The following is a 72,089-nucleotide window of genomic DNA, read 5'->3' as shown; positions in this document are numbered from 1 at the left end:
GATGCAGATAATGTGTTATCCCTCTGTACCATGGAACAAAAGTATGTGCTTGGAAGTTCTCAAGTTCGTGTTTATTTAGATGATCATCTAGCAAGTATCAACAATTATAATGATCAATAAAACAAAGAACAAGAAGAAATGTATAATTTAAAATATAGCTAACAACATATGTCAGGCACAAGTAAGAAATAAGCATCTCAAAGATCAACAAGATATTTATTTATTATTTATTTATATTTGTTAACCAGGTAGTGTCCGACTGGGCCAGCAGCCCCTTTTCAGCATAGATCCGGGGAGAAAAACTCCAGTGAATTAACAATTTAGTTTACAAAATGTATTTAAAAACAAGTAGTCAAGACATGAGTAATTATTAAAATCACAATTTACAACAGTACAATTAAGGATGCTAAAGAAAGAATCTAATAACTGTGGAGACATAATAACACATATTACTGAGAAACAAATAACTGGATCTATTGTATCATCAGGACTCTATTAGAAATATGGTCAAGTCAGTTGTAGGCATAAGGCACTGGTAGAGTGAGGTACAGGAGCATGCAGAGTTGAGAGGGCATATGGGAAGGAATTACCCAGGTAAAATACAGGGGAATAGCCAGTTGCTGTTGAGATAATCTTTTCGGTTTTGTTTGAAGGAGGAAATGTTAAAATTTTTTGGGATGTGCTGAGGGAAAGCATTCCAGAGCTTGGCTATTTTATTGGAATAGAGGGAGTCACCATAATAGTTGTGAGATTGGGTACTTTTTAGCAGAAGCCTGTTAGAAGACCGAAGGGGCCTGCTGTTTATGTAGGGTTGTACCAGGCTTGAAAGTGCAGGGCAGTTGCTGGGATTGTGTATGACTTTGTGGGCAAAGATAAGTTGGTTTAGAGTCAATAGGTTGGGAAGTTCCAAGCAGTTGAGGTACTGAAGAGAGGAGCAGTGATGGGGTTTATGGGGATGATTGACTGCAAACCTAGCTATTTTGTTGTAGCAGCATTCTAGATTGCACAGGTCAGCCTTACAAAGGTTGGTGAAAATATGTGAACAACAGAGGAGGGTAGATAGCAAGTGGGATCTTGCTGTGGCTAGTCTGGCTTGGTGAGTGAGGCAAGGTTTGGCCCTGTAGAGAGTGCAAAATTTGGCATGGACTTTTTTTATTTCTAGGGAGATATGTGTATCAAGTTTTAGTCTGTCATCTATTGTCACTCCTAGGAGTTTGGTCTGATTAGTGGGTTCAATTTTTGTTCCATTAGATGAGTAGATAGAGAGAGGTATAGAGCTGGGCTTGGATGATTTGATGGTTTAGAATGAGTTGATGGTTGGAGAGGTATTCTTCTATGTCCTGAAAGGATTTTTGCATTATGTGCTGGAGTTCTTGTGGGGGGGGGGAGTGGCTGAACAGATGAGAGAGGATTCATCTGCTTATTGAATGATATTGCAAGTTGGGTGGCAGAGTTTAGGTTATTGGTAAATATGGTAAAGAGGAGGGGCCTAAGTATTGATCCCAGGGGTACCCCAGTGGATACATGAAGTAGAGGAGAGAGAGTTTGTTTTCCCATTTAGTAACCTGTTGGTGGTTTGACAGACAGCTGTGAATCCAGGTAAGGGAAGATAAATTGAGGCTGTATGTTGCAAGTTTGTTGAGTAGCAGCTGGTGGGATACAGTGTCAAAGGATTTTGGCATGTCCAGAAAAACTGCTGAGACCAATTGTCCTATATTTTTTCTGAGGCATTGAATAATATTGGTGAAGGTTATTGGTGCAGTGTTAGTACTATGCTTGGGCCTGAAGCTGTGAGCTGGATAGCAGGTTGTTAGTGATGAGATGATTAAGGTTGTAGGTGGACACATTTCTCTAGGATTCTAGCTAAGGGAGAGAGGATGGCAATTGGCCAGTAATTTGATATATCTCTAGAGGGACCACCCTTGTGAAGGGGAATGATATGAGATATTTTCCAAATGTGGGGGACATACTGTTCCAAGATAGAGTGATTTATTAGGATGGAAATGGTGTAGGCGATAGATGGAGCAGCTTTTTAGGAATTCATTGGGAAGTTGTTCAGCAGCAAGACAGCAGGGTTTTAGTTTACTTAGGAGTTTTTTTAAATACAGAGTTTGAATGGGTTTGAGGGAGAAAGAGTTTGTGTTCTCAGTGGTGGTGGGGACATTAATTGGGAGGTACTGTTTGTTGTCGAGGAGGGTGGTGATAAGAGTTTATAAAGTGAGATTTGAACTAAAAAGCTAAGGGCTCAATGGTATTACAAGTGGAGGGGGCAGTGTGGAGGTTTTACCAGGGTTAAGTAGGTAGTTGATATTTTGCCAGAACTTTTGTGGGTTGTTCAGATATTTTTATTGGGTGGTTTGAAAGTAAGCTTTTTTATTGAAGATGATTTCTTTCTTAGCTTGGTTTCTTATTTGCTGAAATCAAGTGAAGTCAGCTGTGTTTTTGGTGGTATGATATAGTGACTGGGCTTTATCCATTTGTTTGATTAGAGCCTTAGTGTCACTAGATAGCTACAGTAATTGTCTGGGTTTGGGGTGAATTTTTCTGGTGGAGGTGAGATTATTTAGGATTTCAAGGATTTTTTTGTTAAAGTATTCTACTGCAAGGTCTAGCTGTAAGTTTCTTAATGGTGACCAGTCACAATGTTGAATAAGTAGATTAAATATATCAGGAGAGAAGTTTTTTTTTCTTCAGGTGTATTTGAAGGGTGAGGGTAGTGTGACAGCGGTAAGTTCTGTGGTGGGAGTGATGGATGCGTTTAAGGTGGAGGTGAGATTACATCAAGGATCATCTCTGAGCCCTTTCTTATTTGCAATGGTGATGGACAGGTTGACAGACGAGATCAGACAGGAGTCCCCGTGGACTATGATGTTTGCAGATGACATTGTGATCTGTAGTGAGAGTAGGGAACAGGAGGAGGAGACCCTGGAGAGATGGAGATATGCTCTAGAGAGAAGAGGAATGACGGTCAGCAGGACTAAGACAGAATATATGTGTGTGAATGAGAGGGAGGATAGAGGAATGGTGAGGATGCAACAAGTAAAGGTGGTGAAGGTGGATGAGTTTAAATACTTGGGATCAATAGTTCAGAGTAATGATGAGTGTGGAAGAGAGGTGAAGAAGAGAGTACAGACAGGATGGAGTGGGTGGAGAAGAGTGTCAGGAGTAATTTGTGACAGACAAGTACCAGTAAGAGTGAAAGGGAAGGTCTACAAGAGGGTAGTAAGACCAGCTATGTTATATCAAGCAAATCTGCAGTCTGCGGCTACCACTCCACCCATACAGTATAAGAAGGAATCAGTACTGCAAACTAAACAAGGATACACATTTTGAGCCTCAAGAGCAGGAAAACACTCAAGCAAATCTGCAGTATGTGGCTTCCACTTCACCCATACAGTATAAGAAGGAATCAGTACTGCAAACTAAACAAGGATATACATTTTGTGCCTCAAGAGCAGGAGCACACTCAAACAAATCTGCAGTCTGTGGCTACCACTCTACCCATACAGTATAAGAAGGAATCAGTACTGCAAACTAAACAAGGATATACATTTTGAGCCTCAAGAGCAGGGTCAGTCCACCCAGGCATTCTATTTGTATGTTTTATGACAGTGAAGCTATTACATTAGCAGTATTACTTAGTAGTTCTCAGCTTGCTAATAAAACTGACTGTTGTAGCCTTGTGTCCTCCCCACCCCCCACTAGTACAGAAATCCTAACTGTCCAATAGACAGTATACATTTAATTCACATCCCTGTGACTAAATTAACCATCAAGCAGCTCTCTCAGTGCTTTCTGCCTTAGTTTGTATCACTTGGAGGCCCACCTGTTTATTTGCATCTCTATACATTCCCCTTCATTGCTAATGCATCTCCCTACTCTAATCTGTGCACAGACTGGTTACTAATCAGCAAGTCAATGTGAAGACACACTCCCAACCTTAATAAACTTTGCTGTCACTTCTCTCCTTCACTTTACAGGTAGTTTGAATTATTACTTACCCCCTCTGAGGCCTTCACTGATTTCCACTGATTGCCTCTCTGGTTTCTTTGCATTCCACCTGGTTTACACCCCTTGTGCTATCTCCCTCCCCCAATACAAAGTCTATATTAGAATCCTGCTGAGCATGGAGCCATCTTTAAATTTCTAGTCTCCCACCAGGACACAAGTGCTCTTCAGCAATTACATTCTGCTTGCCGGTAAGCCATTAGACCTCAGGAATTTGTTTAAAGTGTTCAGATTTGTAAAGTAATACTTACTTTTTTTTCTTGTCTTGGTTGGCTCTGCCCCGCACCGTTCGCCCTCACTAATGCTCGGGCTCTCTCGACTCCCCTGCCCTGCCCCCTATTACCTCCCACCCCCACTACCTCTACATTTATAGTAATCACAGCCACACTCACAGCTCACCCTCACATCACCTCCACCAATCACAGCTCCTCAAGTCATATCACATTATACTACACCAACTTGCTCCACACAAAATACTCCCAATCACTCTCATTCCCACTAGGCATTTTTTACATCACCCACACTACTTCCCCATCCACATATAGTGCAACCCTATAATTCCTATTCAGACCCCCCACCTAGAAACAACTTAAACTTTATAGCCATGATTATCACACAACTAAGTCTAGTCTGTCTTCTCATAATTCTTTACAACATTACAAGTTATCACTCTAGCAATATCCCTAAATTTAGTAGCACAACACTACATTATGCACTCTCGTATACAGACACCACACATTATAATATCTGTCCACAGTTATTCAAGAACTACATAACGGACCAATTCAGAACTAAACACATATGCTCTCATTCCTACTCCAAAAAAACACAATACTTTCTCACACTCCTCACCAAACTCCAACATCTGTATAACCATTTTAACTCCAGGCTCACCATAAGTGGGGATATCCACCCCGACCCAGGCCGAAATCCATCCTGTCCAACACAAACTGCTCCAACACAAATGTCAGAACATAACACCCCCACTTTCTTCATCCCTGGGCAAATCAACAACAGCAACAAAAACAACCATCTTTTAATGCTAAATATTAATATTAGAAGTATCAAAAATAAAATACCTGAACTCCAGGCCACAATAGCACACTACTCCCCAGACATAGTTGCTTTAACAGAAACCTGGCTAAATAAAAACATAGCTAACTCAGAAGTTCTCCCTACCGGCTACAATATCATTAGACAAGACAGATCACTTTGTAAAGGGGGTGGAACTGCCTTACTGTACAAGTCCAACTTAACTGTCCAACAATTACCAAACTTCTACCCCTCCCCCAATAATTGGGACATACTTACCTCACAACTTCAACTTCACCATAAAGAGGTCATCACCACAACTGTGATCTACATTCCACCTGGTAATACACCTGCTAGCCTTGAAGACTTCCTATCCTGGTGTTCTTCCACATACTCACAAGAAACCCTTATTCTGGGGGACTTCAACCTAGATTGGTTCACCTGTATATCAGAACCACCAAGTAATCTAATAAATCTCCATGGCTACCAGCAGCTAGTCCAAATTCCAACTAGATGTGATAAAAAATCTTAAAGGGAATCCATCTTTGAGTGGGTGCTAACTAACAACCCCACACTGTAACCTCACACAGGCAGTCTCCCAGACACCTTAAGTGACCACAACATAATATACTTTATACATAGTAGAACAAGCATATGCAAAACCACTAACTATATATCCACTAGAAACACACACAAAAAAATTCTCTCCTGAGGTCCTCAACACTTTAATCTGTAACTGTGACTGGACCCCCCTAAAAACCCTCCCACTTGACCAGGCTGTAGCATATTTCAACAAAATATTTCTACAACACCTAGACACTGTCGCTCCATTGCGCAAAATCAAGGTTAGAACCTGTACAAACCCCTGGCCCAGTAAAAAAAAACAAATAAATCCTCAAGTCCAGAGACACTGCCTGGCTTTACTATCAAGAAAACAAAGAAACACAAAGCCTAACTAAGTACCAAAAACTGCGCAACCATGCAAAAAATACATTAGGCTGTACAAAAAATCCTACTACACAACATTATAAACTAAATACCAACACAACCCGCAAACATTTTGGAAAAATGTAAGCCAGCTACTAAAATCCACCCAAAAGGCTACCCCCAAACCAACCACCCCTGACACTAAAGTTCCCATCGAAACACAATTCAACTCCCACTTTGTGAACTCAATTCTATCCTCAGTATCACAGGACAGTTCCTTCCTCACTATCCCCCCCAACACAAATAACACTAATACAAGCTTTACCCTCAAAACAGTTTCCACCACTTCAATCAAAAGCATGCTCTCCAAACTAAAAACCTCATCAACAGCAACCGACCTACTCCCAAGCTATTTCTTGAAACTCACAGCAGATGCTATTGCTATCCCAGTCTCCACTCTCATGAACAGATCAATTGTTGAAAACTATGTGCCCAAACTCTGGAATATATCCTATGTTACACCCATACATAAAGGCGGGAGCTCCACTTAACTTACTAACTACAGACCCATTGCTTTACTTTCCCCCCTGGTCAAAATCCTAGAAAAATGCATCCATACCCAGATACTAAACTATCTCCTAGACAGCAACATCCTGTCACCTACTCAGCATGGTTTCAGACCTGCTCATAGTACCACTACAGCCCTCCTCTGCTTCACAGACACAGTAAACCGTCTCAAAAATGAAGGCCTACAAGTGTCAACTCTTTTTTTGGATATGTCCAAAGCATTTGACACAGTCTCACACCAAATCCTGCTAAACAAACTAAACCAATATCATCTATCAAATTCCACTCTTACCTGGTTCCAAAGCTACTTAACTGACAGGTATCAAGCTGTGAAATGGAAAATTCTCTCTCCTCAGCTGCCCATAACTATAGGAGTCCCACAGGGTTCTATCTTAGGACCACTACTATTCAGTCTTCACAAATGACCTCCATACCTCCACACAGCATGCATCTATAATTCAGTGTGCAGATGACCCTACCTTAATCTGTGGTGCACAAAACATTCCCACCCTCCTGCAAACAACTCAACTAGCATTCTCTGATGTTCATAGGTTCATAGGTTCATACTAGGCTATCTGCCCTAGGGCATTTATAAGCCTAGCCAGAGTGTGTATGGCTTTCGCCACCCATATTAAATTAATTTTGCTATGCCCTTTTTCAAGGTTAGTATACTGTGCCTCTGTCTAACAGTGACACAGAAGTGATACCCGGGGTAAACCTACGATCTCCCATCCACTCATCAAGATTCCTCTCTTGAAGAGAGTCAATGAGGGACTCTGCCTAACCTGGACTGGGATTTTATTCCAGAGTGAAGGGAGCCTCTGGGTTATGAATCTGTCCCTCCAGCATGTCCTATTTATTTCAGTGCTGAGGTTCAAGTCCCTCGAGCGCGTAGCTCGATGGGATTTGGATTTTCTGAGGTGCAGCATGTCCATTAATTCCGGGTTGGACATGGCTTTATATGGTCAGGCACAGATCACCTCTGAGCAGGCGGTATGCCACTGAGTAGAGCTGGAGTTTCTTTAACCGGGCAGCATACGGCATCTGTTTGAGCCCCTTGATCCTCTTGGTGAGGTACTTTTGGGATCTTTCCAGTTGCTGCAGGTGTCTGGTAAGGTACATCCCAAAAGGGGCATTGTACTCAATTATGGGCCTGATGAGGGATGAGTAAAGAGGCACGATGACCTCCCCTGATCTAGATGTGAATCCCTTCATGATTAGGTGGGCTATATAAAAAGTTTTATTAACCACTTTGGCCACGTGGTTGTCAAATGAGAGATTGCTATCAACTTGGGTCCCCAGGTCCCTAATTACTTCTTCTGTACTTAATGGATTACCACCTATGTGGTAATTTTTGGGCACTTTGTTTTTGCCAAAGGGGATGACTATACACTTTGTGGCGTTTAGCTTGAGGCCATGGCTCTGGCACCAGTTGTCTGTTTCTATGAGGCCCTTTTGGAGGATGCTTGTGTCGGCTGGAGAGTCTATTATGGCGCCCAGTTTGCAGTCATCTGCGAACTTGGTCAGCCACAGTCCTTCCATGTTGGCCTGTACCTCCAAGAAATATATACCGAACAAGAGAGGTCCCAGGACTGAGCCTTGTGGGATGCCACTTGTAACTGGTTTGGAGTCTGACATGGCTCCAGCTATTCTAACCAGGTGGGTTCTGTCCTTGAGCCAGTTTGCAACCCATCTAGTGACATAGGGGTTTATATTTAAGCTGGTGAGCTTATCTATAATGCCCGAGTGGGGTATTGTATCAAAGGCTTTTGCGAGGTCCAGGTAGGCTGTGTGGACCACCTTCCCCTTGTCAGTGGCCTTGGTGACTGTTTCAAAGAAATCGACCAGGTTCAAGAGGCAGGATCTGCACTTAACAATCTATAAACTACCTTACCAAAAGGCCAACTTATCCTCAATCCAAAGAAAACTCAGCTTATGATTATAACCAGTTCTAGCAAAAACACTAACAGTCAATTCACTATCTACTCCACAAATGCTACTACAATTGCTCCAGTGGCACAGGCTAAGCTATTGGGAATAACCATGGACTCCCACCTAAAATTTGATAGTCATCTCAACTTAACTATTAAAAAAGTACATACCAAACTGGGGTCTCTCTACCGTATCAAACCATTTCTTACCAACAACACAAGATCTGCCATTGCTCGCTCCCAACTTCTTTCCACCCTACTCTATGCATCTCCCATTCTGACTAATCTCAACAAAACTAAACTAAGCAAAATGGAAGCCTGCTATAACAGAATTGCCCGCATTGCTGCAAATTGCTCATATAGAACGCATTACTGTACTGCTTTGAGACAGCTCCACTGTCTTGAACTGCCCAACCTCCTAACCTACAATCAGCTCTGCCTCTGTCATTCTATCTATTACCTCCCCAATAAGTGTCCTGCCCTCAAAAACCTAGTGCAACATCACTCAGCCAAAAGGCCTCTTAGATTATCAAGCAAACTACTACTAGAAGTCACCAACAGCTACAATAGCTTTGGAGATGCACTATATAGTAGTTCAGTGGCTAAAACATGGAACTCTGTACCTACTAGCATTCAAAACACATCATCCAAAGCCTCCTTTAAAGACCTCATCAGGCAACATCTCAAGCAAAGTTGGCAGTGCCATGATTGCTCCCCAGGCTAGTGAAAGCGGATAACATATACATACTAAATCTAGAGCACTTGATAATAGTTTTCAGTCTTACTCACAAACACTGGCTAATCAACAATGTATGTACTGTACCTGTGTACTATGTATGTATTCTACCTATGTTCCAAATTTCAGCTGTACACCACAAATCTATTAATTACCTTTATTTTTAAAATTAATATTTTTTGTTTGTTCTCTCCACTGTAACTGTTTATGTGCCGCATACCACTGTAAAAACATGTCTCTTGTAATTTGTGTGTATACTGATCATGTCTAAATAACTAAATGTGTCTGTAATTTTTATTTCTGGAGCTTTTCTCCCCAGGCCTCTGCTGAAAAAGGGCCTTTTCGGCTCAGTCAGACACCCCCAGTTAACAAATGTAAAATAAAAATAAATAAATATGGGTTGGAGACAGTGGCACTGACAACAAGGCAGGAGTTAGAGCTGGATGTGGCAGAGTTAAAGATGTTATGATTTGCGCTGGGTGTGATGAGGGTGGACAGGATTAGGAATAAGTATATTAGGGGGTCAGCCCAGGTTGGAAGGTTTGGAGACAAAGCCAGAGAGGCAAGATTACGTTGGTCTGGACATGTGCTGAAGAGGGATGCTGAGTATATTGTGAATAAGATGCTAAGGATGAATCTACCAGGTAACAGGAAAAGAGGAAGGCCTAAGATAAGGTTTATGGATGTGGTGAGAGAGGACATGCAGGTGGTTGGTGTGACAGAGCAAGATGCAAAGGACAGGAAGAAATGGAAAAAGATGATCTGCTGTGGTGACCCCTAACAGGAACAGCCGAAAGAAGATGATGATGTAGGTTTGGGTATGAATTTTTTTTCTTAGTAGGAATGTGGGGGTGTGGGCACTTAGAGTGACAGGTAAGCAGCCAGCTTGGTACCCTAGGTTGGGCTTGTTGGTTAATATCCAGTCAACTAATGACTGTTTATTAGAATGTTTGCCAGTGTGAGTGGGGCAATTAATAATTAGTGTGAAGTTGTATAGATTAATGAAGTTTCTGGGACAGTTAGAGGAGCAGGAGAGCCAGTCAAAGTTAAATTTGCCTAGGATGATAGTTTCTTGACTGAAAAAGGAGGCAGACCAAGAGAGGAGGAATTCAATGCTGGGAAGGTTGTTACATGGGGGCAAGTAGGTGGCTATAATATCGATGGCTTTGTGAGGGTTGAGTTGCAGGTGTGTGACTAGTATTTCTGCACTGGGGATGACTGGGGAAGTACAGTTTAGTTTTTCCACTTTAAGAGTGTCTTTGAACATAATTGCTACACCGCCACTCATTTGTTTAATCTATCTTGTCTTATAATGTTATAACCATTACTTGTTATTTCAGAGTCTATGATATGGGGCTTTAACCAGGTTTCAGTTATGATGGCAATGTCTGGAGAGTAGGTAGCCAAGGTAGCATGAAATTCAGTTATTTTATTTACAAAGCTTCTAAGATTGAAATTGGTTATTAATAGATATGAGGAGTGAGGTACATAGAGATGAACTGGTGGGGGTTTGGGTAGTTGTATTAGAGGTGAGGTTTGTCAGATTCTGGTGATTGTGTGGGATGTTACTGTTAGGGCCAGGGTTGGGATGAATATCTACCTGTAGTTTAATTTGTGTTACGGAGTGTAATACTAGATATTTAAGTTTGGACATAAGTTGGTAATACTTGTAAGTGGAGGAATGAGGGGTGGAAGAGTGTAAATGTTGGAGGTGGAAGAGAAGAGTGTAGCTGTGGTAGTTTAGATGAGGGCTGATATGGCTATAAGGTTTGAGTGGAAGTTGAGTGGATGTGACTGTATGTGTTGGGGAGTGATAGTGTTGGATATGAAAGTGCTGGAGGTCAGTGGAATTATATGCAAGGTAGAGAAGGGATAAAAGTAATGTGAGATAGTATAATGGGTGATGGAGCACCATTATGGGAGGAACAAATAGGAAAGGAGGGGAAGTGGAGTAGAGTAATTGAGGAGGGTCAGTGTACAGCTGATGGTAATTAGGGCAGTGAGAAGTGTGTAGCTTGGCAGGGATAGAAAGAAAGATTAGATAATGTGGGAGGGTGTTGGGTGAGAAGAGAGTGAGTATAGGTCAGTGTGGTAAGGGGTGTGGTTTATGTAGCTATATATGTGATGAAAGAGGGGGTGTGTGGGAATGAGAGTAGGGTAGGGGAATGGAGTGAGCCCAAGCAGAGCAAGGGCAAATGGAGCGGGTTGGCTCTAAGCAGCAAACAGCGCAGAAAAAAAAACAATCAAAGTATGTTATCAGCTGCAGCTATGAGAGTGCTACAGCAAGTTGGGAGCTTATAAGAATGTATCTAGACCCTGATTTTATCACTTTAGAGGTAGCACTTTAGAGGTAGATTGCAAACGCTGAATTGTCTATCTTGATAAATTGCATTGTTCCGTCTGGGTTATTAATAAAAAACAATATGAATGATAAAAATAAAGTAAATAACTGGAAAACACTCATCATCTAACTCAATACTGTATTAATGAATGACTTTAATTACCCCACTACTTTTTTAAAACACCTTTATTAAATTATCACTTAAGACATAGGGAAACATACATTAACAGAAAAGATAACAAACCATTTTAATATTTTCCATTTAAATACAATATGCATCACATTTATTTACTACTGTCATCAGTCCAACATTACAGAAGTTGCTGAATTCCTGCCTTATCTTAAGTCTCACCTTTCCTCCTCCTGAACATTATTATGAATGTATTGCTCCCACAATTTCCATTTACTCCTATGTAAATTTGAGCTTTCTCTTTTCTAAAGATTCCTTCTCCAATTATTTTTCTCTTTTATAATATTTAATACTTCAAACACAGTTGGTGTAGACTTTGAATTCCATTTTCTAATAATTGTTTTTTTTTTTTTTTGTTGGCAGCCAACAGAATTATAGGTTCATAGGTTCATAGGTTCATACTAGGCTATCTGCCCTAGGGCATTTATAAGCCTAGCCAGAGTATGTTTGGCTTTCACCACCCATTTTAAATTAATTTTGCTATGCCCTTTTTCGAGGTTAGTATACAGTGCCTCTGTCTAACAGTGACAAAGAAGTGATACCCGGGGTAAACCTACGATCTCCCATCCACTCATCAAGATTCCTCTTGAAGAGAGTCAGTGAGGGACTCTGCCTAACCTGGACTGGGATTTTATTCCAGAGTGAAGGGAGCCTCTGGGTTATGAATCTGTCCATCCAGCATGTCCTATTTATTTCAGTGCTGAGGTTCAAGTCTCTCGAGCGTGTAGCTTGATGGGATTTGGATTTTTTGAGGTGCAGCATGTCCCTTAATTCTGGGTTGGACAAGGCTTTATACGTCAGGCGCAGGTTGCCTCTGAGCAGGCGGTATGCCACTGAGTAGAGCTGGAGTTTCTTTAATCGGGCAGCATATGGCATCTGTTTGAGCCCTTTGATCCTCTTGGTGAGGTACTTTTGGGGTCTTTCCAGTTGCTGCAGGTGTTTGGTAAGGTACATCCCAAAAGGGGTATTGTACTCGATTATGGACCTGATGAGGGATGAGTAAAGAGGCACGATGACCTCCCCTAATCTAGATGTGAATCCCTTCATGATTAGGTGGGCTATATAAAATGTTTTTCTAACCACTTTGGCCACGTGGTTGTCAAATGAAAGATTGCTATCAACTTGGGTCCCCAGGTCCCTAATTACTTCTTCTGTACTTAATGGATTACCACCTATGTGGTAATTTGTGGGCACTTTGTTTTTGCCAAAGGGGATGACTATACAATTTTGGCGTTTAGCTTGAGGCCATGGCTTTGGCACCAGTTGTCTGTTTCTATGAGGCCCTTTTGGAGGATGCTTGTGTCGGCTGGAGAGTCAATTATGGTGCCCAGTTTGCAGTCATCTACGAACTTGGTCAGCCACAGTCCTTCTGTGTTGGCCTGTACCTCCAAGAAATATATACCGAACAAGAGAGGTCCCAGGACTGAGCCTTGTGGGACGCCACCTGTATCTGGTTTGGAGTCTGACATGGCTCCAGCAATTCTAACCATGTGGGTTCTGTCCTTGAGCCAGTTTGCAACCCATCTAGTGACATAGGGGTTTATATTTAAGCTGGTGAGCTTATCTATAATGCCCAAGTGGGGTATTGTATTGAAGGCTTTTGTGAGGTCCAGGTAGGCTGTGTGGACCACCTTCCCTTCGTCAATGGCCTTGGTAACTGTTTCAAAGAAGTCGACCAGATTTAAGAGGCAGGATCTTCCCTTAACAAAGCCGAACTGGGAAGGATCCAGTGTCTGTAGGTCCCCAATATCTTTATTTATGAGGTCCATGATGATCCTTTCCATAGCTTTGCAGACCAAGCTAGTCAGGCTTATGGGGCAATAGTTTCCAGGGTCCGTTGAGGCACCACCTTTGTGGAGAGGGACCACTGTTGCTGTACGCCACTCTTTGGGTACATATCCTGTAGTAAGGCTGAGATTGAACAGTAGTTTTATGTTTGGGTTTAGCTCTTCTTGGAGTTCATGTAGGGCGCAGCCGGGACACCGTCTGGTCCCATTGATGCTGTGTTTTTGCTTTGGAGAGGCGGCTCTTACCCGAGCATCTGAGATGTCAGGGGCAGCACTCTGCTGGGATAGATATTTGCCCTTTGGTGGGGGTTTGCGCTGAACTTGTCAGCTAGGATGTTGGCAATGTCTGTGGGTTCGGTGTATTTTTTGTCATTTTGGACTAATTCTGAGCATATCTGGGAATTCCCACCCAGGTTCCTAACATAACTAAAGAAAACCTTGTGATTATCCTTAGTGTCCTGTGCAATTTTTCTCTCGAAGCTGGCCTTAAACGATTTTATGAGTGCCCTTAGTTTTTTGGTAATACTGATCAGAGATGCCTTCCCTTTTTGGGATTTTGCTCTATCATGTAGTAGCTTCCTCCTTCTATTGTACAGTTTGTTTATGGCTGGGGTCCACCAGACAGGACGTCTGCCTTTGGAGGATTGGGTTTGGTTTTATTTGGGATTGCATGATCCATGCACTCCTGAAGGTGTTCATAGAATGCATTTATAAAGGATTCTGCAGTCTGGGCCGTATTTTCCACAGGCCCGGGGGCTTTGAAGGATTCCACCTCGGTTTTGAGGAGTGTGAAATTTGCTTTAGAGAAATTTTTCACTGTGGTTTTCTGGGCAGGGTGTGGGGTCGGGATGTGAATATCCAGTGAGATCAGTTTATGGTCTGATCTTACCAGTGAGGGATACACTTCTGGTCTGGAGCATAGAGTTCCCATGTTGGTGATGATCAGGTCCAGTATGTTTTCCCCTCTTGTGGGAGTGGTAACAAGTTGTTCCATAGCATTTGAGTTTATGAATTCTAGGAACCTTTGGGCTAGGGTGTTGGAGCTAGAGTAATGCTCCCAGTCTATGTTTGGGTAGTTGAAGTCACCCAATATAATGGTGTTTGGAGAGACCTTCATATTTTCCAGTGATCTCAGGAAGGCCGAATGGGGTTCCTGGGTATGGGAGGGTGGTCTGTAGCAGGCTATAAACTGGAAGGCAGTTTTACCCACTGTTAGTTGCACATGGATAGTCTCTGATGCTTCGTGCTTTGCCACCAACCTAGAGGTGTGGGTATCTTTGATGAATATCAATACTCCCCCTCCTTTTGTGGTTCGGTCCAAGTTTTGGGGCTGAAAAGCATGGTATGAGGTATAACCTGGTAGTGCTGGGGTGCTCTCGGGAGCCCTGAACCAGGTTTCTGTTACTGCACAGATATTGATGTTCTCCATGCTAAGGAGAGTTTCAAGTGTGTGCATCTTGAGGTTTAGACTTCTGGCATTGAGTAGCATTACTCTTAGTTTCTTATCCCTTGTGATACCTATGGAGGTGGGTTTGTCTTTTGAGCCTTGGCTAAAAAAGGCACTATGGGGGTAGCAAGAGCCTTTGCCAATATCCGAAAGCCCAGGGGTGACAGGTGCAAGCCGTCCCTAGCAAAGCATTGTGGCTTGTCGAGCATATCATCCCAGGCTGACAGGCATTGCATCCCCTTTGAATGACACCAGTACTTAAGCCAATTGTTGAAATTGATCATCTTGTCTTCATATTGTGGCATCATTCTTGGTGAGGGTAAGATGCTAGTCAAGATCAGGGTCATACCGGCCTGGGCTACATGCTCAGAGAGCTCCTCTATGTCTCTTTTCATGTAGTCCAGGGAGGTATGTCTCAGGTCATTCACACCAGCATGGACAATGACTGAGTCATATTTGTACTTGCCTTGGAGTGACCTGAGTGCTTGTGTTATGTGGCGGATCCTAGCACCCGACAGGCTGCTCACTGTGACCTTCTCCTTGTTCAGCCTGGTGAGCGGGACGTCAGTGTGCCTGACGATAGAGTCACCTATTACAAGTGTATCAGGTGTGTTGTTTAGCCTTAAGGGCTGTGACTGTTCGGCACACTGGCTTTGTGAGATATGTGTTGCACGTGTTTTGTTTTGGGGTAGCGTTTGCTTGGGTGTCTGCTTTGGAGGTCTCTGCTGCTTAGGCAGATCTTTATTTAGAGCCTCCGAGTATGTTTTTGTGTGATTATGTGTTTGGTTTGCTGTCGTGGTAGGTCTATGTGAGACTGGAATTGTAGTGAGTGTGGTTTCCTTCTCCTCCTGACTGGTTATGCCAGTACTGAGTTGAGAGAGCTTAGCCTCCACTTTGGCTATATGGTTGCATCTCTCACATGTGTTGGAATTTGTTGGGAGGAGGAGAGGGTTGTCTGTGTACATGAGGCAGTTGTAACATTGCCTCAAGATTCCCAGGTTCACCAGCTGGACCGGAGAGGAGATTGACAACTGACCTTTGGATATGCTAGAATAATATTGGAAATTCCTTTATAATTGAAAACAAGGGCCAATGGGGAGTGAGGGTGTAGTGCTTTTAATTTTTAGTGCTGACTTATATAATTACTTTAGTGAGTAAAGTGCCAGGTAACTTAAGTGCAATGTGTTACATGTAACTTAAATGCAAAAATGACAAATGGTAACTTTCTTTCAAGTGAAACAAGGAAATAAGTACAGTAAGCAATGCAGATATCACTAGGGATCCACAGAAGCACTGAGAAGCCGCGTTTTAGGTGGAATTAGCGTTCCAGGGAAATAACAAGCAAACAAACAACAAGCATACAAACAAAGCTAGATTCAGCAGGCCTGGATCTAGTCTATGCTACAGCAAACAAGGTGTACCAATTTCAGTAAGAAACAGTTCAAATATGCAGGCACTATAAACCTTTAACCAGAAATTCCCAGCTCAGAAGGGCAGAGTCCAGCCTCTCCTCCCACAAGAGTGCAGACCACGAATCTTCTTAATGTAAAATAACTGGCCTGAAGCCCAAGTGCATAAACCAGAACTAATACACTTTAGGAATAACAGACACTGAGCTCTCAATCAGCAGTTCCCAACTTAGAAGGATGAAAGCTACCTGTCCTGCCACCACAGTGCATGCCACAAACCTTCCTAATGTAAAACAACTGGTCTGAAGCCCAAGTGCTTAATCCAAAAGACTTAGAATGATATCTACACTTTAATCAAGTTACTACCAAGCAGTAATAAATACAATTGAATACTTTAAAGAATGCCTGGATTAGTGCTCACGTTATACAAACAAAGCTAGATTCAGCAGGCCTGGATCTAGTCTATGCTACAGCAAACAAGGTGTACCAATTTCAGTAAGAAGCAGTTCAGATATGCAAGCACTATAAGCCTTTAACCAGAAATTCCCAGCTCAGAAGGGCAGAGTCCAGCCTCTCCTCCCACAAGAGTGCAGACCACGAACCCTCTTAATGTAAAATAACTGGCCTGAAAGCCCAAGTGCTTAAACCAGAATTAATACACTTTTAGAATAACAGACACTGAGCCCTCAATCAGCAGTTCCCAACTTAGAAGGATGTAAGCTACCTGTTCTGCCACTACAGTGCAGACCACAAACCCTCTCAATGTAAAACAACTGGTCTGAAGCCCAAGTGTTGAAACTAAAAGGCTTAGAATGAGTTACACCAAGCAGTAATAAATACAATTGAGTACTTTTAAGATGACAAGTACAGTAAAAGCAGATGAATTTTTTTTTTTTTCAGAAAAGTAGCAAAAGCAGTAGTAAATACAATTCTCATGCAGTGCAAGCTGGCACACTTGAATATGTAGCAATATTAGTCCACACACAGTTTGAAAAAATGTAATTAAATTAAAAAGGACTAAAAGCAAGTGCAGAAAGGGTTAATTAGGTAGAATGCGGTAAAGAGATGGGCCTGTGGGAGTGTCTTAGATCAAATCTACAGTGGGGCGGACACTGCAAAAGCCACCAAATTTAAACTACAACCAAGAACTGGGAGGGGGTTTGGGGAAAAACAGTTTCAACACAGATGTGAGGAATGTGCAAATTATAAAGCCAAAAAATATATACTGTTCTCTCTCTCTCTCTCTCTATATATATATATATATATATATATATATATATATATATATATATATATATACAACAGATATCTAAGCAAACAGTTTAGCTCTATAATACAGAAAAGTATACTCAGCTCTATATATTTGCAGATAGTTCTGTAAGGCTGTCTCTCAAACTAAGGTTCCAGTTTGAATGCAGATTGTTAATTGAAACTAATCAGCACTGCCAAGCCTTGAACCCAGGACCCTTTATACAACAGTCAGCAACTATACCACTGCACCATCTGAGCTTTTTTAAATGTAATAAAGCCTTACTATGTCTAGGCAATTCAGATATGGTGTTCCGGGTCAAAAGAATCAATTCCTTACTAATAGCAGTTTGCTCACCCAATATTTTTGATAGAGTGCTGTGTAGGGAATTTTTAAAAGTTGCCACCTCATTATACTCCCAAAAACATATGTTCCCAGTTACCTCATTCTTCCCCATCACACTGCCAACTTTTACTGTCAACCTGACAACCTGAGGAATAAATTCTTTGAAGTCTGTTTGAGGTATGCAAATAGCTATCCAAATACTTCCAAGCAAAGATCCTAAACCTTCTGGACTTGGTTGCAAATTTTGAGCCATACATATGTCTTCCCATCGTTTTCTTGTAAATTGCTTTTCTAGTCTCTCTCCCCAATCTTTTCTAATCTCCTCTGATTGATTCTTATAGTTATCCTGCGATACTTTATATGCCCTACTAATTATCCCTTTTAACAGCCGCTTTTTTCAACTCAAAACTCTACCAGAGCAGGTTTTTCACTTAAAATTCCCAAATGTGCCTTTCTTTTTGCCTATACACTGAGATCAAACTCTGGTAGGGAAGGCAGTCTCTAGCCTGCAATCCAGATGTTTTCTTGGTCTCATCCCACTGTATTACCTTTCCTGTTTGAGTTATTTGCACCCAATATATTGGTTCCTTTTCAGGATTCTCCAGTAAATTCCAGTCCCCTCTTGCCTATTTTCTGTACTTCTGCTTGCAGTCATCCCTATTGGCAAAATCTCCTTTCCCCATTTTTATACTGGCTTAGTTCTTAGAATACTCTCTGCTACTTTATTAATTTAATAAACTGTATAGTCATTGTTCTTCTTCTTAAGAATCTACATCCAAACCCCCACTGTCTCCCTATTTCTTGAACTTCTCCCTTACTTTATCATCACTCCTTTCCACTTTACATTATAACCTTATGCTTGTGTTATGTATATGAACCTTAACTGTGTAATCGAAAATATCTCTTCAAATCAGGTAAACCTAAAACACTTTGTTCTATTGCAAGGATCAGCTTATCCACTTAAATCTTGCCCCTTTTCATTCCTTGATAAATTCCTTTAATTCTTTATTACTTATTGTCCACAACTTCTCCTTGGGTTGATAAAAGCTTGCCTGACTTGTATACAAGACTAAAGGGACTAAACACATTTTCACTGCTTGTACCTTACTATCCATATCCATAAATAAGAGTTTCCATTTTCTCAATTTTTGCATTATCTTTTGTTTAGTCTCTTCCCACATATCTTTAGCTGCTATAACAGAATCCATTTTAATCCATACTCCTAAATACTTAATCAGATGTCCCCAAAAATATGGGTATTGGTGAACCAATTAATGTGTGGGTACATAATTTATGGCTGCTATAGCCTTTGTTTTATCATCATTAATTGTATATACTGAAAATACTTGAATCCGTCTCAAAATATTTCACAGCAATGAGATATCCTTTTCTGGATGTATTCAGGTACAAAATAATATCTGCAGATAAAGCCAACTTTTCCTGATTACCATACCAATTATATCCTTGTACTTCTTCATCCCTTATTTTCTTTGCCAATGGCTGTAAATATAAAGCAACTAACAAAGGGGAAAGAGAGCAACCCTACTTGGTTCCTCTGTTCAAGCACAGCTTATCTGAGAGGAAACATCCCACTTTAATACTTGCCTCCAGTCCTTCATATATCCTTCTAATTAACCTTATTGTATCAGGAAATGCAAATACTTCCAATGCCCTACTCATAAAATCCCAGCTTATTCTGTCAAATGCTTTCTCTGCATCAAGACCAACCAACAACAGAAATATGTTCTTATATTCTGCTTCCCCCTGGATAATTATTGTTCTTAATGCTGCCAAATGTTTGCCTCCTCTTCACAAAAATCACACTAATTCATATCTATCAGTTTGGGCAACACCTTTGCCATTCTTTTAGCTAGTATAGATATCAGCAGTTTATAATCCTGGTTTAAAATTGAAATGGATCTATATGAAGCTGGGTCTGAAGGGTCTTTGCCATCTTCAGGTAACATAGCCACCACCGGTTTCTTCCATGATACTTGTGCTTCCCATCCTTTTAAAATATTGGTAAACAATATCTTCTACATCGTTATCACTTTCATCCCTCCTGATTTCCAAAACTTCTACAGGAATACCATCTGCTCCTGGAGAAGTTCCTGAAGATTGATTATACATCACTGTTTTCGTCTCATTACCTCCCATCTTAATTGTTACTTGTTGAGCCTTGTCTACCTCTAACCTTGGTATAATTAAGTTTTCCATAAATATTTTCTTTTGTACTCTTTTTTGATTTACATATTTCTGTGCTTTATACAAATTTTCATAAAATTTCCTGAATATATGTAAAAACATATATTTAGTTGTTTTTCTTCTTATAGGTTCACTAAGTTGCCACAAACCTGTTCAATGTTCTATTGACTAAGCTGTTGTACTAAACATTTTTGTGCCCTGGAGTTGTTATAAAAATAGTTGCTTAACTGTTATCTTTCTAAACCCATGCATATTGTCCAGATATTCACTTATTTTCTCCTTAGCACTCTGAATTTATTCCTCCTCTTGTTCTGTGATACTTTAACCTTTGTCAGCCCCTCTAAGTAAATTCTATTACTCCTTAACATTATCTCTTTCTCTTTTATTTTAACCCTATTTTTAACTCCATTTTCATTTTATCCTTGTCACTAGCCATAACTTGTGAAGATATTACTATCTTCCATAATAACTCTCAAATAATTTCCACTACCCTTTCTTTAAATTCCTCTCTTTTTAACAGGTAGGTCGGGAAGCATCAGTGTCTTATTTTTACGTAATTTACTTGCATTTTATGTTTTTATTGGAACGTGATCTGAAATAATTATTGGATGTATGTCAAAACTTTCCATTAAATGAAAATGTTCCTGTGAAATATAATTTCAGTCGAGCCTAGCTCAGTTACTGTACCTTGGGGAATAAAATGTAAATTCCTACTACTGAATTTACAGTTTCCATACAAAATATTTCATACATTTTTTCAAAGATCTGCCCTCCTTTGTTATATTGTCCCTTTTAGGTCCCTTTGATATATCCCAACTGTTGCAAGTCAAATTCTGGACCTCACTTATAACTGATATTCCATCCTGAAAGCTGATTATTTCTCCCAAAATGTTCTTAAGCTCCATACTAGCAGTTTTTGGTGGAATATAAATACATGCCATTGTAATCCTCCTTCCTTGCTAATCTACCATATTTTTTTTTGCTTATCTATCTCTATTGGAGCCCCTCTACAATTAGTATAATTACTCCTCTTTTCCTCTGATCCTGATATTCTGCAGAATATCCATTCTGAAATCCTCTCTTTGTCAAATTCACATGCTTATTTCTTTTCAGATTTGTCTCCTGTAGCATTGCTATTTACACTATGCATCTCTTAATATAATCCAATACTGTTTCCTTTTTATCTCTACCTATAAGGCCATTCCCATTCCAGGATAATATGGACAGCATAACCATATTTCAAAAAGCTATTGTTTCCGCCTATTATACACATAAGGTTTGGCAAGCTGATCTTCTGTACAGTTGTTTCTTCCCATCTCCATTTGAACTTATGTCACATTTTTCAACATTTTTTGTTTTAATGAAAACCATCAAACAAATAACTGCAAATAACAAACGCCTCCATCCCCTATTAGCTTGAAAAGAACAAAACTATATCCATCTTCAAAACATGAAGTATAACCCTCCAGAAGGGAACAAACCAATCAAGCAACTCAGAGGACAAAGTCCACCAAAGCCAGATTTTGTCTCCCTGACAAAGAAAAACCACAAGGCATTATTTAGCTGTATCAGCAACCTCAAATGCAGTACACAATTGTGTGCAGAGCTCATTGTTAATGGAGACACCTATACTGAGCCAAGAAAATACAACAAACCTACTAGCAAATTCAGGTCTGACTTTCCTCCTCAACCTCCCCTGAGGAAATACTATCAAATATAACTCCCCCTACTATCACTAGGGAATAGGTCCTCAATGCTTTTTCTAAGACCAGGAACATTGCTTCGGTGGGCCCAGACAATATATATCAGGTATCCATCATGGGATGACATCTTTTTGGCATTTACTTCCCTGAAGTCAAGGCCACTGTCAAGGGCATCTGGATGACCAAATTTGCAGATGATTGGAAATTAGGAGCAGTTACAGAATCCCCCACTGACACTAATCTTCTCCAGGAAGAGCTGACACAGACAAATAACTTGCATCAGAGCTATTGACTAAAATGAATGCCAAGAAATGCATAATAATATCCTTTTGGAAGTCATCCACCCTTGATTACTATTGTATTGAAAACATAGCTCTAAAAGTCGACCCATTAGTCAGGGACTTGGAGACAAATACACATTAATCCAGTGTTTTAACATCACATGTCTATGGTAGTGAGGAAATTATTCTATGTTGTTCAACTTATAAACAAAGGTGTGGCATCTAGGTGCAAGGTCATGTTTCATTGTATTTGGCAATCATCAGACATGTCATTGAGTACAGTGCCTCCTTTGATATATACCTAACCAGGCACATCCAACAATTAGAATGTCCACAGAGGTTCCTCACTAAAAGAATTCAGGGCATAGGAGTTCATAGGTTAGTACTAGGCTAACTGCCCTTGCGAGCCATTGATAAGCCTAGCCAATTATTCCTTGTGAGACTCAAACCCTGCACCTTGTGTTTGTAAGGCAAACACCTTAACCATTAGGCCACCCCATAACATGTTCTTTGCAGACCGCCTCAAATCCTTATCACTGTATTTCATTTCATACAGGCTTTTGAGGGGACATCTGTGCCTGTCATGCAAAGCATTGTTGGACCACACTGTGATGGACATCCTAGATATCCTCAAAACAAACAGGACTAGAATTACCTGTTTTTAAGGCTTAAACCTTGCCTATGATATAAATAGGACCTGCTGGAGAGAGAGAGGTATTTATTCCTGAAACTATCCCTTCTCTGGAGCCGACTCCCCATCCATGTGAAGCATAGTTCCTCCCTAACCCAGTTCAAGTGTAACTTGGATAATTGGATGGGGAACAGGAAATTTATCCTTGATCTGGTATCCATGTCTCTAATGGACACAGGTAACCTGTAAATGGTTCATCTCCCAGGATCTTGCCTGTAAATGTTTCATCTCTCAACCCCCTGCTTACACTTATCAGGCATACCAGAACTTGTCAAAGATTTGGGATGCATGGCTAAGATTAAAAATACCCTAGTGGTTGTTAGCCTAAAACACACCAATGAACATATGAACAGTGAAAAGTATACCTCTCAACTTCTTAGAGCAAGCAATCTGGACAAAGCCATCAATAATGGGGTGACAAAGTCCCAAAAATAGGGGTAGTTTTTAAATATTCCTCTTACAAACTTAGAAAATTGATATAACAACAGTTTTTTTTATTAGCTTGAATTTTCTGAAGGGTATAAATGTCTGAATCTGAAATGACTGTCATTATTTTCTGACTTCAAACGTCTATGATTTGCCAATGATTTGCCAGAAAATCACAATTTTATGATACCAGACACAAAATATGAGGTAAAAATCTGGACATTCTGGGAAAATCTGTACAGCTGAGCATTATGGTAAAAACCCAGGTCAAAAAGATGTGCTTTGAGGGACCTTTTAAAAACAGGGCTTCAAACACACACACACACACACACACACACACACACACACACACACACACACACACACACACACACACACACACACACACACACACACACCTATTTTTGGATGAGGTTGTACAAATAAGGAGCTTGACAACTAAAAGTGTGCATTTCAGTGGTTTCAGGACAAGCTCTTGAAATCTCCAAACACGTAGCCAGTGAAGATTTTGCAAAGCAGGAATAATAAGAAGGTAAAGAGCAGTAACTCTAAGCAGACATGCTGCAGACATAACTAGCTGCACATGATTAAGTTAATGCCTTGTAGCCCTAGATATAGGGAATTTCACTAATTAACCAAGAAGATAACAGAGCATGTGCAGCCACTAAGTTCTTTGGAAGGAAGGACATGCCCAGGCTGAGAAATATAAAGATGAAGGTAAGGGGTCTTCATGACAGTTGACGTTTGGTCCCTAAGTGTAAATCTGACAAAAAGAATTACACCAAGTTTTCTCAATGTTCACCCAAAAGCCCACTTATTGCCATGACAGATTACAATAAGGTCAAGAGTTTTGCAATTAGATTCTCCTAAGGTGGCATGAACAGCCATGGAAACTATTTTAAATGTGTTATCCAGCAGGAGTTTGGCACTCATCTAGTTTTGGATGACTTTCAAGTCTCAGCCTAATGAATCTGCTGTAGAAATATATCTCAGGGGGAAGGAGAGGTGTAGCTCCATATCATACCACTCAACCTCTTAGTGCAAGAAATCTGGACAAAGCCCAACGAAATGGGGGAGACAAAGGCCCAAAAATAGGGACATATTTTAAATATTGCTCCTATAAACTTGGAAAGTTGCTAGAGTAACAGATTTTGTTCTAATATACATTTTTTGAAGGATTTGAAGTCTGAAACTCAAATGTATGTCATTATTTAGTGACTTCAGTCCTCAGAGCATCCCAGTGATTTGCTAGAAAACCACAAATTTTATGAGGAACATATCAAAAATATTTGCTACAAATCTGGACATTCTGTGAAAATCTGGACAGTCGAGAGGTATGCTCAGTATTATCAGCACAATATGTTATGGTCTACTTTGTCAAATGTAAAAGAGAGATTAAGGAGGTCCAGACTAGAATACTATCATTGATCCCTCACCACTAGGAGGCCATAGGAAAGCTGAGTAAGGACAAGCTCTTTACTCTGTTTGGTTTGGAAAGTGGACGGCAAAGGATCCTGATTATGGTATTCCAAGTGAACCAGTTTAAGCTGTATGCAAACAGCCTTCTCAATAACCTTATAAATAGATGGAAGGTTAGAGAAAGGGAAGTATTTACCAAAGTCAGCAGAATCAAGACAAAGCTCCTTCAAGACAAGGGTTACCAATGCCTCTTTAAATAAAGTTGGAAAAACCCAAGTACTTTGGGAACTGATAATAACCTGTGAAATTGTTGATCCATGAACTTCGGAACAGGTACAACATTCTGTGTGGCATGGAGTCTAGCCATGCGTAATAGCACACATGTACTTGTAATCAAGGAAACATATTGCTACTTCATACTCAAGTTTGGGTCTAAGGTAACTAACAAACAGTGACTTCATCATTTCTGATTTCCCAGACTTTATAAATCTTTTTATGCAGCCTACAGTTCTATAATTATTGTTAACCAATTGCCTGATATGATTAGAAAAATTTCAAGTTGGATTTACCCATATACTGAAGTCCTTAAATGAATCTAGAGTTTCAGTCATTGTGGCAGTATTAAATATTATCTTTCAGTTTATCTGTTCCAAATCTCATATGCTTAGTTTTTTATGTATTTATCATCATATTATTCTCCTGTGCCCAAATGGTCAATTTAGTCAAGTTCATTTGCAGACATGCCTTATATGTAACAAATGTAATCAGTTTTTTACCTAATTTCAAGTCATGTATACAGACTGTAGCACACCTCAGATGAAAAAGATAGATCTTACATTCTGAAGCAACTGTTGTTCCTGAACATGTGTTATGAACCATTTCCTTACTAGTGTTCAATCAATAGTATTCCAATCTGTTTCTGTAAAATTTAAGTCCCCAGCCACTATTATGCTTCCCTCCTGTTTTTAATGCAAACATGTATGAATTCTAGGTCATCAGCACTTGGCTTTGGTGGTCTATACACTCCAACAATTGTTATACATTCCAGGGTTGTCTTGACACTGTTACCCAATCTATGTATAGTATAGGTGTTTTCATTGAACTTGTAATAATCGCAGGTCTCATAACTATTTTTAATTCCGATCATAACAATTGCCAATGATATTTTAGTTAGACTATCTGTCACAGTAAAAACATTTACACCCTGACAGAACTGGTTTACATTAATTGTTATGGCTGTAAAGAAAAAGACCTCATTATTCACTCATTAGCATGTCGCTGATTTGAACACTGTGCTTTCACATCTGCCCATGTTAGCATTTTAGTTAATGACACTTATTTCATGTTATCAAAAGCATCCCCTACACACAAGTGAGGAGCAAAAAAAAAAACTGTAGAAATTGCTTGCTACAAATTTTACGTATATAGATTAGCTTCAACAGTCTACACATGGAGTGCTAAAGCACTTCAGTTCTGAAGTCTAGGGATGAGGATTAATGAAACAAAAAAAAAAACTTTGTTTTAAACTTTAGCACCTGCTTGTACATAAGCATCTACTACAGTTCACACATGGAGTGCTAATTTTAATTGTAGCAACTCCTTGCATATCTAGTTCATATGATTGAATATTTAAAATGTAAAATTTCATAAGGTCAAGACTGTACAATCAACATTTTAAAAATTCACAAAATGAGGAAACAAGGCAGTGTTTTTGAGGGGTGGAGCCACTCCTGCACCCCTCAGACCCCCTAATAATTATAAATACTAACTCAGAGATTCCTATAGTGAAGAAAAGGACACAGTCTGCGATTCCCACTGTATCAAGATCTCAGTGATCTCATCCATATGAATTTCAACACTTTAAAAATTCGATCATGTGAAGTAGGCTGCTTCTTTATACATTTGTAGCAGGCAGCCACTGCATCTACACATGGACCTCTAAAGCACTTCATTCTGAATTCCTGGGACAGTTTTTGTCACATAATGAATGCTAAAGTGCTTCAGTTCTGACTAGGAATACAATAACGGCATTCATCTCTGAATGCCAGTAATGCACACTTACTGATGACTGATCAGCATATGCCAATCATGCCCCCCTAACACTTTGCAGTTGGGGTGGCTGTCCCCTTTACTCCTCTCTAGCTACACTACTGCACATCTGCACGTACGTACTCCTATTCAGGCACACACATAAGCACGCATTCCCAGACATTCCTATATCCACAACTGCATCTGCTCATCCACAACCAAGCCCCTCACCCCTTCCCTGCACTCACGGGAACAATCACCCATTCAGCCACATGCATGCCCCAACACACACACTATAATATGCACACATGTAGCCACAATCACAATTCCCTATGTAACAGCCCCAGTGTGACCACACACATGCATGCACATGTAGTCATACACCTACAGACTTGTGTATGTGTACACAGTCTCTGTTAGAAAAATCTACATGCTGCCTAGAAAAATATATTTACAATGTGTGCTGCTTAGAAAATATATTTACATACATGCTGCCTAGAAAAATATATTTACAATGTGTGCTGCTTAGGAAGATGTGTATTTAATCATTCAAACATATATAAGTTGTGTGATCAAATATATAGAGAAATGTGTGCTTTAGTTAGGAATAAATGTACTTAAATCCATAATAAAGAATAAAGGTTAGGTAATGCATTTAATTCTGTCTTACTAGAATAATAGTAGAAATAAACCTGCATATTATTGCTTGAAGCACAAGCTGCAGTGTAATCAGAAAATTGACCTTGGCAGCTTGCAGATGCAGTCTGGCTCATGTCTTTCAAGTAAAGATTATTTTGCAAAGTTAGAAAATAATAAATCTGTTCGCATGTGTGTCCTCTTTCCTGCCTCCACCAGGAGAGTAGCCTTGTGCACTATCTCTGATAGTTTAGCTGGGAACAAGAAAGACAAAGGGAGGCTTTAAGGAAGACATACATCTATTGTATTTGAACTAATCAGAGAACCTTGAATTGGCTACATCCTCAGGAGGTCATCGTGACTGACCAGCTGCTTGCAAGGCTGCAACATTCTCATGGGAAAAGGACTTTTGAAAACACAAATTCAGCACTTTTATGAATTACTATGATGTAAAGACCCTGTCACTAACCACACCAGTGAGGTGGGCAAAACTGATAATGAAATGTATATAACCAATGTGTTTTGGTCAATAAAGCAGTCAAAATTCTATACAAACTTTGTGTATGGTTTTTTGCCTCCTAATGTACATTAGAGCTTTAAGATACTCAAGCTCTCCTGCATTATTGTTTGTTATTAATTGACATTGTGTTTGAATAACTCAATGATTTTTACAGTCTGACTAACGAATTTATTTAACATCTTGGTCCTTCGGACCGGAATTCCCTTGGTAAGCTACAGGTCAGAATATATAGGTGGTATTGAAGTCTGCGCAGAAGAAGGAAAGACCTCCAACTGAATTGTCGTGCCCAAAGAGGCTGTCCACTTGTCTGATCTGTGGCCGAAAAGCGGAAAACTGGGTCCTAAAAAGCCTATCAAACATAAGCAGGAGGCTCGGGTAAGCAGAATTCCTCTCTTTGTTTTTGTTTTAGATCGGGGACCAGGTTACACTGTGCTATTGCTAAGGTTTGTGATAGCAGGGAGAGAGGTAGTCGAAGTATTGTATCTTGAGTCATAGATCAGGAAATAAAGCAAAACAAAGTAAACAGTCATTCTAGACACTACTGTGAATACGGGGAATAGAGATACCACGTGGTACAAGAGAAAGGGTTACGTAACAGTTCTGTTGCTTTTTCTCTCTCTCTCTCTCTCTCTCTCTTCTTTTTCTCTTTCAGAGACATGGGAAATGAATGCACTAAAGGGTCACGTGACCGCCCTAACAGAAGATGCAAAATATATGCAATTACAGAGAGCAGATAATGTGAGATATTTTGCAACATGGGTTAACAAGTATGACTTTGATGGTAAATTGGATAAAATGTCATTAGTAAAACTTTTGAGACAGTTAAAATCTGACGAGAAGGTCAGGCAAAAACAACGACAGTTGGGTGTTCCTCAAGCACATAGGTGGATTGAGGAAGCGAACCAAGGGAACAGAAAAATAAAAATGCAAAGGCATTATTTTTAGACAAAGAGGATAATAATGTAATAGTAGCATCGGTCCCTCCCTACCACGCCACCGATGCCTTACTCAGAATATGAAGCGGAGGCGGGCTGACCCCCACGCTACCCAGAGACAACAGGGATATTAAGACAATCATTTGTAAGAGAACCTATCGGGACTAGATCCCGAACACGTCAAACACTTGTAGATGTTCAACCAAGCGGAATTTATTAGATGAGGGTGAGGAAATCTGTCCATTAATAGAAGTACCAAACCCAGAGGCAGGACAGGAGGGCCAGGCCTCAACTCTCTTAGTATATAGACCATGGACACCGGAAGACATCCGAAAAGCTACAGAAGGAATTCCCCATCCAAAAATTAACTTTGAGAAATTTCTACAGGATTTACAGGGTATGAGATTGAGTTACCACTTAAATGGGGAAGAGGTAGAAAGAGTAGTTAGACAAATTTTAGGTCCAGACTGGCACATGATTTGTGGCACCTGGAATGCCCGTGACGCACAACACAGGCCACTCCCACATAGTGACGCAGAACTAGATACTAGATTGAAGGGTCTTACAGACCGCATTACTGAAAAATGGAAACCTAGGGCAGACTGGACTTGCATTAACCAGTGTGTACAACGAGATAATGAAACTGTGGATGCATACTATGGTAGATTGTTAGAATGTTTTAATAACCATAGTGGCATGCCTGTTCCTGAAAATCAAAAATGATAGTTCATATGAACAACAATTGAAGAATGCATTTTTGAAAGGTTGTATTGCTCCTATCAATAGCTTCATCACGAAGCACATGATAGATCACCGAACAAGTAGGCTTCAAGCCTTGTTAGAGTATGCTAGACATGCCGAAAAACATTTTAACAGTAAAAGAAAAGAAAACGCAGGTCTTCACAGCTGAAGACGGTGCGGAAGTTTTTAGTACAAGCAGCCAAAAAGGGTAAGCAAAATATTCAGGGTAACAAACGCTCTGACAAAAACTCAGAAATTTATGAGAGCAGGAAGAAAAAAGGTGAATGCTTCAATTGCGGTAAGAAGGGACATTTGGCAAGGGATTGCAGGAGCAAGGCACCTGGGGAAAAAGGATAAGGAAGATGAGGATTGACTATATGACAGTTATGCTGCTCAGCAGTTATCAGAAGAGACTAATGAGCAGGGGGATGATGTAAATACCTTAGAAGAAGCAGATGACATGCAACTGGATGTAGAAGTTGGGGAAAGTGAAGTTTTAGATCTGGCACTACTGAGCTTAGAGCTCTATTTAGCAGACACAAACCGGAAGTTACACTTCTGGTAGAAGGAGAGAAATCAAATTTTGTGTGATTCAGGAGCATCACGAACTTTGATACATCCTTCAAAGTTACCGGAACATTCTGAGTCACCTGATTACATATTAGTGAAAGCAGCAAACGGACAGTTGTACAGGGAACCACTTTCCCATGATATAGCAATAACTGATCCAGTCTCGGCATGACCCAAAGAAGTAAAATAGTACTTTCTGCCAAATGCCCCATGAACCTATTAGGAAGAGATCTTATGCAACTTTTGGCATAGCAGTAGTCCCTACCATGAACGGTATGGAGGCACAGAGACAAACTGACACCTTTGTAGTACGGTCGAGGGGAGGCTTATTATTGGTACAGCCAAGATCTGGTTACAACGGACCAGGGCAGTGACCGAGGAACTGATGAATGTAGCCACCAGCAAGGTGCCTCGCCTCGATGCTGACCGGCAACATTTATTACATTGTACCCTATATTATTGTAGCACACCAGGACCTGATAAAGAATACGAACAAAAGTTGTTCAGGAATCCTGCAAATAGACTGATATTACGGACCCTATACTGGGACACTGAGGGCAACAGTGTGGTGAGTTGTTCGTTACCTCAGGAGTTTTTGGAATTGTACAAATCCAATAAACTACCACACGTTAGCCTAACCAAAAACAAGAATGTAAGGTGGGTAGACTTGGGTGATAAAGTGACAGGATGGGAGAGACTAACTGACTCAGAGTTATCGGACTTAGGAGTACAGAAACAGAAACTGAATTGGTTAAAAGCCGCCCAGCTGTACACTTACAACAGAGTGAAGACAGCTGAATGGCGTTCTTGATAGAAGAAGAAGAAAAAGCTTTGAGTGAAATACCAAATGTTCTTTGGTCAACAGGAAAATCAGATGTAGGACTTATTCAACAGCAGGGCCAGTAGTTATTACACCAAAATCAGCCTTTAGACCAAGAAAAGACAATATCCTTTGAGCAAGGATGCAGAACAGGGAATCAAACCTATTATAATGGCATTACTCAAGGAAGGGATACTGGTGGAATCTTTAGATTCACCATGTAATACTCCTCTATTTCCTGTAAAAAGCAAACGGGAATGGCGGATGGTGCAAGATTTACAAGCTGTAAATGATGCGGTAATACCAAGAGCACCTACGGTGCCAGACCCACATACCTTATTAAATGATTTGAAGCCACAACAGAAATATTTCACCGTGGTAGATATTAGCAATGCATTTTTCTCAATACCTATCCACCCTGACAGCCAGCATTGGTTTGCATTTACATTTCAGGGCAAAAGGTATACGTACACCCGACTACCACAGGGATATAGTGAAAGTCCAACGATATTCGCACAAGAGATGGCTAGCAACCTGGCAGGGTTTTCTCCACCAGGGGGCAGCCAAGTACTACTTTATGTAGATGACATCTTGCTTGCAGCCCCTACCCAGCAACAGTGTAGGGAAGACACAATAGCATTATTGAAATTCTTAGCTGAGCAAGGGCATAAAGTGAATAAACATAAATTGCAACTTTGGAAAGAACAGGTTAAATACCTGGGATATGTGATATCCAAAGAAGGCAGAACATTAGATGAAGAACGAAAACAGCTATTTTACAAGCACCCAGACCAACTACCAAGAAGGAAATGATGTCCTTCTTGGGAACCACTAATTTTGTCGGTTGGATACCTAATTATCCTTAAGAAACGGCTCCATTGGCTGATTTAATATTTAAAAGACCAATGGCAGCCCAAGAAACACTACACTGGACTCGGAAGCAGAGGCAGCCTTTTGCAGACTAAAAACTGATAGTTTCATCATTAGTTTTAGGGCTTCGAATTACCATAAGAAATTTTTCCAAACTGTAGATTGTAGGCGGGATATATGACGTCAGTACTGACGCAACAACATGGCGGCAAGCAACGCCCCATAGCTTACTATTCATCACAGTTAGATCCGTGGCACGATCATTACCGCCTGCGTACAAGCAGTAGTCGCAGCAGCTATGGCAGTGCAAGCTTCAGCCTCAGTGGTGTTGTTTCATCCTCTCACGTTGAGAGTACCTCATGCAGTTGCGATAATTTTACTGCAGGAAAAATAGCATTTTATCCCCTGCCAGACATCTTTCTTGCATGACCATACTATTGAGTCAACCCCATATGACAATTGAACGTTGTACAACATTAAATCCGTCGACATTACTTCCAATTCCTGTGGATGGCATACCACACAGCTGCCTACAGGAAATGGAACAAATAACCACACCCAGACAAGATCTTACTGATGTACCTTTAGCTGACGAGAGGTGACATTTTTGTGGATGGGTCCTGTAGACGAGGTCCTACAGGGAAGAACCTAGTGGGCTATGCAGTAGTGACTGATGACGAAATCATAGAAGCACAACCCCTGCAACATAACCTGTCAGCTCAAGCAGCAGAATTGATAGCTTTGACGTGCTTGCACTCTAGCGAAAGGCAAATGTGTTAACATATATACTGACAGTCAGTACGCTTTCTCTACAGTGCATGTCTTTGCACAACAATGGAAAACAGGGGAATGATAACATCTACTGGCAAGCCGATTAATCATGCAATTAATTCTGAACCTGTTAGATTCTATTCAGTTACCCGCTAGAATAGCTATCTGTAAATGTGCAGCCCATACAAAACAACAAGACAGAATTTCAAAGGAATGTCGGGCTGATGCAGCCAAGCTGCCTCAAACCAGAAACTGTGCTTTGAATGAAGAACTACAACCTTCTGAGACTCTAGATTTAGAAATGTTAAAAACAATGCAGACATTAGCTACAAAAGCAGAAAAGCAAAAGTGGATAAAACGAGGAGCAATCCTTGAAGAGGGACTGTACATCTCCAAAGAGAAAAGCCCATATTGCCATCTAATTTATTTAGATATGTAGCTTTGTTGAGTCATGGGCAGAGCCATGTCTCAACAGGGGATGGTACAGTTAGTTAACAAAACATTCCAAACATATGGATTTACGAATTATACACAAAAATTTTGTGCAACATGTCATATTTGTAGCAAACATCATGCACAGGGAGCATTTAAACCAAAGCGAGGAGTTTTCCAACACCACCCTATCCGTTCCATACTATTTGTATGGATTTCATAGAACTGAACAAATGTGAAGGGAAAAATACTGTTTAGTAATCATAGATATGTTTTCAAAATGGGTAGAAGCTTTTCCAACTAGAAATCCGGATGCAGCAACAGTGGCAAAGGCCCTAGTGAAAGAAATCATTCCTAGATTTGGCATACCGGAAAGAATTTATAGTGACAATGGGACACATTTTGTTAACCAGACGATACAGCAGCTTGGGAGATTTTTGGGATTTCTTTGAAAACCATTGTGCTTATCACCCTCAGTCAGCAGGACTGGTGGAGAGGTACAATGGAATCTTGAAAAACAAGTTGAGAAAATTAATGAGTGAGACTCAAAAGACTTGGATTTGCTGTCTGCCTTTAGCACTGCTGAGCATGAGAACTGTTCCAAATGTAAAGGGCTTGACCCCTTTGAAATAGTGTTTGAAGGGCATATTGTGTGCCACAATGGAAGGCCCACATACCTGCACTGATGGAGGCGATGGCTCATTAGCTAGTTATATGAAAAAGTTATTAACAAATAAGACTGTTCTGCAGTTGAACTCTTTTTCAGATAAACAAGAAACAAAACCAGAAGCCGTGCTGACCCCGGGGTCCTGGATTTGGCTGAAAATCATAAAGAGAAAGAACTGGGCGAGTCCAAGGTGGGAAGGTCCGTACCAGGTACTGTTGGCAACACCCACTGCAGTGAAAATTGCTGAGAGATCATCTTGGGTTCATTTAACCCACTGTAAACCTGTTAAGAAATTCAGTTTGGACATACCACAGGAACAGGATGGCCAGAGGCAGAATGAATAAAAATGTGAAACAACCCCAGAGACACTGGTTCACTGGCCTACTGATCATACACTTAATAACTATGTTTGTAGTAACTTTTTTGTTGTTATGGTTTTTCTTGCATATAACTACAGAAGTGAAATTAATAAAACGTGATGAAGGACTGGCTACAGACTGGCACCCAAACTTTAACACATACCTGGCTATGAAACGAGTTTATGTAGAGACTATGAACGTTTCAAATTGCTGGGTCTGTACTGCAATACCCACAGCATATGGAGGACTTTTGATGTCTGCTGTCCCCTTGGGAATAAATGCAACTTGGGAAAACCTGTTATTTGACACAGGCACTGTGAGATCACAAGACAAAGTGGCATTACATTTGCCTGTTACTCAGAAAGGAATTGTTTGTTTTGTTAAAAATGATACACTCCAGGTTGGTTGGAGTAACTGTAACATAACTGTGTCTTACAAATGTTATATAAAACCTATAGACCAAGGTACTAGTTGCAGCACGAATTATGATTCATATTTAAGCTTGATGAAAACAACATTGAGAAATGTGCAAAAATCTCCTGAAATATATAGACAATTCTCTGTTATAGATAAGAAAATGTTTCATTCAGGGTTAACCGCATCAGTACAAAAGTAGAAAACTGTTATTTTGTTTGTGGGAAAAAGGCCTATAAATGGTTACCTGAGAATTGGTCCGGCAGTTGTTTTTGGGTTATCTGGTTCCAGCCATAAGACATACTGCAGAATTGCCCTGGGTAAAATACGTAATGTAAGAGATGTAGCTCACCGAGCTGAAAATACAGTCAGAAAACCTACTAATCCAGTGGGTAAGATTGAAGCAAGCTGGAAGGATCATTCGTCTGTGAAGGACAAAGAAAAATTGACCCATATGGACTTGAGTGACAGTGTTATATCCTGGGCTGGAATATTCCCAACCTATGGAGCAGTCAAATCGATTTGGGAATTGAGAAAATTGTCAAAACTTCAAGTAATGAGCAATGCGACTTTTTCCGCTCTTGAACTTGTGACTGATGAGATGAATGCAATGAGAACAGTTGTATTACAGAACCGAATGGCTCTCGACTTCACCCTAGCGGAGAGGTGGCGCTTATCAAAGAAGAATGCTGTGCGTACATTCCAGACAACCAGCATGAAATTAATGATCACCTGGAGGTAATACAGCAGGTGTCAGCAATGGCAGAACCAGGCCCAAACCCACTGACGAACTTTTTCCAGAATCTGTTTGGGGGGTGGGGGTCGGTCGAAATGAACATTCTGATTGCAATTTGTGTGGTACTGCTCATAATTGGAGCATGTGTCTGCTGCGGGATACCCTGTGTGAAAAAATTAGTTAAAGACTTAGTTGATGTATCAGTGACTGAAACTATGTACCAAGATATAGAATTGAATTTGTTGATACCAAGTGAAAGTCTATCTGAAATATAAAACAAATGACTTACTTAGCTGAAAGTCCTTGAAAGGAAAAGGCTAAGAAATGAACTAATACTGTTTATGTTTCACATAGCATTAAATGCATTAAAAGGAGGGAGAATGTTAGAAAAATCTACATGCTGCCTAGAAAAATATATTTACAATGTGTGCTGCTTAGAAAATATATTTACATACATGCTGCCTAGAAAAATATATTTACAATGTGTGCTGCTTAGGAAGATGTGTATTTAATCATTCAAACATATATAAGTTGTGTGATCAAATATATAGAGAAATGTGTGCTTTAGTTAGGAATAAATGTACTTAAATCCATAATAAAGAATAAAGGTTAGGTAATGCATTTAATTCTGTCTTACTAGAATAATAGTAGAAATAAACCTGCATATTATTGCTTGAAGCACAAGCTGCAGTGTAATCAGAAAATTGACCTTGGCAGCTTGCAGATGCAGTCTGGCTCATGTCTTTCAAGTAAAGATTATTTTGCAAAGTTAGAAAATAATAAATCTGTTCGCATGTGTGTCCTCTTTCCTGCCTCCACCAGGAGAGTAGCCTTGTGTGCACTATCTCTGATAGTGCGCAGCTGGGAACAAGAAAGACAAAGGGAGGCTTTAAGGAAGACATACATCTATTGTATTTGAACTAATCAGAGAACCTTGAATTGGCTACATCCTCAGGAGGTCATCGTGACTGACCAGCTGCTTGCAAGGCTGCAACATTCTCATGGGAAAAGGACTTTTTGAAAAACACAAATTCAGCACTTTTTATGAATTACTATGATGTAAAGACCCTGTCACTAACCACACCAGTGAGGTGGGCAAAACTGATAATGAAATGTATATAACCAATGTGTTTTGGTCAATAAAGCAGTCAAAATTCTATACAAACTTTGTGTATGGTTTTTTGCCTCCTAATGTACATTAGAGCTTTAAGATACTCAAGCTCTCCTGCATTATTGTTTGTTATTAATTGACATTGTGTTTGAATAACTCAATGATTTTTACAGTCTGACTAACGAATTTATTTAACAGTCTCTCACACTTACACCCCTGCCACGCTAACATTTTTGCTGGACTTATCTGCAGTATTAGTATTCCTGTAGTAGTGACAGGGTGACTGGCAGGTTTTTACAATGTTGCTCTTCTTCCTATAGTACTTTTTTCTTATCCAACTGATTTGGAATTGCTCAGTTGAGCAAATAGGGAGCCAAGCCATTTACTGGCATTAATTAGTCCCATGGATTTCTGCATTAGCAATGCAATTTCACTCTTGAGACTATGAGACCTCTCTCCTCACTGAAGCCCCCACAAGTGGAAAACCTCAGAGGTAGCATGGTCTTTTATTTGGAAAAAGATTGTGCAATGGGGAAACCTTCCAAGTTAAGGCTTCTAGATTAGGTTAATTAAGCCTTTCTGCATTCCACCTGTATTTCTACAGTTTATTGTCTTAAAATATAAGGGTAGAATGTCACCTGTCTGAAATACTGTTTTCTAAATAATGATTTGTTTTTTATTAATTTCTGAATTTTACAAAGAGTGACTTGTACTCTTTTATTTTAATCTGCACATGGACCAGAACAATCAAAATGGATATTGATTCAACATTTTTTAAAACAAGTTTTATACACCTGTACTTTATTAGTTCTGTAAAACAACATTGTATCAAAACATAATGTTAGATATCCTGTATTTGTGTAGGAGAAAAATGCTTTATAATCTATAACCTGGTATACTACATAATAAACCTCATTTATATCAGTTCTGCCCAGTTTTAGAAACTAGCAAGCATATTATTTTTCAGCAAGTAATTAATTTTGCAACAGAACTTGCAATGACCATGATACAGAAAATTACAGATAATTTCAGTTGTATTATTGCATGTATTTGCCTCTTCTGTTTTTACCCTATAGCAGTAGCATTGCATGAGAAACATGATTTTTCTGTTCGGACTTTGCCTTCAACTACTGCCAGTATAAAGCACACTAATCAAGTTTGCAGTTGCTCTGTAATTTGCCCTGCCACTGGACTCCACATGATGGCAATCAAAGTCTGTGATGATTGGTCTCTTTTACCAGGCCAAGGAGAGTTGTATGTAATATGTCCAATTATTTCTCTCCTGTTGCCCTCTGGCAAAGAATATTTTTTCCAAAATATTTGTCCTTAATGACGCAAGTACCGAGGTGATTAATGCGAGCTGTCAGTGGTTTAATCAAACATAAGCTAGAAGTGGATTAGGGATGAATAATGAATGCCATCTTTCAGGAATGTATAAGAATGTTTTATTAATAACTTCCCACTTCTCCATACTGCCTTCTGGATGTTGCCATGGAGGTCCAGGTGGAGGTACTAAGTTTTTCCTTAAGCCGTTGAGCATCAGTTAGTGCTGCTGCCACATGGTGCATGGCTCACCAGTTTGGTTTTTGGCTGGGCTGCCCCTTCTGTGGAATCAACATGTCCTCTCTGTAGTAATGTGCATTTTCTATCAGGAACTCTGGCTTCACCCACATTCCTGAGACATGTTGGTGATTAGGTGAAGTGATGATTTGCCTAATTGCCTACAGTTGTGTTTACTATTTGTGGGATGAGTTTGTGTGTGTGTGTGTGTGTGTGTGTGTGTGTGTGTGTGTGTGTGTGTGTGTGTGTGTGTGTGTGTGTGCGTGCATGTGTGCGTGTGTGTGTGTGTGTGTGTGTGTGTGTGTGTGTGTGTGTGTATGCCCTGTTACATGTTACTGCCTCATTCAAGACTAGTTTCTGTGCCATGCATCCAAATAGTGTTGGGATAGGCTCTTCCTTCCCTATGACCGTGAAACAGACAAACTGGTAATCAGAAAGTAAATGAATAAATCTTCATTGTAATAAAATAAGCTCATTCTTTTCTGTGAGTATTCATTTTTTGAATTTGCTTATTTTGGAAATTTAGTCCACTGTGAGTATACAGTTAGGCAACAATAATACTGACGCTGCATGTGGTCATGATTTATAATGTTATGTATTTTGGGATTGTGTTTCTTTGACCTGGAGAGGGTGCTAATACCAAAGGAATTCAGCTTATCCATTTGTCACTCATTTTTAGTTTTGTAATTGCGTGATAGGACTGTGTAGAGAGCATAGCAGCTTTTAAATCAGCCATTTCATTCTCCTACAAAAGGGGCTGGATTACATTGTTATAGAATGCTGACAGATCAAAAATTAGGTACACCCTCACTTTAACAGAATTTTCCATGGGATGCTATCGTTTTTGCTTGGAATCAGTTTTTTGTTACCTAGCTTTAAAAGCTTCACCAATCTTTTTATACCTTAAATTGGATGTTCCATGAAACATACTGTTAATTAAATAATCCAGTGCAGCTACAGTGTGACTTTGACTTGCTGTAACTGAATAAGATCACTTTTTCACACCCTAACCTAATGCTTCCTGAAAAGTTTAGAAACATCAGATATGTTTTATTATTCATGACAGCAGTGAATAAAATAGGTTGCAGCACTTAAAATAGAATTTGATGAAGTTAACTTTGATAGGATGTAGTTTGCATCTACAGGTTCAGTCGTTTGATTGCCCAGAATTACTGGTTACATTTATATAAGTTGCTCTTCATGTATTAAAACAACCATTTTTATCTTAATAAAAATGTTTGACCAAAAGCTGCTCTGCAGTGGTAGACACATTTATAATGAATATTTTTTTTAGCTCAGGTGAGGTGGTAATTTGGAAGGGCCTAATCATTTTCCAGTATGCTCAGACTGAAAGCATATTCACAAAAGAACCAGAAATATAGCTCATGTCTTTCACCTAATATTCACTTAAGAACGTACATGTTTGAGAAAACATAATTTATATAGCTCTGAATGCTTTACTTTATTTAATATTTTTTGTTGATCGGGTTAGTCCCACTAGGTTTGTATTAGGCACCCAAAGTGTTATTTATACTACTAAGTGAAATTTGGCCAAAACTTTAGGAACTTCCATACTCTTTTTGATAGGTGCCATAGGATCTTTTATATCCATTTGAGCTGCCATCAACTCAAGCAGATGTGACCTCAGATTACCACTGCATCTGAAAGAACAGCACATTTAAAAGTGCAGCACTCCTCTGCCAGGAATCAACCTAACTAGTGTGGGAATTGAACCCATAGCCTTCTACACAAGAAGTGAGTGTTCACCTGTTGCACCACTGAAACTGGAAGCCACTGATAGAGTAGTAAATAGTATCTTCAGAATTTTCACATTAGTTAAGTTTTGTTATCTGCTTTTCAATTTTACCTGTACCAATGATAGTTCTAAGCATAATAAATCAACTAAGTGACTGATAGGTACATGGTTAAGTTCAACATTTCTTAAAGGAGTACAACTCATATCCCACATTTCAGTTCAGGAGTCTGTTATCCAGAGGACCCAACATGATTATACCAGATGTGTTAGTTAAGTATATTTATTTTTCTGATATAACTTGCATACAGTTCAGTGTTTACAGATTCAAATATCTGTTAAAGCAGAAACAGGGTAGAGTGAAGATCTTTCTGAAACTATGAAGCAAGTAATATAGTTTGTAATCAATGCAGTTTGTAATCAATGTAGGGATACTGCAAAAAATGGATTGAACAGCTGTATGAATATTTATAAAACTGATTTAGCTGTTACAGAAACCACTTAACTTACACATTTACTCAGCTCAGCAGTTCCCCCTCGCTTTTCCAGATAGCATTAACAAGATGAATGCATTAATTTAATTAGCTAATTTCATTTGCAGTGCTGTTACTCAGGAAAAGTTCACTTGGCTCTGTAAACTGTCCTGTTTTTTTAAATTCCCTTCTATCTTCTGGCTTTCTTTCTGCTTTAGTTTATTGTCATTGACTTTGAGCCATTGTAAGAATGGTGATTTAAAAAGATCAGTGTTAAACATTTTTAATTTAGGTATTGTACATGAGTGGCTGTGGTGGTGCAGTAGTTAGCATTGTCGCCTCACAGCAAGAGGTTTTCCTATTCGATTTTCATCTGGAGCACCTTCTGTGTGGAGTCTGCATGTCCTCCCCGCAGTCGAGTGATGTTTAAGGACATGCAGATAGGTGCATGCATGAATGGGTGTGCCTTCTTTGAAGGTTGGGAGTTGGGCTGGCAACTTGGCACCTTAAAAAATCCACTGCCAATCATTAGTGGACCAGAGTTCTGCTGTGGTGACCCTAACTGGGAAAAGACTAAGACATTATTTTTAAATGAGTGCTCTCACCCATCTCTGTCTCTGTTTCTTAGAGATCATGCAAAGTCAGAATCTGCCTCTTATATGATGCAATATCCAAGACAAATGTAGATTAGCCCTTAAGCTCTGCAAGACACTGTCATCTATAGATGTCTTACTACTAAAGAAAACTGGTTGAAAATTAGAATGTGTGTGAGAGATTTTGGATTGCTTCCCTTTGAGGAACAGGTGACTTGACCTTTCTTGGATTGCAAGAGCATATCCCAGCTGGCATGGACTTAATCACACAGTGCAAATCACTGCAGTATCTGTTGGAGAAATAAATACTGTATATGAACAAGAAGTATTCCAGGCTTACAGAAATAATTAGTCATATCTTTGTTGGCTTCTATTTCAGGATTCCTGTATGACCAGCTTCCCCAACTCCTGACCTTTGTAGTTCTCATACTATGTGACCCCACAGCACCACCATACACACTCACATACAATGTGATGCACACAATGTAAGTGTCCCTTCTTGGAGAGCTCTGCACTTTGAGTTTCTCTAATTGCCCATCTGTAGGTTTTGTAAGGTGTAAGTTAGCATGCTTCATCAGACGAGATGTGGCCAGACTAGGAGCTGTCATTCTTCAACTCACAGTGAGCTTTTCATTTAAGCCCTACCAGTATCTGATCAGTTGGGGTGACATCATGAGATGGTCATGCAAAGGTGTCTTAAAAGACCCCCCTCCACCATACCTCTCAACTTCTTCATGCAAGAAATCTCAACAAAGTCAAAAATAAATTGGGACAAGGGCCCAGAAATAGGGGCAGTTTTTATATATTACTCTTATAAACTTAGAAAGTTGATAGGATAACATTTTTAGCATTAGCATTCATTTTCTGAAGGGTATGAAGGTTGGAACTCAATCTTCTGTCATTATTTAGCATCTTCAATCATCAGTGATGTGCTAGAAAACCAAACTTTTATGAGGAACCGAATAAAAAATATAATGCAAAAATCTTGACAGTCTGTGAAAATCTGTACAGTTGAGAAGTATGCCCTCCCATCCATACTACAGCACCTTTACTCCACATGACTGTGGTGTCACTTGTTGTTATTGTCTTTTGGCTTTTCCCGGTTAGGGGTCGCCACAGCAGAACTCCGGTCTGTTAATGATTGACAGTAGATTTTGATGAATGTCAAGGTGCCAGCTCAACATTCAACCAAGGCATGCCCATTTACATGTCTTTTGAATGCCCACCCAACCACGGGGAGGACATGCAGACTCCACACAGAAGGCACTCCTCACACTCCAGCTGAGAATCGAACAGGACAACCTCTTACTGTGAGGCAACAATGCTACCGCTGCACCACCACAGAACAGTGCTTATCCATCCCCATGTGCTCTCACCACATCCACCCCCCCACAAGAAAACAGCAGGCTTTGCCTTGTCATTTGACTCCCTTCCATCATCAGCTCTTTCAGTGCCTGGGTATGATGTGAACCCGGGTTATAGTCAGGTTTGTTCCTCTATGCCAGCTGTGCATGCAAACGTATAATAAATGGGGATTTTGCAAACACTGTGACAATGAGTTCTCAACCAAAGAATCATTGAAATTAATTTTCTACATATTTTCATGGATTTGGGCTTGGTGTTTCCCATCCTTGTTGCTCAAAACACATTTATCAAAAAGCTGAGCCATTGTTAAAATAAGAACATCCCACATATGTACTGTTACGTCATTAATGCCTTGCTGGCATAACCACTCATGCCTATTTATATGCACAAATGGGCTTTGCTGATTGTCAGGATATGGTAACATCCCATAGGCCTTTGCAAACTAAAAATAAAACTTATGCTTGAGAGTCCATTTGATAATTTTAGTATATGTGGTTAATGGAACATAAAGTCAGAATCTACATCTTTTTACTAAAAAAGAAGTTCATAGGAGGCCTTGACGGAATATCTCTAGTCAAGATTTACTAACAAAATGTCACACCATAGAGATAGGCAATGTATTTTAGGTCTACTTTAGAATGACGAAAACACAAAATGTCGAAGGCTCACATGATCGAAAAATCAGGAATTTGATATCGATTTTTTGGGATCGCAGTACAGTGAAGATCGGAATATTTGCCCTTTTCTCACTGTAGTGTGATCTCGGAGTAGGAATATATATTTAGTGGGGGGTGTGGGGGGCACAGCCCCCTACAATAGCAATTTCGAGTTCCTGATTATTCGCTCATGTGAGCATTTGATAGTTTGATTTTTTGTTGTTCTGATATAGACCCTATTTTTTGGGTCATACCAGGACATATGCTTTGACTATATGGCATTGTGCCCTGTTATGATCCCTGGTGGGTACTTTCTGGGCCCTCTGCAACTGTTGGAAATTTACTTATATTAAAAACTGTTTCTTATTATTTAAATGTTGTCTTTTTTGGCAACAAACCATTGCCCCATCCCCACCCTACATAAAAATAGACAATACATTTTCCAACTAGTGGACTTTCAGCCTGATTTGAGTAGAACATTTCAAGGTCCTTCTTCTGAGCACTTCTATGATGAGGTGCATAGCCACATTTCTCAAATAAGTTCATAGGTTAGTATTAGGCTAATTGGCCTTGCGAGCCATTTTAAGCCTAGCCAATTATCCCCTGGGAGATTTGAACCCTGCACCTTGTGTTCGTAATGCAAACACCTTAACCATTAGGCCACCCTAAAACTTAGCAGCCAATTTTAATCAGTTTTAATCCATGTTCAGGGGTAATTCTCATGAATTAAGATGATGTTTATTCTGTTGTTTGTTCTGTGCAGACACACTAGGTTGAATCTGTCCATCTGTCTAGTTGTAGAGGTGTTGCTAGAGGTGAGTAGTCCCATTGGGTTATGAGCTCAGTATGTTAGATAATACTGGTCATTTATTGGTGTACTACAGCCTATGAACCCTTGTTAGCTGAGCTTCATATATAGAGGATTATGATTGGGTTGATGATCATAACTGTTTATTATATGTTCTTGACATGAAGGCCAAGAAATTCACCTTGAGATCGAGGTTCAAGAGGTGAGTCTTGGCATTCATACTGAGAACACATAATAAAGGGTTATGATCAGAAACCCAAGCATAATTTTTGTAGTGCATGGAACTTTATCTGCTCCATGTACTTCTCATTACAGGAAAAAAGAAATTGCTAAGTCTGTTGCTAGCTTTCAAAGTTATAAAGCATTTAACGAGCACTGTTAGACAAACAGTGAAAGAGGTTCTGTTCTGTTAGAAAAAAAGTCAGGGGCACATTACCAGCACAAACTGAAGGCAGAAACAAATCTGATTTGTGTTCTGCAGCTGCCATTTGTTGATCAGTTCTTGCAGATTTAACTGGCTAGTGTGATACCCAATCCTAACAAGTGAATAATGGGGTACTTTACATTTGTTAAGACTGGGTCTCGCACTTTAGAAGCGCTTAACTGATTTTTCCAGATATGAGCGTGATCACTGCCCTTCATGCACTACAAGAAAACTTACTTAAAGTTTCATAGTGGTTAAAGTAGGAATATATTCTGTTAACTAAGTTTACAAGTTCAGTTAAAGATAAGATCAAATTTATGTGTGGTAGATGTATGTTGATAACTAAGTACATCAAGCTTTCTATTGCAGATTGTTGTAAAAGTCCTGGCCCTGTACAGCACACCAAACCTCTGACTGTTATTTTGTGATGACAGGTATGATATGTAAGTCAAACTTGGGTTTACTGTCTTTGAAAATCATAGGAAGTTTTACAAATTTCACACTAAGAATGGATGAGTGATCCGCAGACATAGTAGGCAACTCTGCAACAGGTGCAGAAGAGGCTGTTTCATGTTCACACAGCATACATTTTATTTTGAGGATTCTTTGATACAAGATTTGAGTGGGCAATGATGCCCGAATAGAGCTATATGCTTACTGAGACTGACACACCAGAGGCCAAAGAGAGCAGTGTGAAGTTATAAGTAAATTCAGTAAATCCAGTAGCACAGGGTTGTTTCCACATACCACTCACCAAGCTGTAAGACAGAAATGAGATATGTCAGAATCCTGTAAAATACCCCTAGATGGGTGCAAGTGACTGCATCACTTAGACTGAGAGCTGCCTTTAGGGTAGATGCATGAGCCTCTTGGTACTCCTTGTAAATAGTCCTATGGCAGATAGCCTACTTAGAAGGAGTTTGTTGGTGACATTATCAAATGTCTTCAACAAGACAGGAAACAAAGTATTAACAACAGTGCCATGGTATGTGCAACATGTGCAATTGTTTTTTTTCAAGGAGACCTGTGCCAGTTACATGACCAGAATAAAGTCCATGTTAAGAGCTGGATAATGGACTGTAAATGTTAATATAATGCTATATCTAGAAGACATATATGTTCTAATATTTTAGACTGAAGACACAGATAAGACAATACCTATAGTTACTGACTGCATCTAAAAGACCGCACTTTTGTAACAAGACTTTAATAGATGGAACACACCGATTATACTTTGAAATCAAGAGAAAAGGTATTATTATAGTGCAGTTCTTATTCATCTTGTTGTTATAACTGTGTAGTTTGCATCACCACACAGACATTGCAGATACTACATAATGCATCTGAAACCTGCTACCAGCTTTACAAGACATAACACACCTAAACTAATAAGAGCAAAATATGACGGCCACGTTATCTGAAAAAAAGAAGAGCTGTTAATTACATCTTAGACTATTACTTTTTAATTATGAAATTTATGGAACACATTAAGATAGATGTTCATAGGTTCATAGGTTGGTACTAGGCTATCAGCCCTAGGGCCTATACAAGCCTAGCCATAATAATTCCCTGGCTATTTCTTCTCACACTATTTACTTCCCTGGAACTCTGTCTACCAGGGTGACTGATGTGATCCCCGGGGTGAATTTCCTTTCTCCCATCCAATCGTCAAGGTTCTTTTTGAAGAGGACCAAAGAGGCACTCTGCTTGACATGTATGGGCAATCTATTCCAGAGTCTGGGGAGTCTCTGGGTTAGGAACCTATCCCTCCAGCATGTTTTGTTTATTGTGAGGACAAGGTTTAGATCCCTGGAGCATGTGGCTCTGAGGGATTGGGATTTCTTTAAGTGTAGCATGTCCAACAGGGTTTGATATGGCCTTGTATGTTAAGCAGAGATCGCCTCTGAGTAGACGATATGTGACAGAGTATAGCTGGAGTTTTTTAAGGTGGTCAACATAGGGCATTTGCTTTAGGTCTGTGATTCTTTTAGTGAGGTATTTCTGCGGCTTTTCCAGTTATTGCAGATGTCTTGAGAGGTACATACCAAATGGGGTGTTGTATTCTATAATGGGTCTAATGAGGGATGAGTAGAGTGGGACAATGACTTCCTTTTTTCTGGATGAAAAGCCCTTAGTGATGAGGTGTGCCACATAGAAGGATTTCCTGACTGTTGTGGCGATGTGGTTATCGAAGGTGAGACCACTGTCCACCTGTGTCCCTAAGTCTCTTATCACACTTTTGGTGTTTAGTATACTGCCACCTATATGGTAATTCATGGATACATGTTTTTTCCCAAAGGGGATAACCATACATTTCTTGGCATTGAGCTTGAGCCTATGACTCTGGCACCTAGCATCTGTTTCTGTAAGGCCCTTTTGTAGAGTATCCACATAATTTGGGGATTCAATAATGGCTCCCAGTTTGCAGTCATCTGTGAACTTTGTTAGCCAGAGTCCCTTAGTGTTGGCCTGTACTTCAGAGAAATAGATGCCAAACAAGTGCAGACCCAGGACTGAACCCTGAGGTACTCCACTTGTCACTTGTCTGGAGCTGGAATTGGAGTTGGCTACTTTTACAGTGTGGGTTCTATCAGTAAGCCAGTTAGCAACCCATTGGGTGATGTAGAGGTTAATGCCCAGCTTAGTATGTTTATCTATTATTCCAGAGTGGGGAATGGTGTCAAAGGCCTTGGCAAGGTCTAGATAGGCTGTGTGGACCACCTTTCCCTTGTCCATGGCTCTGGAGACTGATTCAAAGAAGTCAATCAGGTTCAGGAGACAGGATCGGCCATTCACGAACCCAAACTGGGTGGGGTCCAGTGTTTGAAGGTTGCCAATGTCTTTGTTTATAAGTTCCATGATAATACGCTCAATGGCCTTGCAGATAAGGCTTGTCAGACTGATGGGATGGTAATTTCTGGGATCCAAGGTGGATCCCCCCTTGTAGAGTGGGATAACTGTAGCTCTGCGCCACTCAGTGGGCACAAAATCTGAGGTGAGGCTATGATTAAGCATGACACTTAGGTGAGGTGCCAATTCATATTGTAGTTCATGTATTACACAGCTTGGGATGTCATCTGGTCCCATGGATGCTGTATTCTTAGCTTTGGAGAGAGCATTTTTAACCTGTGTGGCTATTATTACCGGAATTTGGCAATCTTCCGGTATTGAGATGGGCCTTTTAGGGGGTGAGAAGGAGGTGAAGTTGGCACTGAATCGATCAGCCAGGATATTGGCAATATCCTTGGGATCAGTATAATTAATGCCATTCTGTTTTAGCTCAGAGAAGATTTGAGCATTGCCATTTAGATTCTTGACATAGTTATAAAATGCCTTGTGGTTGTCTTTGGAATCTTTGGCAATTTTATTTTCGTAACTAGCTTTGGAGGATTTTATGAGGGATCTCAGTTTCTTACTGAGGCTGGTAAGGGAGTTTTTTGCATCCTGGGATCCTCCTCTTTTCTGCAACAGTTTCTTCCTTTTGTTGTAAAGTTTGTTTATGGCAGGGGACTACCAGATTGGCTTCCTTTTTTTGGATGAGAGCATCTTGGTTCTATTTGGGATGGCACAATTCATGCATGAGTGGATGTGCTCGTACAGCACCTTAGTGTAGGATTCAGCAGTTGAACTTTCAGTTCCCGTCTGCATGAGTGTTATGAAGTTTGTCACTTCTGACTTGAGTAGCATGAAGCTGGCTTTGGAGAAGTTTTTTATGAAGGTTTCCTTACTGAGGGGTGGGGTGTGGATGCTAAGGGTGATTAGCTTATGGTCAGATCTGACTAACAAAGGGGTGACCATAGGTGTGGAGCCTCGATTTCCCATGTTGGTAATGACCAGGTCTAGGATATTGGAGCCCCTGGTGGGACTATGGATTAGTTGATCCAGGGCATTGGAATTTATGAATTCCAAGAACCGTTGGGCAAAGGTGTTGGTACATGAGTAGTTTTCCAAGTTAATGGCAGAGTAGTTAAAATCACCCAGTATTAGGGTGTTTGGTTCTATCTTAATATTTCCAGTATGTTTAGAAAGGTGTAAAAGGTGTAGTGAGAATCTTGGGGTATGGTGGGGGATCTGTAGCAAGCTACACTTTGGATTGTAGTCTTACCTAGTGTTAGTTGCACCTGGAGAATTTCAGACGCATTGTGTTGGGCAACTAGCCTGGTGGTGTGAATATCCTTGGTGAATATTGACACTCCTCCACCTTTAGTGTTTCGGTCCTGGTTTGGTGGCCGAAAAGTGTGTTAAGAGTTGTAGCCTGGTATTGCAGGGGTGCTCTCTGGAGCCTTGAACCAGGTCTCAGTTACTGCACAGATATCTATGTTCTCCATTTTTAGGAGTGCCTCGAGAGAGTGCATTTTGAGGTTTAGACTTCTAGCATTGAGTAGCATTACCTTCAGATTTTGCATGCTTGTACCTGTTACGGTGGTGGTTTTGTCCTCTGAACTTTGCCTAAAAAAGGCACTATAGGGGTGGCAATTGCCTTAGCCAGTAACCTGAATCCCAGGGGTGACAGGTGCAGACCATCTTTGGCAAAGCATCGTGGTCTGTCGATCATGTCGTCCCAGGCAGACAGATACTGGATCCCCTTTGAATGACACCAGAAGCTTAGCCAATTGTTGAAGTCAATCATTTTGTCCTTATATTGTGGCATCATTCTGGGCAAAGGCAGGATGCTACTCAGGGCTAGGGTCAAATCTGCCTGGGCCACATGATCCGAGAGCTCTTCCATGTCTATTTTCATGTAGTCCAGGGAGGTACGTCTCAAGTCATTCACTCCAACATGGACAATGACAGAGTCATATTTGTACTTGTTGTGGAGTGACTTGAGTGCATGCGTTATGTGGCGGATTCTGGCACCTGAGTGGCAGCTGACTGTAATTTTCTCCTTGTTCAATCTGGTGAGTGGGACATCAGTGTGACGGACTATAGAGTCACCTATGACTAAAGTGTTAGGTACATTGTCGTGCCTTAGGGGCTGTTGCTGGGTGGCACACTGGTGTTGTGAACTATGTGACACTTTGGTTGTGATTGGTGTTTGTTTGCGTTTCAGCTTCAGAGGTCCTTGTTGCTTGGGCAGGTTACAGCTAAGGGCCTCTGCATATGTGGATTTAGTGTTGCTATATGTGGGTGTTGGTGGTGTGGGTTTAGAAGGGCTATGTGTTGCTTGAGGTGTAGTGCAGGTGTTAACCTTCTCGTCTTGACTGTCTAGCACAATCTTGGGTGGAGAGAGCTTTGCTTTCATTTTGGCTATGTAAGTGCATCTCTCACAGGTTGTAGTGTTGAGTGGTAGGAGGAGAGGGCTGTCTGTGTACATAAGGCAACTGCTGCATTGCCCCAGTATGCCCAGATTCACCAGGTGGACAGGAGAAATCACTGGAAGCTGACCCTTGGACATGCCTGATTTGGTGCTTTTTTTTTTTTTTTTGTAAAGTACAGGAGCTGTTTTCCCTTACCTTAGCAAGGTACTTTGCAATTATAGGCTGTTTAGTGCTTACTATTAATTTCTCTTTATTAACAATGAGAGCTGAGTGCTTGTATCAGTTTAAGGCTTCCTACTGCTTTCCAGCATGTATTAGAGAAAGTGCTAGTCACAGGGATGCTTAAAGGTAAGATGAAAAAAATGCACACTGCAGTGTGTACTAGAGAAGTTAGATGTGAAAGTAGGTAACTTAAGTTTTACCTGTTTAAAAAGTTAAGGTTTAGTGGAGAGTTACTATTTTTAAAACAGCAAGATGGATTGAAAGGGATGCTCACTTTTGTATTCTGGTACTATGGAATACAGTAGGATGGCCAATAAATTTAAATAGTTGAAGGGGAGGGATTCCAAAAATGATGATTTTGTGATTACTCACACAAGCCAGTGAAAGTAGAGAGGAAATGAGATATATGGTCAGATTAACATAAGAGGCAGGCAACTACAAAAACAGTGGTATTTAACAAGACAACTTTAACTGGGTTGGTGGGCGGGAAAAAAATTCTACCTGACTCAGAAGAGAGAGAGCTGTGGTCTCTTTTGAAGTTTTAATATGCTGTTAAAGCAGAATGCAAGTAAAACACAAGGCAAAGAAAACAAACCACAGTATTCAAAACACAGAAAGGCAATAAAGCAATACAAAATACAAAAAATAAAAGTAAACTAATCCTTCCTTCACAGCAAAGTGAAGCAGAGTCTGGATGAGCCTTTATGGTATTAGATAATGCATTATATTGAGTTAGAACTGGGAAAAATCATTGAAAATGATGGACACAATGGCAGGAACCTGTTAGATTATGTGTCTGGCAAGGTGAGTGCACTTATCTAAAGGGAGTTGGGAATGAGGGAACTAGCTCTCTCTCTCTCTCTCTCTCTATATATATATATATATATATATAGTAATTGAGACATGCAGTGGCATGACAGTCACCTGCCCAGATGTGGGTGGGGAAGTTGAGGAAGAGATTGTCAACATAACAAGCTGATAGCATGCATCAAATGCAAAATCATGAGCTGTGTGTGGTCTCTGTATATGTTCTCAGACATAGCATTCAGTGGGTATTGGAGAAGACTTAGAAGGATGTTGTGCAAATATAAATGAAATGATACACGGATGCACGTAGGTTACTGCAAACACACACCGCCATTTATTTTATAAAACAAAAAAGTACTTTCATCTTGACTATCATAAAGACCTCATCAGATGTTGCAAGGTAACAAACACAGGAAATTTAAAAGCTAAGGAACAATTACATGACTTCCTGAAGTTCATTTCTTAAAGTGACACTGTAATATTATGTTAAAACCATTCATAAAATATTAGCATGACAATATCCAAACTAAATAAGCATTCAAAATTCAAACATAAAATCATGTAATGAAAACATAGTAAAAACAGTAAAACCCTTTCTCAAATTATAGTTTCATCACCTGTAAGCTTTTAGTTTTAATAAACAGGTGATAGATGAAACATCATTGAGCTCTGGGGTACTGCCTGCATTAACTCGTAACTGACACTACAGCTCATTCTTTTCTAACAACAGGCCCCATGGTCCCCCCCTTGGGTTCACCTTTAATTGTTTTAGCACCACAAATTTAAACTCATGACCTGGACAGTCAATAATATGTTTAGATAAGGTGTTTTTTTTAATTTTTTTTTCGTTATCTCATAAACTTTTGTCTTTCGGCTTTTTCTGGTTAGGGGTCACCACAGCAGCACTCCGGTCCGCTAATGATTGGCAGTGGATTTTTATGGTGCCGAGTTGCCAGCCCAATGCCGAACTTTCAAAGAAGGTGTACCCATTCATGTACAATCCTACCTGCATGTCTTTAGACATCACTCAACTGCAGGGAGGACATGCAGACTCCACACAGAAGGCGCTCCAGCCGAGAATCGAATGGGAGAACCTCTTGCTGTGATGCGACAATGCTAACCGCTGCACCACAGCGACATATTCGTATATTCTTTCTTTTAACATGTGCTCAGTTTTGCCTACATAGAATCCACAGCAGCTCTGGCACAGGTCTAAGTAAACAACACCTTTAGTTAAACAGTTATATCTTCCTTTTACATTGAACAGTTGATTTTTTACTATGAAATGATTACAGCAAAGTATATTCTTGCAGTAATTGCAGCTACCACATTTTTACATTCCATAAATAATGTCATCTTTCTCATTCCTTTTCTAGGATTCAAAATTATTTTTAAAGGTTAAGCTTTTTCTATATATACAATACAAAATAGGAGTAAGGTGCCTTAAAGTGCTGAAACATGCCAAAACAAAGATATAATACAGTTAGGGCACCAAAAAGGAAGGCTTTCCAAGCAAAATCCAAAGCACGTTTATTTTTCAATCCAACACCAGGTATAGAGAACACCATAAACGCTTAACGTTTCGCCACACTTTCATTCTGGTAACAGACTTCATCAGATAAAAATACCCTCCTAATCCATGTGTTTTTATACTTGTCATCAATTCTAATCAACCAATAAAAAACATCACCTCATTAAAAACATTTTAAAAAACATAAATATGGCTTCATTAATGTGTTCTGTAAAAATACATACACATATCTTCTGAATAAATTAAGCAACGATATAACATTTGAGATAAAATTTATACCAAAAACTTGTACAAAATAATACTTATGGCATTTAATAAAACTGTACTGCATTTTAGTATATTTAAAACTACCTGTCTGTCAGTATTGTTCTTTTTGGGATTTTAGTTCCCTCTAGTGACTAAATGGAAAAGTGCAGTTATCAGGTGATCAGAATTCATGACAGGTATAAAAACACATGGGTTAGGAGGGTATTTTTATCTGATGAAGTCTGTTAGCGTTTATAGTGTTCTCTATACCTGGTGTTGAATTGAAAAGTAAATGTGCTTTGGATTTTGCTTGGGATGTCTTCCTTTTTGGTGCCCTAACTGTATTGTTTCTTGTTCTATATATAATAAGGGGCCTATCACCCACCTTTTCTTTTATGGACAAACTGTTGTTCATTATGGACCAATTTTTGTTTAAAACCCACCTAAATTGCTCGTGGTCCAAAGAAAAAGTAGTAATAAAACTACATTTGTAGTCAGGCTTAGAACCAGCCTCCAAGGACCCAGAAGTCTCACATGTAATAGCCATAGTTTGAGTGTTAGCTTTATCGTCTATTAAGATGAGAGTATAACAATAATTTTTACTTTTATTAATAACTTCACAAAGAATTATTGATAAAGGCTTCAGGGGTACCCTCTCTTAAGGAACATAGTCTTAAGTTTTTCACATCCTTCTATGAAGTCATTAAATAGGGTTACCATCCATGCTGCATGCATGAATTGCCCCTAATCTGCAACATTCTTTTGCTTGGTGGGTTGTGAACTAGTGAAGTGCAGAAAAGAATTAGAATAGGTGGTTTCCCTGTATATTCTAGTAGTATTTTTTCTGTTGATATTACCTTTTATCAACATGATGTCTAGGTAAGAAATATTATTCTCTTCTGCATCACGAGAGTAAATTAAAAAAAAATCCATGGTACTATTAATGTAGTCTAGGAAAACAGGAATCTTATTAATGTCATCCTTCCTTGCTATAATGATGTCATCCAGGTACCTTGTATAGAGGTACCATGAATTTTGAATTCACTACTGGGGACAAACCTCTTTTCTCACTCTGCCATGACTACAGTAGCATATAAAGACCCACAAGCAGATCCTGTAGCCACACCCTTTTTTTGAACAAAATATTGATTTTTCAAAAAAGACATAATTATTATGTAGCACCAAGTCAAGCAGTGAAGTAAATAAATTAATTCTATCTTGAGACAGATCAGTACTGTTACTAAGAAATTCCGTGAACCATTGCACTCCTGTGGAGTGTGGAATTGCTGTAAATAAATCCTTGCCATCAATAGTTAAAAAAATAAGAGCATCATCAAAAAATAAGTTATTGCATTTTTTGAGAAAGTCCCAGGAGTCTTTACACAAGTGTGCAACCTTCTGTACTGCTCCTTTTAAATGGTGGTCCAGATATTTGGCCATAGGAGAAGTAATGGAACATGTAGCATCTGCGATGGGTTGCATTGGTGGATTGTGTCTGTCCTTATGTATTTTAGGTACCCCAAATATAGTTGGTACCATGGGGTCTTTCATATTCAGATAGTTAAATTTGTCAAGATTAATTTGTTGTTGCATCAACATGTTCTGCGCCACCCTATGAGTATTTCTGTATGCAATGTTTAACTAATTTTCTGAGACTTGGCTGTAAGCGTCCTCAAGCAAGATGTCATATGTTCTATCCACCTAATCCATATTGTCCATGACAACAATCCCCCCACCCCACATCCAGTTTCATGATTGGTTTAAAAGACTAGACAATTTCAAACTTTGTGTCACTGGACCACTTTGTCAATACAAGATACTCGAATTAAGTTTTCTTACATACATTTTTAAATCAGTAATAGTTTATATGATGGTGGCCCTTTTGCCCTTAACAAAGGTCAAACCTTTTGAAAACACATCAACATGCCCCTTATTGATGTTATAGGAACTAAAATTAAATACATTAAAATCACCTCTTCTGTTGTTCACCACTTGACATAGTTCTTTGGTATCAGAGTCGATTGTTTCATTGGTCACCGCTTCCATGACTTCTTCCTCTGTTCTGTTTTCCACCATTCCCCAGGATACTGTGGTGTGTAGATCAGCCCTGGACACTGTCCTTTCATCTCTTATTGCTTCCCTTTCAACCGCTCAGATTGCCACAGGGGAGGAAACTCTAAAATGCATTCTCCCAGGATTTCTTCTCTCCACTGTGGTCCATTACTGACATGTATCATATCTTGTGCTGATTTCTTTTGTTGGTAATTTCTTCGAGTGAGTTTTCTACCCCTTTCTTGTGACTCAGATGGTTTGGGTTAGGCCTTATGATGCATGTAATCCACTTTAAATTTTCCTTTCCTTCATTTTTCAGTTTGGATATCAACGGAATGAAAAATGCAAGAATGCTGAGTTTTATACTGGTCATACGAACAGTCTTCAGTAACAGACTTGTCAAGCAAACTAATTTAATTGCTCAAAGCATCCATTTGTTTAAGATTATGCTTGACTAAGAGCTCCATGAAGGCAAGCAGGTCAATTTTTGCTTAATGTGTTTAAGGACTATGATTAAATGTTTGATTGAACTTTAATTTAACTTGCTTATTTGTTAACCAGTTACACGGAGTAGCCATTGTGGTTCCTTATCAGTCACAAGGGCAATGGTAAATATAATAACTATAAGTCAAATTTGGAGTATCTACTTCAATGAGCATATATTTGGAAGGTGGGAGGAAACTACAGCACATAGAAAAAATAATGTGTGCTACACAAAAGACTTTAAAAAGGACTGAACCTCCCGGACCACAGAACTATAACAGAACACATACTAGTTTCTTATCATCCAACTTTTAGTTCTGAAGTATTTCAACGTTTCCATCAGGGATAATGCCTGATGAAAGATTTTTTTAATAACTCTAGCTATCCATCTGATCAGAGCTAAGGAAATGCTAGGAAAAGAGTGTGAACTGCATAAAATCTTAAATAGTTGCAATGTTTCAAGAAAACGTGGTACAATATTCTAGTAATATCGAGTATAGCTCACACATTTAATTCTAATTATTCTGATTATGTAAATCATAAAGCCCATATTCCTATTAAAAGAGAAAGGCAGAGAAAGAGAAAAACATTATGTAAGAAAGAGAATGAGAAAGACAGAGACTGACAGACATGGGTGAGACCGAATTGGACTGTGACAACACAATATTGCCTTTAGGGTTGCTTAATTTGCTACTCACTACAGAAAGTTCCATGGGTTTTCTTTTCATTTGGATAGTAAGATCTTGCCAAAGAGATACTTGCTTTTACTCTTTGCACAGAAAGTGATAAACTCAGAAACCGTTCTCCCACAACTTTGAGCAGCAGCAGCAAATGAATGCCCGGAGCTGATTCTGATAACCTGGAAGTTGCCTGAAGTAGGTAGCAGGAGTGCTAAAGCATGTCTGACTGCAGGTGAAATCAGAAATGGCTCTTTGATAACACTAGACAGGTATGTTGTATTCCTTAAGCAATCCATTATAAGGTATTGGGGAACAATGGATTAAAATTATACAGATACACATTACAAAACCATCTGCAACTGACAATATATGAAAAATAATGCTATCGTGCTAACTTATTCCAAAAATATACTTATACATTTCAGAAAAGGCCCTTAAATGACAGATGAAACATTTCTGGTAAGTTTATAAAAATCACATTAGAAGACTTATTTCAGTATATTATAATACAAAAGTGAGCAACAGTTCCTTAGAAGATGCTTTGATAATGCCTTTTTAATAAAACGAACTGTAAGAAATGTATAATGACAAACTGTACAAAGCTAAGAATTTTATGGGTATTTGTGTGGAGCAGGCCTTCATGCAGATGCTGTGCCTTCTGCACCATACTTCACTCTTAAGACGATCAGCTACAGTGTTGTAGCATCCCGGGTTATCGGATAAAGGGCCGTTCTTCCACTGTAGCACACAATATTCATACATTTGTAAAACCCCATAAAAAAAAGGAACAATTGTATTAAACTTGTTGCAACTTATTGTAACAATAATAGCAGTTATAAATGACTTATTGTAACAATAATAGCAGTTATAAATGCTGCACTACTGTGTTGTTGCTGAGCCCTTGTTCAATTAATGGAAAAGAGTGAAGACATGGATTTTCTTTTTAGGTTACCTCAGATATTACATTTAAGTCTGAAATTATATTTTGTAAGGGAATCCATACGCTCTTAGGTTCATGACTTTGTACTAGTTCTATTGTTTTCCTTTTTCCTGGTAGGTGTCTCCTGCCCCCCCCCCCCCCACAAAAAAAAAAAATCAATAGGTGCCATACAGTTTCATCCCAATGCCAACCTTTATATTACCCAATGACTTGGGAGAAGGATTGTGGAGTCTTCCCTCTTGTACATCCTACCAGTCTTAATGTTAGCAAACACAAATGAGTCAGCTGTCAGAATACTGCCCAGCTAATGCCTGTATCCTTTGCTGTGGTCAGGAGCTTTAGGTCCAAAATTATGAGACTGCAGATACAAGTTGAAGCAATTAAGTTCACCTTACTCTGTCATAGCATGAAAATAAGAGGATGTCTGAGGTCATTCCAATTAAAAGTCATCTTTCCAAGCACAAGCTGTGTTTATTATACTGTCATTTTAACTGTTTAAAATGTATATTCTGTCCGACAATGTTACAAATAAATAAATATCAGCCCACACCCTTGGTAGCTCTCCATAGCCCTGTCTACTATATGAATTACTATGTATAAGCTGCCCTTGGAGTAACAATAATATTTTGGTTTAGTGGTAAACAAGCTATGCCTTACTTTTATTTGTTTTATGTACTGGTGAAATCTCCTTGCTCCATTGCACTGACTTTTCATCAGACCTCATAAGTATTTTTCTTATTGCGCAGAATAATTTTACTTATGGAATGTGGCCAGATTTGCACCATCAGGTTAGGACCACATTATTCACGTCTTGCACTGTGGTCTTTTTATGGTACTTCAGTACTGCAGGCAGGACCTTGCATTGTCAGGATCTAATGGTGTCTGCACTGCCAGTAGTGATTAGACTGTCTGGAAACTTAGCAAAAGGTCTACTAATGTGCTACGTTTTATGGACCCTTATGTTCTGCCCCACAGCCATCAGTCTTCATTAACTTACTTAATCCTTAACAGGTAACAATGTCCATGAACTGTATTATATTGTCAGTCAGTAAGAGAGTAAATGAATACCCAGCCCCAGGCAAAATATTATTCCCTAAGAAAAGAACACCTTGTAGAAAAGGTATGTCTTCAAGGCACTTCTTAAAGCTGCCTTTAATGGTAGATTCTTACAAGAAAGAATGCATTTGAGAGAATTCCAGACACCATCTGGGAACCATTAACTGTCCCATTTAAACCAAGTTGGCCAGCAGACTTAGCTGATAGTGTACTAACATCTTCCAGTAAAATACATTAATAGTGAAGCATTATTTGTGAGCCTGAATGGTACAGACAGACAGAGAGACAGTCACTGTAGGGTTTTCAGCAGTAGGGAAGTAAGAGCTTGATTTTCTGTACGTATAAACAATCTAGCTGCAAAGTTCTACACTCGGTGCAAATTGCCCACGGTAATGACAGGGAGTTGTAGATAGAGGGCATTGAACACTACGTAGGATACTAATCCATAAGCACTATAAGGCACTCACATAGAATTAAGTGCTAAATATAGCAGTATTTTTCACATGAGAGTATTGTGATTTAGGTGCAACTGTCATCTGGTTCTTATATGTAAGTAGGTTTTGAAGTTTATGCCACAGTTTTTTTACTCATGTTCTTTTTAAAGATAATTATCTGAAAAAAGTTTGTAACTGTGGAGGTCCTTTTGTTCACATGTAGAGTCATCATTTTGGTCTAAGTAGGGCTACATTTTACTTAGGTGCTCCTCATTTAGCCGAAGACGGTGGTCAGATTACCTCCAAATGTCATTACCGCCAACATATGCTCCTAAAGAAAAAAATAAAAATGTGGTATCATTTGCAGAGCAGGGGTGCCTAAAGCCCCTCCTTTAAATGTCCTATGTCTGCAGAGGCATGTAAATCATAAACATTAGTGGGACCAAACCAAAACCTGTGACTCCGCACACCACTAAGACCGTAGCCTAAGCAAGAAGTAATTCTCAAGGCCAGCATCTGCACATGCCTTGAGAGGTAAAAGTCAAACTAGTCAAGGACTGTGGGAGAATGACCCCATTGCAGGAATATAGGTATTCTACTAAAATCAGATGACTTACAGTTTTGTATGCTATCAAGTGATAACCTTGGGATCAATGCATACCTTCAAATATGGGTTTTATTCAAATGCATTACAGAGTTGTGGGCTGATGTAGAAATATCAGCTATTATTCACTAAATTACTTATTGGTACATAAATAAATGCATGTTTTGAGCTTGGGCAACAACTCACTTTGCCTCACTCATGGATTAAAGGAATGTTCTTTGCCTGAATTTATTTAGATAACACTGCTGCATATAACGTTCAGTTTCTGCTGCAAGCATGTACAGTGACAGCTGTCAGAAGATTTGTATCCCTGATGCTGTGCTGGGCATGGAAATGGTATAGGATGAATTATACACAGGCTTTATACAGATCTGTTTGCACAAATTACATGAGTTCAGTTGAGCATTTGACTTTCTGCACATTCTAATACACCAGACTCCTAAAAAGCTTTTATGTAAGTGTTCCGGAAGACTTCCTGCTAATTCTTTAAAAGATAGCTGAACCGATGTGAAGAAAAGGTTAGTTGGTTTAGCTGCCTCCACAAAGATATTGCTTCTAGCAAAGTATTCTGGACAAGGGGTGGAGCTCTTGTACTGATCTATGCTAAATCTTAGGCAATAAACAATGTTTAACACTTTCTTTCAGATAAATGTCTGCAGTCATTTTTAAACTTTCCTTACCGTTTGACTAGCTACTCGTTTTTATAAATGTCTGTAATAAATTTTAAATAATGAGTTTGTAAAGATAGATTAAGTCATGAGTTTCAAAGTCCCTTCATAATGTTCTGTACTCTGGCTATTCATGACTAAATGCACCTCAGCCCTCATGCTACAAGCAATTATCCTGTCCTAAATCTTTCTACCATGTGTTCGTGATTCCTTGGTACATCAGAAATATCTTCAGACCACTTCTGCCTGTCAGACCCCAGGAACACCTGCTTCTTCTCCTTTGATACTACCATGTGTTCATTTTATGTACATCAGATAGAGCAGTAGGTTAGCAAACAATATTTTATTTAGCAAGAAGTAGAAAGGTTACACAGCAAAACAAACAAAAACAAGACAAAATGAAATAAAAAATAGACACTGGCAAACCTGAGTTTTTGTTGGGTAATATCTTAGACCTTTTTTGAAAGAAGCGCATGGGAAATATGCAAATGACCCTTAAGAACATACATGTGTTATAACTACATGGCTTTTGAATGCTCACTGACTATCCAACTCATTAACACCTATGTGGTATGGAATGTTGCACCTTTTATAGCCTAGACATATTCTTGCATTTCAGAACATTTTCTGAAAAATCAACTTACAAAGTCTAAGATAATCAAGACTTTTCTAATATTAGTGCTATTTTATTAAAAATACTGCGGTGGTGGTGCTGCGGTAGCGTTGTCGCCTCACAGTATGATGTTGCCCTGTTCAATTCTCAGCTAGAGCGTCTTCTGTGTGCTGACATGCGTGAATGAGCGTACCTTTGTTGAAGGTTGTACGTCAGGGCCGGCAACTCGGCACGTAAAAATCTACTGTCAATCATTAGCGTGGCGACCCCTAACCGGGAAAAGCCGAAAGAAACAACAAGTGCTATTTTATTAATAAATCCTTGACCTTTCTAATCCTGCCTGTTATAAGCTGGTAAGTCACTTAGATAAAAAGCAGACCCATGAAAGGTCTGGACGCCATACGGAGATATGCATGTTAACTGGAAGTATACAAAAAGATGCTATTGGCTTGAATGAATAATGCCAAACCCAACTAAATGTACACTTAACATTCTTCACCATTTTCATGCTCTCGCCAAAACAACACAGATGGATAGTTTAAATTATTTTTATGTTTATTATGTGTATGCTTCTCCTCATTAAACAATGTATAACTATATCTTCCTCAACCAAGCTATAAAAGGCTTCTACGAGTGGATGGTTATTAGGAATGAAGTCACTCGGTTTTTTGAAAGCATTATAACAAAAATTTTCATTATCTATAAAACTGTACTTGAGCATTAAATTTCTTGTAAACATCTTAATATCAGTCAAGACATCTGTAAGCTTATTACTATCTGTGGGAATAAAACTAAGACCTTTGCTCAATACATTCATCTCATTAATGTCAAATGTTTTACTAGAAATATTCCATATTAAACAGTCTTCGTTTGATTCCACATCTTCTTGAGGGTATGGTTTGATTCCCTCTCTGTCGACAATTTCCTTTTCTGGCGTCCATGACTGTTGGAACGATACCCTCTCGCCCCCTTCTCCACTGAAATAGGAAGGGGGAATTGTTGAAAACCCATATGGTTGTTATGTTCATTATTAGTGCTTGCTTTGGGTGTTGTACTGACCATGGCATAAGTTTTCAGTCGCACTACCAATTGAGAATTGTCTATTTCATTGCTCAAATTTATGCTTTGTGCTGTAGCTGGATGTATTTCCATTGTTTCTGAAACAGTACTTATTGCATTATTAGTTACTTGAACCTCTGAGACAGCCCTACTTGTATTCTTGCTAGCATGTACATTATCAGTATGACTAGTAGCCAGTTTCTTTGTTGTCTCTTCCTTCTCATGGGCTTGATTTATTCGAGCATGATTTAAACGTTTCGATATAGGGACATCATCCTCTTCCCTATTACTTTCAACTATATGTCTATTGACCAGAACAGGTCTGGGCCAAGTAAAGACATGGCCCAATCGGAAGTCCTGAATGTCCCTATCTAATTTCTCATGTTTCTGTTGTACCAGTCATCTTTCATAGACCAATACACTATCCAAAACATTAAACAATGCTTCATCAACTAATTTGGTCGCATATTTAGAATAAAGTGCTTGTTGTTGTTCAATAATAGAGTTTCTGAGATTTATCTCTTCAGGTTTAAAAAAATCAAGCATTAAGTGAATATAGTTCATGCTCACCATCTTTGTTCAATTTTTGCCATTTGGCAAGCAGTTCAGGATATTGTTCTCCATAGGTGGGCATCTTGAGGACTCGGAGACCCCTCGGGATAATTCCTCTGTTAATACATGCTTCAAAATGTTGTCTTTGTGCTGTTAAGCACTTTAATTTAAACAAATCCGCTTTTAATTTGTCCATTTCTATACGCAGCTGTTCCATGGCTTCTGCATCATTGGGTTCAGTTGAATCAGTCTTGCAGCCTCCATACAGCAGCAATGGGTTGGTTTCACTTTTCAGGCAGGATACACATTTCATAGAAAGGCATTCGCTGCTTTCAGAGGCTGCATGAGTTTTTAGTTCATGCCGGTCGATTCTGTTGCTATGGATAAGCAATTCATTTTGAGTATTGGGATTAGCTGATGTTAATTCAATTCTCATAGATCCAGATGGTCTATAATCCAACTCAATATTTGCATTGTCTTCTGCCATGTCTCCGTCGAGTGTGTAGAAGAAAAAAATAACAATAACGTATAAAGCCACACATGACAGAATGAATTCCTCTGTGCTTCCACAAAGCCTGGATAAATAATGTCCAAACACACTAAGCAACAGTAGGCAACCACCGGCTTGACAAAAATCCAGTATAACCCAGCACTTCACTAGTTCTCCAAATCACCAATGACTAGTAAAACCTCTTTCTTCTTCAACATGGCCATTGACTTGTTACCATATTAATGGAGACCTTATCCACTGATGAAACCTTTTTAAATGAAATCTAGCATTTCTGGGTTCTGAATTGGGAATTTCTTGTCTCGTTGCATGGTTCCTCTTGCATAGCAGGTCTAGTCTGCTACTTCTTCCAAAAAACAACTTACTTTTTCACTTGGAAGTAAACTGGATGCTGTTTGCATCAGCCAAGACTACGGAATGGCACTGAAGTTGTATTTAGACCGGTGGACAAAGGAGATCCATTAGTCATTATGGATAGGACAGATTACAATAAGAAAATGTCAGATATGCTTAATAACATAGATGGATAGTTTGACCATTTTTTGATAACACTCAGCTTTTAAAAAGCCTTATGTCCATAATATTATGGTCACTGCACAATTTCTCAGGACATGTCACTTTCTTACATCACATGGGCTAGTAATCAATTATGTCCCATACCAGTGCTAGTCAAGTAGGTTCGTTAAACAGGGTAAAGCACTGATCCACATGGACCCATTTCAGCTTGCTGACATTACCTAAGCAAGTCCTTTTTTAAAAAAGGAGCTTAATGTCAGATCCTCTTTTGAAAGTTATGTGTGTCTGTTCATTCTAGAAGTTATGAATTGATGGGTTGAATTAAACTCCAATGAGGTCTATTCTATAGGTATGAGAGTCTTTGAGATAAAATTTCTGAGTTCACATTATGGATAATTTTATTTTTTAATGTGTACAAGTGTCCATCCATGTTTTGATCACCAGGGCATATTTTAGCAAAGGGTGTCTCTCAGGCAAATGCAGGATGAGGAAATCTCACCCTGGACCATAGGAAACAGTTTCCAGTTTCCATTATATAACAGTATTTGAAATGGTCTGCAGTGGTATACATATTTATATCAGGTTTCCCTTATATTCCAACTTACTGGCGTACAGCTTATTGTGCAATCTGATCATACCACATTCTGTTCTAGCCAATCAGAATTAATAAAAGGCGGTGTTGTTCTGACATCAACAATAGAAGTTCTTTACTCTGCCAGAAACAAAAGGCAAATTAGACTCCTCCCACCTCAGTGACACATCTTACCAATGTTTACAATAAAGCACCACGTGACACTCAGCATCATAGTGCATCAGATCGAGCACTTCTACTAGCAATCTGTGAGGAAAGGTGAAAGGTTAGGCACAGCACAGCATGACTTGACTTTCATGAGATTCTGTAACTTGCAAACACATTCTGGTTTTACAACATACATAATTCTTGTAATCCTGTAATAAAAAGATGACATAGCAATGAAGATTTGTGTCCACTCCCTTTATTTTAAAGGTTTGGGTGGTATTTAATGTGATTGTTGCAAACTGTAATAAATGTTGAAATTCTTTTCTTTTTTCTAATAGTTTTTAATCTTAAATACTGTTTCATATTTTTAATGGGGAAGCTTCCATCTTTTTTTCCCACCCACTTGGGCTGCTGTTTTGGCTGTTTAGCTACAGTAACAATCCTTTCTACTACTACATAAGATTTAATAAAAAAATTTAACATCATGCCACACTTTTATCATCTCCTATAGAAATGTCTGTTGCATTTTTGGTCACTGAAATGTTCGGATCTTTGGAAACATTGAATAGTTTTTCATACTGTTTTCAGAAATCAGTTTGTAGATGTATACTAGTCAAATATATTTTGAACTCTTTCATAAATGGTTGAAAGTGATATGCCCATGTGTAGAGCCATGCATTTACTCTCCAAAATTAATAGAATTCTCTACAGAGTCATAGAAAGTACACAAACAAAACTTTTAGTTATGTACTCACCATAACTTCAGATGTTTGGGATCCATCTCGCCTACATTCTGACTGATGGGTTCGGAGCTGATCCCTCGGCTCCGACTCGGCACGCTTATGCTATAGAGCGAGGCCTCTTATTGGCTGAGCTTTCTTTATCCCAGGATGCACCACCACTAATCCCCCAGATCTTGTTTGTCCGCATTCATGCACACATGCACAGCTTGTTTATATAACATTGTTAGATGTTTCAAGATGAAACAACAGGATTCGGACCTTCTGATATCCTCTGATCACCAAGGAAGGGGGAAGGAGGGTGGGTTATTAGGAATGTAGATGGATCCCAAACATCTGAAGTTATGGTGAGTACATAACTAAAAGATGTTATGTGATCCGATCTCGCCTACATTCTAACTGATGGGACAGCGTCCCTAGCACCTAAATCCCGGGTGGCTCATTGGAAAACACTTCTGAGCACTGTGGAACCAAATGAAGCTTGTCCTCTAGATGCCACATCTAATTTGTAGTGAGAAATGAAAGTATGCGGGGAAGACCATGTAGCCGCAGCACAAATGTCACCAATAGCAAGCTTAGAATGAAATGCTACCGAAGTAGCCATAGCCCTTGTAGAATGAGCCTTGACAGCGGTGGAAAGCTCCTCGTTAGAAAAAATGTAAGCTTGAGTAATGCAGTCCCTGATCCATTTGGCAATAGTGACCTTTGTGACTGCATTGCCCAATTTGTTTTCTGCAAAGGACACAAACAACTGATCTGTATTCCTTGACTGTTTGGTCCTATCCAAATAAAAACGTAACTGCCTATGGACATCTAGTGTGTGGAAAATAAATTCCGCTTCATTGGAGTATTTTGGGAAAAACACTGGGAGCTCTAATGACTGTTGTAAGCATAAAGTAGAGCAGACTTTCGGAACAAAAGAAGGATTCGGTCTGAGGGAAACTCTGTCTGGATGAAAAACCAAGTACGGAGGTTTTACTGACAAAGCTTGAAGTTCTGAAACCGTTCTGGCTGAAGTAATTGCCACTAGGAAAGCTGTCTTCCATGATAGAAACTTTAAATCACAGGTAGCTGCCGGTTCAAAGGGGGAAGAAGTCAAGGCACGTAATACTATATCAAGATCCCATGGAGGTGCAGGATGAGAAACTGGAGGTCTTAATAGAGCAGCACCTTTCAAGAAGGTCTTACACAACCTGTTGCTCATTAAAGGTGGGTCTATGGATTCATGAAAGTTAGAAATCGCTGCCAATTGTACTTTAATAGTAGAAACAGAAGAGCCTTGGTTGAAAAGAGAGGTTAGGAACTTGAGTACTTCTGCTACGGAGTTGAAATGGGGTCCAGGCCCGGAGTTGAGCCCATATAGCAAATCTTTTCCATTTGCTAGAATAAAGTTTCTTCGTAGTCGACTTGTGGGCTGAAGACAATATGCGCACTACCTCTGGGTCTAGTGCATGTCTCCTGACTATGGTTGGAAGAGGAGGAGCCAGGCCGTCAATCTTAATGTGTGTAGGGACTGGTGTAGTAGTCCCGACTGATGAGTCAGTAGGTCTGGGATCTGGTCCAGGAACCATGGACCTTCCAGAGCATGTTTCAAGATAGGGAAACCAGACTTGACGAGGCCAGTAAGGAGAAATTAAGATCATCTTGCTCCCTAAGAGAGAAGCCTTCTGGATTACCTTGGGTAGGAGAGGAACTGGAGGGAAGGCATAAAGCAGGCCGGTGGGCCAAGGATGGACTAACGCGTCCATAGGGCTCTTCCCAGAGCCGGGATAGTGAGAAAAATCCTTGCACTGTGATTTAGAGGACTCGCGAAGAGGTCGCAACAAGGAAATCCCCATTCGCTGAAAATCTGTCTTGTAATAGTTATGTTCAGAGACCACTCATGAGGAGAGAGAATGGTCCTGCTCAACCTGTCGGCTACGACATTGGATTTGCCCGGTATGTGAGTTGCCACTAGGAAGCGATTGGTTGAGATTGCCCATTCCCAGACCCTCATCGCTTCTCTGCAAAGAGGATAGGATCTGGTCCCTCCCTGCTTGTTCAGGTACCAGACCACTGACATGTTGTCCATGTGAACAGCAATTACACCCTGAGGGAGGTAACAGTGAAGGGCTTGAAGGGACAGGAGTACCGCTCTCATCTCTAGGATGTTGATGTGGAGAGAGGTCTCTTCCAGATGCCATTTGCCCTGGACTGACCTGCCCAGGGAATGCCCCCCCCACCCCATCTGGGAGGCGTCCGTGGTCAACGTGGCTGCCAGAGGAGGAAGAGCAAAGGGTCGTCCCTGATCCAAATTGGAAGACACTAGCCACCAGCGAAGGTCTCGTCTGCAAGATTCTGTGATCCATATTAGATGATTGAGAGGGAGTTCCTGAAAGGACCATTGAGTTGAGAGATGCCACTGGAGGATTCTCATGTGTAACCTTGCCAAGGGAACTAGCAGAACTGTGGCAGACATTGATCCCAATAGTTGCAAGACCATTCTGGCTGGGGCTTTGGACTTGGGGAGTAGGGCTCGAACCTGATTTTGTATGATCTGAATTCTGTCTGCAGGTAGATAGACCCACATCTGGTTTGAATCTATCTCTGCCCCTATGAATTTTATCCTTTGAGATGGCCGTAACACAGACTTTGGCCAATTGAAGGTGATTCCTAGGAATTGCCCAGTGATGTTGTGGCCTGCAGGCTCTGTAGAAGTAGATGCTTTGAGGTGGCAGTTAGAAGCCAGTCGTCTAGGTACGGAAACACCTGGAATCCTAGACTCCTCAAGTGAGCAGTCACTACTGCCAAGCATTTGGTGAACACCCTGGGGGCTGTGGTGAGACCAAAGGGCAGCGCACGAAACTGAAAATGGCTGCTTCCTAGGCTGAAGCGCAAGTGTCTCCTGGACGTTTGATGTATTTTGATATGGTAATACGCGTCCTTGAGGTCTATGGAGCACATCCAAACACCTTTCTCCAACAACGGGAGAATGGTTTGTAAAGTGACCATTCGGAACTTGGACTTCTTTACTGAACGGTTTAGGTTGCTTAGGTCCAAAATGGGCCTCAAGTCCCCTCTGCGGGGACCGGTTGGATGGCTCCTTTTTGCAGCAGTTTTGAAATTTCTATGGCTGCGGTATCCCATTGACTGGGTGGCAGGTCCGGGATTCTTTTGGACTGAGAGGGGGGACAACAGAATGGGATGGAGTAACCTCTGGCGATAATTCGAAGCACCCGTCGGTCCTGAGTGATCCTTTCCCAGGCCTTTAGGTGCTTCGAAAAATGACCCCCGACTGGCTCTGGAGCAGCACAGCCGGGCAATCCCTCAGGGACTATGAAAGGTTGAGGAGCCACGAAAGGACTCGCGGTCCCCAGTGTTGCGGGGGCCTCTGCCGCCTCTGGGGCGGCATCTTCCTGATGAATTTCCCCCTCCTCTGCCTCTGGAGGGGGAACCTTCCTGCTGAGAGGGGTAAGACTTCTGTGATCTCCGGAACCACATCTTCCCTCCTCTTTTAGCCTTGGAATAAGGCCGAAAGGGAGTGGAAAATCATGCCCCTACGGCAGTCAGAGTCTTACCCTCCTGTTCACAGTGGGTAAGTGTGTCTTTCACCTTGGGCCCAAACAGGGAGGACCCATCAAATGGGGCGTCGGCGAATGAAGACTTGAAGGCCTCCGCAAAATGACACAGGCGAAGCCAGGCTTGTCTCCGTAGCGCAATGCCTGTACCCGCCACTCTACTCGCCCCCTCGGCCGCATACGAGATGAGCCTCATGGACGAGTTCGAGATGGATGACATCGTAGCCAGCTGAGATCCAACTGTCTGGGCCAGCTCCTCAGGTAGGTTACCTACAGTGTATCGGACAGCTCCTTAATCAGATCCCTCTGGAATCTCATAAAGAGTGTTAGGTAGTTCAGAGACCTCAAAGTAAATGCCGCTGAACTAAGGGTGCGCTTGCCGTACCGATCCATGCTCCTAGACTCCTTATTAGGAGGATGGACGGATGTAGAAGCCTCTGCTACATCCTGCTGTGTAGCAGATGCCACCACCATAGCATCCACAGCCACACCTTTCGTGAGGAACTCCCTATCTGGGGGTGCTGAAAGAAATTTGTTTGGACGAGCGGGCACCGGTTCCACAGAGTCCAGGTGTTCCCACGCCCTTCGACAGATCAAATCCAAGAGCTCGTCGAAGGGCAGAGACACCCAGGAGGCGGAGGGCTGAGCTCCGAAGGCCTTCAGGAACACCGACTCATCAGCAGAGGGGGGTTTGGACTGCCAGCCGCCTCGTTGTTTTAGGGCTTCAAGGATGTCTGCAAAGGAGACATCATCTGAGGACGACTTGGGGGACCCCTCTGCATCATCGAGATCGGTGTCAGATGTCAAAGACTCGTCAGGGGAGTCAACGTGCTTCCTCTTGCACGTTTTCTTCCTGGGAGGTTCATCCGAAGAGGCTTCAGAAGGACCTCCAGGAGGGGGAGAAACCCCAGCGGGGGTAACCTGAGGCCCAGGGGCTCCGCTGTCTGCTGACAGGGGAACTGCCAACGACCCAGTCTCCAAGAGTAGGGAAGGAGCCGGGGAAACTGTGGAGGTGGCCAAAGAAGATTTGGCTAGAGCACTCCTCATAGCCCTGAAGGCGGGACCACCAGAATCCTGGGAAGGTCCCCCCTCCGTGGCCACGACAGTGGACGGTACTCCCGCCGCTGACACACCAAGAGGAAGACTTGGGACCGAAGGCATCAATCCCGAAGCCTCCCCCCCCAGGGCCGAAGGAAGAAGTCCGTGCACTGAACTCCAACCCAGGAGCCAGAGTCGGAGCAAGGGTCGGGCCTGACCCTAACACCTCCACTGGTTCCACCAACACCTGCTCCAATGGTGCCGAAGCTGTTGGAGGAGGAAGAACTGTAAGGGAGTGGACCATCGGCTCCGAAGCCAAATGGGCTGGAGCCGAAACCATGTTTTGGAACACCGGAGACTGGAAGAGTCGAAGGAGTACCCTGTCGATGTCCGAATCAGACATCCTGGAAGATCTGGAGGATACCGATCGGACTCGAACCGATTTCTCCATCGGCTCCGAAGGGCCTGGGGACTGGCTCCAAAAGGATTCCACTATTATCGGCTCCGAGGAAGCCTTCACCGAAATTTCTCTCGGCGCTGATAAAGACTTCAGCTCCGAGGGGGAAGTGTCTGAGCCGATGACCCTTATCGGCTCCAATATCAGTGGAGCCGATGAGGATGACCCGCCTCTTGATGCTCCAGACCTCGGCTCTGAAACCAGAGGGGTCGAGGTAGGAGGCATCGAGGCAGACCGTTCCGACCTCGGCTCCGAAGTCCGTGGAGCCGATGGAGAAGTCTGCTTGCCTTTTTTAGCCATCGGTTCCGACTGACTGGTCGGAGCCGACGCTTTCCTCTTCTTAGAAGGAGAAGGAGAGGAAGATAAAACCTCCTCGAAAGAAGGCTTAATTAATACTTTAAGAATTAATTTGTTTTTCCTCTCCTGGAGGACTCGGGAGGAAAACGCATGGCACACACTGCAGGATTCTTGGAGATGTTTGGCGCCAAGACAATAGACGCACGAGGAGTGGTCGTCCGTTATGGACATTTTAAACCCACACCTCATGCACTTCTTAAAACCGGATGGTCTATGTTCTTTAGACATATTGCAAAAACAGTAAACTTGAAAGTTGTTAGAAAAAAACAGGTACAACAAATATGCTGTATCTCAGAAATTATAAACTGAAAACTTTTTTTTTTTTTTTTTTTTTACTGCTACAGTGACCAGCAAAGAAAAGGGAAAGAAAACAAGAAATCAAGGAGGGTCAAGACCCTCTAACTCAAATGGGTACTTGACCCACACACAACCACTAAAGTAGTTAGAATAGGGGAAGGCCCCTCTGACTGAAAGGAACCTTCTCTGACAGGAAAATTAAAGCAAAATTGAATAAAACGCCAAGAGACACACTCATACACAAAAAATAGCCGTTAAAACAGCTTTTGGGTTGAAAAAGAGAAATTTTCTGACAGGAAAAGATACTATAAATATAGTACTTAGCCCAGCCAATGTTGAGACCACGTCCAAGCTCTGTAAGCGGCAAACGAGATCTGGGGGATTAGTGGTGGTGCATCCTGGGATAAAGAAAGCTCAGCCAATAAGAGGCCTTGCTCTATAGCATAAGCGTGCCGAGTCAGAGCCGAGGGATCGGCTCCGAACCCATCAGTCAGAATGTAGGCAAGATCGGATCACATAACATCATATTTTCACAACAGGAAGGAGCGTTCTTGGTTTCATTTTCATCATTCTAATCATTATTTGTGACATTTGTCCTTTTGCAAAACTAGTCAACCTATTGTGAAGAAATGGTTACGTGCACAAATGAAGACCATGTAGAATCTATTCATGTGCTTCTGGAACGGAAAAGTGAGTACCCTGACAAGGTGAATAAGTATAAACCATTTGAAAATGCAACCATTTGCTGAACTTAGACAAGTAGCTAGGGCCTCCTGGTGGGTTTAACAGTTTTGTCTAGGAATGGGTTAGAAGTAGGATTAAGAGAGGAAGCATTTCAGAGTATTTACTGAGTGGAGATCCCATATTTATTTAGGTATGGTGTAGTAGCCATGTTAAGCATGCTGATGGGCATATAACAGCCATAAATGGAACAAGGGATGAGATGGCTTAATCTGATACAGGATGGAAGTGTAGAGTAAAGGGCATAGCTCTTAACTTTGTTCAGGCATCAGGGGAAAACGTAATTGGGGCAAAGGTCCAAGAGGAAGCAGTTTTAATATTACTGTTATTAACTTAGAAAGTTTATTTAACAGGTTTTGCATCATCATGCATTTTCTGAACAACAAGAAGTATGAAACTCTAATGCTAGGCTGTAATCTTCATTGACTTCCTAGGAAAATCACAAATGTTATGAGGAACAGGGCAGAAATATAAGGCTAAATCAGGGACATTTTGCAAAATTAGGGACAACTGAAAGGTGTGATGAAGAGTGAAAGAACAGATTATGCAGAGAAGGGTGGTAAAGCTCAACCCTTTAGTTACATAGTTGGCAGAGTGAGTGGGGAGGAGGAGAAAGAGGAAAATTCAAACCTCTTGGTCGAGAGTAAATGTATTAGAGGAGACTGGAGCATTACTGTGTCACCAGTGGTGTTGTACCACTTCTGTTGAACTTAGAGGGTGTTTTATGATGTTAATTCTTCAGCATCCTACTGACTTTATTGTGCTGTACTGTAGCAATCCCCACTTGCATTTTGGTTCCTGTGTACATGCTACTTTTGGAGATGTTATTTCAGAAGAAGTATTGTAGCATCACTGCCATGCTATTTACATGCATTGTTACCACTTATCCCCCCAAGAATCTCTGTCTGTATACTTGATGGGCACAGTGTCTGTCTGTAGATGAAAATAGCTGTCTGTGGTTGTCGTGACAAATATAAAAATAAGAAAAATCGTAAGTCACTGAAAGCACAGTCAGACATCTGAGGTGTGCACAGTCAACAATGGGGATATAATCATTTGTGTGACATTTAAACTCTGCTTCTGCATAGGATTGTACTTGTTTGCATGTTGTGCATCACCACTGTGCTGTTTTATCCCTTTGTTAGGTATCTCAGCTGCATTTTTTCCCTTATCAGCACTCCTGTGTAAGTGAGGCCCTCCCTTGCAGCAACTGTATTGATTTTATCTAGCCCTACTCACACCTATGGGTACTCTGCTCAGGTAGTACCCACTCTACTATCCCTGACCTCTCTTCCACAGATTCTGACAACCATGCATGGACAATTTCCTATGTCTCCTGTTAGTCTTTTTGATACTGGCATCCTGAGACAGTGTAGCAACTGCCTCATGCACACGGACAACCCTCTATTGCCAAGATCTAGGAACACAATATGTGAGAGATGCAATTACGTTAAGAACCTAGAATCCTTACTGTCTCAGTCACAAATCAGTACATCTGGCACTGAGAAGGTTGTCTGCTCAAACACTACAAGCACCATACCTCTAATACCACCTACCCCTGTACAATACACTCCTCCATATACAGAGGTTCTCAACAAAAACATACCTAAACAAAAGAGACCACTGAAACAAAAACACACACACACACACACACATCACAACCCACAGCACCAAGCACCAAGCACCACACATAGTACACACACCTGTGTCTCACAGCATCTAAGACCCAGCCACAAACCCAACATACTAGTCATAGGAGACTCTATCGTGAGACAAACAGATGTGCCCCTCACCAGGCTAGACAAGGAGAAAGTCACGGTAAGTTGCTTGTCAGGTGCTCAAATCTGCCATATCATGAATGCACTCAAGTCTCTTAACAACAGATACTGTTATGACTGTCATAGTCCATGTTGGTGTGAATGGCTTGAGATGTACCTCTCTGGACTATATGGAGAGACATGACTGAGCTTGCTGAATATGTGTCCCAGGCAGGTATGT

This window comes from Protopterus annectens, chromosome 7.part0 (genome assembly GCF_019279795.1).
Source record: "Protopterus annectens isolate FY-2018-M chromosome 7.part0, PAN1.0, whole genome shotgun sequence".
Classification (NCBI taxonomy): Eukaryota; Metazoa; Chordata; order Ceratodontiformes; family Protopteridae; genus Protopterus; species Protopterus annectens.
Note: the sequence above shows the minus strand (reverse complement) of the source record.